The sequence below is a fragment of the Silene latifolia genome, chromosome 6 (assembly GCF_048544455.1).
Source record: "Silene latifolia isolate original U9 population chromosome 6, ASM4854445v1, whole genome shotgun sequence".
NCBI lineage: Eukaryota > Viridiplantae > Streptophyta > Magnoliopsida > Caryophyllales > Caryophyllaceae > Silene > Silene latifolia.
This window is the reverse complement of record NC_133531.1, coordinates 126,776,699-126,848,787: the sequence shown is the minus strand read 5'-3', so window position 1 is coordinate 126,848,787 and position 72,089 is coordinate 126,776,699. Positions and strand designations below refer to the sequence as shown.

Genomic DNA, 72,089 nt, shown 5'->3' with positions numbered 1-72,089 from the left:
ATGAACTGGTGCAAAGCAAAAGGAGAATCAACAGCCGACAGCGCTCCTCCGAAACACAACACAAAAAAGCCGAAAATCACAAAATAAACCACAATCCAAAAACACATATATACAAACCGCCTTACGCAAAATACATCAACAAACGTCTATCATACAGACACTAGGCCTAAAACAAACGTCTATAATACAGACACTGGCCTAAAACAAACGTCTATCATACAGACATTGGCCTAAAACAAACGTCTATCATACAGACACTAGGCCTAAAACAAACGTCTATCATACAGACACTAGGCCAAAAACAAACATCTATCATACAGACACTGGTCTAAAACAAACGTCTATCATACAGACACTGGCCTAAAACAAACGTCTATCATACAAACACTGGCCTAAGACAACGAACTGGGGGCTACCCGCCACCTACCGAACTAAGCACTCTCTATCCTCTCAAACGGAAAAGAAAGAGAGCAACATAGGGAACAGAGGAGCAACATCGAAAGCAGAGGAGGTTACCATGACGATAACCCCCCGCTCCTACTCCATGACAAAAAAGAAGACAGTGTCTTGCAGACTTGGGATGATGAGGAGGCCAAGAACCATGATGCGATGCACCATTCCGATGCTGAACCCCACTCATCAGCCACCCTGTCTATGAGCCACAACGAAAAAGACAAGCCGGCCATATCAGCCGCCTCTCCTCCTCTACGGAAGCATCCTCCACCACCGCCTCGAATACGGCAGCCTCCTCGGCCGCTACAGCCCCTCCAGGATCGTGTTCCTCCTCCAAAACCTCAACAACGGACCCCATCGGTCCCAGACGATACCCTGCGATAAAAAAAAACAAACAAAAAACGTCAGCCGAAATTTCGGCATTACGACGGCATGAAATGGGTAAATCCAAAAAAAAAAACACAACCTGCAATACAAAAACAAGGGGCAATCCCGCCCCAAACCATTCACAAAAAAAACACGAAAACGACTCGCCCCTCTTTTTAAGCAAAAGACGAGTCAAAACCACAAAAACGGCATTTCAAAACCCATATAAGGTCCGCCTACAACCCAAAATACATTCCCGACACAATGGGGATTTTATATTCCCGACACAATGGGGATTTTTCTGCGGCTCAAAAAGGCAATTCATACGCTAATTTGAGCCCAAACCGGTCAAAAATTCAAAAACGACCGCAAAAAGGCAAATATGATTTTATCACGCCTCAAGGTGACCTAAAATACCAATAAGGTCCATTTCAAGGCAAACTGACTCAATTCAAGCCCAAACAGGCGCTTATTTTGTCTGACGTAAGACCGTCGCAAAAGGCAAAAATCCAATTTTGCCCACAAGCATCCAACGAAGGTCCTTAGATGGCAAATACGGGTTTTCCCAACTACAATGCAACCTAGTGGGACTTACTACCCAAGCAAATAAACTTGGCATTGCAAAATGAGGCGGTTTCTCGTCTCACTCACGTTTTTCGAGCATAGGGAACAGGAACGGGGACCAAAATGCAAACTAAAAGCACCCCTATACTCCTAAACAGGTTTCTAACCTAATGCAAACATCAATTTCACTCGAAATTGGCTCAATCAAAAACGCCCAATTCGATTTTTAGGGCAAAATTTCGCCCTAATTTAATCAAGCTGAAGATCAACAAATTTGAAAGGATTCACATACCTTGAGATGACATTGTTGATAATGGCAAGAATAGGAGCAAGCTAGAAAGTCCTTCAATGGCGATTTTGCGGGATTTTGAGGTTGAAGATGAATAATGAATCATCCGCAGCTCAACCTCGCGTCTTTTTAACAGAAAAAAGGGAAGCCCCTTTGATTCGCCAGGTGGCTCGCGCCTCAATCAGGCGTCCCTTGCTTTTTCAGCGAAAATTAGGCTTTGGTCCAATTTCCACACAACAAATTCGGATTTTCGTTGACGATATTGAATGTCGTCATTTCCTCAAAAACAAACAAAACCAAATAGTGAAAATTTAAATTCGCTATTTTCAAAAAATTTCAAGCAAACGGCGATCAAAACCGCCAGCTTCAAAAATAATGGTGAAATCAAATTCGCTATTTTCCTTCAATTTCAAAATAATAGCGAAAATTCAAAATCGCTATTTCCTCAAAATCCGAACGACGGCAATTAAAACCGTCAATTTCAAAAATAATAATAACGAAAATTCAAAAACCGCTATTTTTCCAAATTTCAAGCAACAGCGGCATATAAACCGTCACTTCGATCAATAGTGAAGATTCCAAATTCACTATTTTCATCACATGTCAACGACGGTGCATAAACCGTCACTTCGATCAATAGTGAAGATTCCAAATTCACTATTTTCATCATATGTCAACGACGGCACATAAACCGTCACTTCAATCAATAGTGAAGATTCCAAATTCACTATGTCCATCAAATATCAACGGCGGCATATAAACCGTCACTTCAAACGCAATAGCAAACTCAAAATTTGCTATTTTCCTTCAAAATTAAAACAAACGGCGATCAAAACCGCCACTGCAAATTCAAGCCAACGAATGGTGAAGATTCCAAATTCACTATTCCTTCAAATACCAGCAGGGGGCTTCCTCGCGGAACCCACTCATTCCAAAATGGTGATAGTGAGAATCCATACTCACTATTTCCCCGACGACATCAGCTACTTTCAAAACAAGCCCATTCGACGCGGATATTCCCTTGGTCCATTAACCGACCGTATCATTTGGCTGGCGAGCTTTTGTCCGCAACCATTCAAGGACAGATCCCGAAGATGCCTCGGGTACATTTCCTTGTCATGGCTGGCGAGCCTTCGTCCGCAACCTTTCAAGGACACATCCCGAAGATGCCTCGGGTACATTTCCTTACCACCGCTGGCGAGCCTTTGTCCGCACCCTTTCAAGGACAGATCCCAAAGATGCCTCGGGTACATTTCCTTACAACAGCTGGCGAGCCTTTGTCCGCAAACAAGCAAGGACATATCCGAAGATGACTCAGGTATGACTCCTTCTAATGGCTGGCGAGCCTTTGTACGTAGTCTAATGGACTTTAAACGACCCGCACGAACAGTCAACAGACTCTAAACTGTTCCCGACGACAGGTCCTTGGCTCGTACCCTCGAGTCGCCTTGGCGTCGCCCTTCCCGACGGCAGGTCCTTGGCCCGAATCCTTTCGAGCCGCCTCGACGTCGCTTGGGTCTCCAGGTTGTAATCTTCGATTGACCTGGGGGCTCTACTTTGACTTTCGCCCTGTCCAAGCCTCGGTCAAAGTGGGGCTCAGAGATACCCGATATCTGCTGAGACTCCAACAAACACCCGATGATTATCAGACAACAACATGTTTTGGAATCGCAGCATTTGATCGACAGTTTGTGTACAACTTTACGTCGGAAAACTTAAAACGATTTCGAAAATAAGACATTTCAAAACATTTCAAAAATACCTGGAGTGTTTAATGCACGACGACGGGGTCGCAATGACACTAACTAGAGTCAAAACCGACACCAGACCAAAAACCGACTCAAAAATTCAAATCCCGACTCCAACAACGAGTCAAACACAAAAAACCAAACATTTCAAACCTTCTATGCTAAGATTTCCCGGATTTATGAATGGTCAAGTACCAAACATATGACTACAAATCTTAGGATAGAACAAATCATGATTGCGTTTGTTGTGAAAGCGACAACACAGCTCGAAGACCCGCGACGTGGCTCGCGCCTCTTTGAGCAGCCCAGGTGGTCACGTCGCTCAAAACTCACACAACCACTCATTCTCCTATAAATACCCCTCAAATGCCACCTATTTGAGACTTACGCGAGTGTCCGCCCCCTCTTTTCTCCCTTAAAATTCTTGACTCGACTTCTTAAGTCACAATCCGACGCGTATTTACGACTTACCGATCGTAAACACGAGCCTTACACATTGTTTGGTACCGTCATCGTGCACTAAATCACTTGATCGACCACTTCGACCACTACACCATCACTAAACTTTTAAAACACTCTTTTACTTACCAAAACGGTTTTAAACTGAGTTTTTTCCAATCAAACGAGTTGTTACACTTACGTCGGTCACTCGCCATAACCAAACATGTAAGTATGAGGGTGTAAAAATCCTCTTTTATTATGTTTTCATTTGTTTCATGACTCTAACATGCTAAAACATGCATAACATGAACCAAAACATGGAATAAACGAGCCAAAACTGATTTTTGGTCTAAGGCAGAAGCCCCTTAGGTCGCCAATCGCTCGCGCCTAAATGGGGTATTCGGACTTAAAATCAACTGTGTTTGTTCTCGTCATTTCCCTTAATCCATTTTTCATATTTGTAATCGGTTTTCACCGTTTCAAGTATTTTCGAACAATTTTTATTTCATTTCACATGTTTTAACCATAAAGCATTTTTCACCCTTGGTTCTTCATACCATGACGGTTAAATCCGTGTTTCGGTGATAATATTTGGTTAATGACATTTAGAAGGTATTTTAAAGCCTTTTATTTCATTTCTTTACATTTCCAAACAAACATATTAGTCACCAACACAAAATCATCCTTGGTTCTACATACCATGCCGGATTTTAACCCGGGTACGATGATGAGTATCGACTAATTACATTCAAAATGGACTTAAAACAATTAGTCCATAATCATTTTTCAAAACTATTCATGTCAAGTTTGTCAAATCGAACCCAACACCGAATATTATCAAATAATGATGATTATTTGAGTCTAGTTCTTCAAATCAACAAATGCGGTCTAAACGACCCTTTCAAATCAAACCGGGTTCAAATACCCATTTTCAACACGTTTTATATCGTTTTCTAAAATGTCAAAACACGGCATATAAACCGTGGGCTAACCCGCGCCTAAACAGGCTCCCCATTTCTCATTTTCAAAACGAGAGGGAGGACCCTTACACCGCCGGCTGGCTCGCGCTTCTTATAACCGTCTGGTACAGGGCCTGTTCCCTTCCAGCATTAGTCTAGGATGATCCCGACTCCGGTTAGCCCGGATATAGGACGGATCAGATGACTATTCGATTATCCAAAACCATATTTGCAAAATGCCTTACTAAGACAAATGGATCATGTTATGCACCCTAAACCTAATACGGTAAATGGATGTTTAATTTCCGTCTTGCATGCAAATCAACCATTAATCCAACTCGACATCTTATACTTGATACTTGGAATAAATCAACCGACTTAGAAAGCTCTAACATGTTAGGTTTAAATCATTGGATGCGCATTAATGCATTTAAACCGTTTTATCAACTTTTGCATTCAACCAACCAAGATCGATCAGTAGAGGCCGCTAAACGCGGGCAGGATTGGGTGTCTGATTAAAGGGCTTCCCAATACGTACCTTCACCTCTTACTCAGAAACTTTGGATAGTGGACGACCTTATCCAGGGCGTACGAGAGTCATTCTAGAGATATGATGCTTAAGAGGGACGATTTCCTTATCTTTAGTACCTAGGTCAAACGCTGCTTTGTGCTTCGATTTGACCGAGGTATAAAGTGGAATTCGAACGGGTTCCAGGCATCCCACAAATGCTTGGTGGCGACTCCAAACATCTCTAATGGTTTCGAGACCCTTACCGAGACGAAACTGACCGATCTAAAACGATTCGGTCGAAAGCACCTTTAGGCCGCCGAGCGTGGCTTTCAAAAAAGACCGCTGCCATTGTCCATAGATCGGCTGGGCATACGCAGGTGGGCCATGTCCACAAATGGGCACTCTGGCAGGGCTACACACTTTAGTGTGTAGTCAGGATTGTGGAGTTGGGTTTGGAGTTCGCAGAATATCTGTGATGATTGAGCTGTTTGTTTTACTGTATTGCTGGTTTATATAAATTGTGTGATTAGTACTGACCCCGTTTAATGTTTTAAAAATGGTGGTGATCCATTCGGGGATGGTGAGCAGTTATTGAGCAGGTATGAGTCGAGTTACTGGGATAGCTGGGATGTGCCACCGTCTGATGATAGAAGTCTTCCGCTGTAGCTTAGTTGTTTAATAAACTTTTCAGTTAGGTTATTAGACAGTTGGTTTGAGAATATGTATTCGTATTTTGGATTTGGTTTTGAGATTGTAACCTTTCGCTAAAGTATTTCTATTTAAATGTTGTTTCGTTATTGTCTATTTGACTATCATTGCCTCGGGTAACCGAGATGGTAGCATCCTTATACCTGAGTGGTCCTGGTAAAGCACTTGGAGTATGAGGGTGTTACAAAATGGTATCAGAGCGACGATCCTGAAACCTGTAACCAATGAATCTAATGAACATAGGGAGTCAATTAAAATGAACCCGGGGTAAAGGTTGTAGGAGCTAATGCAAAGGCTTGGGAGACGTCCTAAAGTCGCGAAATCGCCCTACAATTTTGAACCGGTCACATGGGGGGTGTATGTCAAGGTTGTATGTGATGCTTGTTAGCTTGTATGTGGATGTGATGATGTATGTTGAAATTGTTGGATGTTGGAGTAGAAGGTTGGGTTTGTGAATGAAAGGTTGGTGAAGTATATAGAACTGTTGTTTGAACAAGAAGCATGTTCGATGTTTACTATGTGGCGTTTGATAACATGATATAATTGTTTTATTGATCATATGAAAAGCTTGGTAGAATCGCATGCTTAACTATAGTATAATGTTGAGTTTATAAAGTTGTGTAGTATGTTGGGATATGATATAGCATGCGGGTAGCATATTCGAGTTAGCATGACTCGATCGAGTGGGTATTTGACGATTTTGCAACCAGAATCGTGTTTTTGGGCACTTGATCGAGAACCTCGGGCACTCGATCGAGTAGGGGGTCACTCGATCGAGTAACTGTGCTACTCGGTCGAGTATGTTACAGATCAGAAGGTCTGTTTGGGGTCTGATGTCAAGGCACTCGATCGAGTATGGTGGGCACTCGATCGAGTAGCCTCTTATTCGATCGAGTAGGTTTAGGCACTCGATCGAGTGTGTTCTGGGCAGTCCGCTTTCGTGTTTTGAGGTTTTAGTGCGTATGTTTATGTCTACCCTTTCTTATATAGTTTCAAGATGCCGCCCAAGAGAAACGCTTTTTATACGAGAGCTGAGACCATGAACATAGATGATATCGTTAAGATGTTGGAGCATCAGGATGCTCTTACGGAGGCCTTAAAGAAAGTGGGAAAAGATAAGGATAAGGAGGTTGATCACTCTAAGATCAGCCTCTATATAGCGAGGTTTAACCCAAAAGAGTACAAGGGGACCGGGGAACCTAAGCTTCTTGACAAATGGCATCGTGAGATGGAGAATATACTAGACCTGGTTCACTGTCCTGATGAGATGAGAGTAGAACAAGCTGCGTTCTACCTGAGGGAAGAAGCTGGCGAGTGGTGGGATAAGGTGAAGGTGAGTGCTAGGGAGATTTATGTGAACCAGGGCTTACCTGCTATACCTTGGGAAGAGTTTCGGAGGGCTATGAGGAAAAAGTTTGTACCGGAGCATGTGTGAAGTAAGCTGAGAGAGGAGTTTGATGGGTTTAAGATGACATCTGATATGTCAGTTGCTGAGTACTACAAGCAGTTTAATGAGAAGTCTAGGTATGCTGAGGATATGAGTTTGAGTGAGGAGAACCTGGCGCTGAGGTTTGAGAGGGGGTTGACCCCTAAGATCATGGATAAGCTACCCGTGGGAGTCCTTACTGATATTAAGGAAGCTTATGAGAAGGCTGAGAGAGCTGAGAGGTTGGTGGAGATGGCTCAGGAGAGAGTGGGTGTTGAGAAAAGAAAGGCTGAGAGTGAGGGTGGTGGCCAATCTAGTCACAAGAAAGGCAACCACAATCAAGCTAGAGGGTTTCTCTTTGGGTCGTGGTTGATCTTTGGGGCTTCCTTTGGGCGTGGCCGTGTGAGTAGTAGTGGTAGTTGAGAGATGACTTGCTTTGGCTGTGGCGGTGTAGGCCACAAGAGACATGAGTGCACCGGGGCTTTTCAGGGATCGGCTCGGGGGAGCTATTCTCAGGGACCTGCACAAAGTTATGCAAGCAATAGACCGTCTGGGTCATGGTCTAACCGGGGAAGTCAGAGCTATCAGGGTGGAGGTAACCGCAATGGCGGTAATTCTTATCAGAAACCAGCTACGAACAACAACAACAATCAGGGGTCGGGTGCTAAGCCGACCACATCACCAAGATCTTGTCCGGGGAGGTGGACAAGAAGACCGATGGAAAGTCATTTTTATGATGGACAAGAAAGCAGCTGAGGATGATGCACATGTTATCACTGGTACTTTTCTTGTTAACGGTATTCATACCTTTGTTTTGTTTGATTCGGGGGCGTCTTAGTCGTTTGTATCTTTGAGTCATGTTAAGCGTTTGGGTTTGAGGGTATATGAGTCTGTAAGTGAGAAAGTTTTTATACCTTCGGGTGAGTCTGTATCATGTAGGAGGTTATATAGAGATGTGCCTATGATAGTTGGGCAAGTTGATCTACCTGTAGACTTGCTAGAGTTTCCTTTTGACGGTTTTGAGATGATAGTCGGGATGGATTGGTTGGGAAAGTATAAAGCTAAGATATACTGTCATCAAAAGAAAGTGTCTTTGAGAGGGCCTAAGGGTGTTAGTGTGTCTTATCGTGGGTTTCTAGTCAAACCCAAAGTTAAGTTGATTGCAGCTGTCACCTTGAAGTCTTATCTGAGGAACGGATGCCCTTTGATCTTGTGCCATGTAAGAGATGACCGGATAGAGAGTCCGACAGTTGATCAGATACCAGTGGTGGGAGAGTTTGCAGATGTTTTTCCAGAGGAGATTCCGGGGTTGCCACCGAAGAGGGAGATAGATTTCACAGTTGAGTTGAAACCGGGGACGGGGCCAATCTCTAAGGCACCGTACCGGATGGGTCCTAAAGAGATGGAGGAGCTCAGGAAACAGTTAGATGATCTGATAGATAAGGGATACATTAGACCTAGTGTATCACCGTGGGGAGCACCAGTTCTTTTCGTGAAGAAGAAAGATGGGAGTTTGAGGCTGTGCATAGACTACAGGGAGCTGAATCGTGTGATGGTGAAGAACAAGTATCCTTTGCCAAGGATAGATGACCTGTTTGATCAGTTGAGTGGTGCATCAATCTTTTCTAAGATTGATTTGAGGTCGGGGTACCATCAGGTGAAGATTAGAGAGGTGGACATACCAAAGACAACTTTCACGTCGAGGTATGGCCATTATGAGTATGTGGTGATGCTGTTTGGGTTATCTAATGCACCGGCTGTGTTTATGGATTTGATGAACAGAATCTTCAGACAGTTTTTGGACAAGTTTGTGGTGGTGTTTATCGATGACATCTTAGTCTACTCTAAGACTAAGGAGGAGCATGAGGAGCATCTGAGGATTGTGTTGCAGACTTTGAGGGAGCATGAGTTATATGCTAAGCTGTCCAAGTGTGAGTTCTGGTTAGAGAAAGTTGCTTTTCTGGGGTATGTGATCTCTAAGGAGGGAGTAGCTATGGATCCGGCAAAGATTGAGGCAGTGACAAAGTGGGAAGCACCAAAGAATGTTGCTGAGATCAGGAGTTTCTTGGGTTTAGCTGGATACTACAGACGGTTCGTGAAAGATTTCTCCAAGATAACTAGACCTATGACAGCTTTGATGAGGAAAGAGAACAGGTTTCGTTGGGATGAGAGTTGTGAGACGGCGTTCCAAACATTAAAGGAGCGTTTGACCACAGCTCCTATCTTAGAATTGCCTGAAGGGATCGAAAACTTTGAGGTTTATATAGATGCCTCAAAGAATGGGTTGGGATGTGTGTTGATGCAGAACGGTAAGGTGATTGCCTATGCTTCTAGGCAATTGAAGCCGTATGAGGAGAACTACCCTACACATGATCTAGAGTTGGGTGCAGTGGTGTTTGCTCTCAAGATTTGGAGATATTACCTTTATGGGGCGACCTTTAAGGTATTTTCGGATCACAAGAGTCTCAAGTACATCTTCACTCAAAAGGAGTTGGACATGAGACAGAGGAGGTGGATGGAGCTGATTGGCGATTATGACATGGATATTATCTACCATGAAGGGAAAGCCAATGTTGTTGCAGATGCTTTGAGTAGGAAGAGTGTACATTCCCTGTGTACAACTCTATCTTTGATGAGGTTGAGAGATGAGGTGGGGAAGTTTGGGATACATATGATGCAGAGAAGGGATGCTGTGGGAGATTTAACAAGATGCACCGATCTCTTTATGATGATATTCGAGGTAAACAAGCTTTAGATCCTAAGATGGTTGAGTGGAGAGCTGGAGTAGATAAAGGGACAGTGTCTCGATTCTCTATTCATACAGATGGTAGTTTGAGGTTCGATGGTAGGTGGTGTGTCCCTAATGATGAGAAGCTGAAAAAGACTATCATAATAGAGGCACATTGTACACCTTATTCAGTACATCCAGGTGGTGACAAACTGTACAAGGACTTGAAGAACACGTTTTGGTGGCCTGGGATGAAGAAAGAAACAGCTGAGTTTGTGGCCCGTTATTTGACATGCCAGAGAGTTAAAGGGGAACAGCGACGAACACAACGTAAGATTCAGTCTTTAGAGGTACCTGAGTAGAAGTGGGAATCCATTTCTTTGGATTTTATCGTGGGTTTGCCAAAGAGTCAACAGGGTAACAACATGATATGGGTAATAGTGGATCGAATGACCAAGTCAGCTCATTTTGTGCCAATAAAAGATACATGGACTAAAGCATAATTAGCTATGGCTTATCGGAAGAATGTGCTTAAGCTACATGGAGTCCCTAAGGACATAGTATCTGACAGAGATGCGAGGTTTATCTCAAGGTTTTGGAAAGAGTTGCAGGAATCTTTGGGAACAACGTTGAAGATGAGTACAACATTTTATCCTGCGACAGACGGTGAGACTGAGAGAACGATCAAGACTCTTGAGGATATGTTACGAGCTTGTGTGATGGACTTTGGTGGTAGCTGGGAACAGAGGTTGGATTTGATAGAGTTTTCTTACAACAACAGCTATCACACTAGTATTGGCATGGCACCGTTCGAGGCTTTACATGGGAGGAGATGCAGGAGTCCGATTTGTTGGGACGACAAGATCGAGGCAAAGATGGTTCTAGGACCAGAGATGGTACATGAGATGGTTGAATGATTAAGATGATCGGGGAACGGATGAGAGCAAACGGCTCAGGATAGACAAAAGAGTTATGCAGATCTACATCGCCGGGATATAGAGTTTCAGGTTGGGGATAAGGTTCTTCTGAAAGTGTTTCCTATGCGTGGGGTTATGAGATTTGGGAAGAAGGGCAAGCTAAGTCAGAAGTTCATCGGGCCTTATTAGATCTTAGAGCGGGTTGGAGAGGTTGCATATCGTCTGGCTTTACCAGCTGCGTTAGAGAGGGTGCATAATGTGTTTCATGTATCGCAGCTGTGGAAGTATGTGAGTGACCCATCACATGTGTTAGAGGCAGAGAGCTTAGAGCTAGACGAGTCTTTATCATATCTTGAGGTACCTAAGCAGATTCTTGACCGGAAGGTTAGGAAGACTAGGAGTGGTGAGAAAGTTTTGCTTAAGATCCTTTGGAATAACCACGAGACTGAGGAAGCTACATGGGAGGCAGATGAGGCCATGAGAGAGCGTTACCCTTTCCTTTTTGATCTGGTATGTATGGTTACGGGGACGTAACCTTGTTTCTTTTAGGGGGGTAGGAGATGATCACAAAAAGTTTTAAGAGTTTATATACCCTTTCTATGTTGTGTCGGTATGGTTGTTGTCGTTGAGTCGGGTTGAGTTTGGGTTAGTAACATGTTTTATGTTGAGTTTGTTTTGGTTGTTGAGTTGGGAATGTTGTAGTGTGAGTCTTTGTTTTGTTGTGGTTTGAACTTCGGGGACGAAGTTCTTTTTAAGGAGGGAAGACTGTAATACTACGGATTTATGAGTCTCTGGGTACTCTATCGAGTAGGCCTTACTCTGTCGAGTAAGGGTGAGTTGCGATTTAAAATAGTTTCGACTGTTGGGTACTCGATCGAGTAACGTAGATACTCGATCGAATAAGGGGGCACTCGATCGAGTACCTCGGCTACTCGATCGAGTAGCCATTCTGAGGATGATTTCTCGGGTTTTGTTAATAATGCGATTAAGTATATAATAACTTCCGTCACTTTTCTTTAAACACTTTTAAAACCTAATTACTTTCAAAGAGAGAAATCAAACTACGTTCTTCGCATCAATCGCATTGTTGGCAAATCCCGGAGCTTGGAAGGTCGAATTTTACCTTTCTTTATACCGTTGTAATCCTTGCGTCGAGGGTAAGATCTATATACCGTTTTTATAGTATTTTGTTAAAGTTGGTTAAACCCTAATGTTGGGATTTGGGGGTTTTGTTGTACTTTGTGATTGGTAGTGATTATGTATTTGTATGTTAGGAGGAGGATTTGTAGAGGAAGCGTTTTGATATCAGCTGTGAGATCGTCTGATTGTTTTGTGCTTTCCAGGTAGGGTTTCCCTACTCAGTATTAGTCCCATAATGTGTTGTGGTGTTTTGTGGTTGTTGAATATTATCATACTCGTATTGTGACGATTGTTGGATTTGGTTGCTGATAGTAGTTGTGATTGATTGATTGTACCTGTGTTTCTTCGGGGTGCGTCCCCGGCCGAGTGGAGTCACTTGCGGAGTGGCTTCACGCCCATGATTCGCCTTCGGGAACCCGCCACGAAGGATGTGCACATTAATGGATTTGGGTTTATCACTCGATGGAGATGAGCGGGGCTTAGGTGGAACGGCAGCGTCCCCATCCCCAGCAGCGGTGAGGAGTGACCAGTTGCGATGGGCACTCTGGCAGGGCTACACACTTTAGTGTGTAGTCAGGATTGTGGAGTTGAGTTTGGAGTTCGCAGAATATATGTGATGATTGAGCTGTTTGTTTTACTGTATTGCTGGTTTATATAAATTGTGTGATTAGTATTGACCCCGTTTAATGTTTTAAAAACTGTGGTGATCCATTCGGGGATGGTGAGCAGTTATTGAGCAGGTATGAGTCGAGTTACTGGGATAGCTGGGATGTGCCACCGTCTGATGATAGAAGTCTTCCGCTGTAGCTTAGTAGTTTAATAAATTTTTCAGTTAGCTGATTAGACAGTTGGTTTGAGAACATGTATTCGTATTTTGGATTTCGTTTTGAGATTGTAACCTTTCGCTAAAGTATTTCTATTTAAATGTTGTTTCGTTATTGTCTATTTGACTATCATTGCCTTGGGTAGCCGAGATGGTAGCATTCTTATACCTGAGTGGTCCTGGTAAGGCACTTGGAGTATGGGGGTGTTACAGTAATTGCCCCTTTTGTCTTTGTGAGCTTGAAGATACTAGTTGTGGGTTTCCAACATTTTGGTATGGGTTAGGATGTTGTTGATGGTGATTTCCTTTGCTTGACTATCCTTTTGCATTTGAGTGAAAAACTCTTGTTGATTCTTTTGCATTTGGAGGACCACTTTTTGAACATCAAAACCTTGGTCATTTTGTTGATTGTATGGAGTTTGATTTTGGTAACCTTGGTTTTGGTTGTAAAAGGGTCTTTGATTTTGGTTTCTCATGGGAGGTGGGATGTATGTTGGTTGTGGTTTTTGAACATTTTGGCTTTTTTATGAAAGATTTGGGTGGAATTTGGTGTTTTAATTGTAATAGTTTGAATAAGGGGTACCACTCTTGTATGCTTGAAAAGCATTCACTTGTTCATTTGTTCCCCTACATTCACTTTGGTCATGTCCCAAAGTTCCACAATTCTCACATATCCCACTTGGGATTGATGAAGATGCCGTCATGGCATTAACATGTTGCTTTGGTGATTTTGAGGCTTCTTCAAGTCTAGCCATAGCCTTTTCGAACTTCAAATTGATGGTATCAATGTGAGCACTAAGTTGAGCACCCAATTGAGTAATAGAGTCCACTTTATGCTTTCCTCCTCTAGTAGCCTTGCGAGGTCTACTATATTGTGAATTATGGACCGCCATTTCCTCAATCTTGTTCCAAGTTTGATTGTCATCAACTTCGGTGAACATTCCATTTGATCCCATATTGAGAATGTTTCTTGAGTCTTCATAAAGACCGTTCCAAAATTATTGTACAAAGAACCACTCGCTAAGTCCATGATGAGGACATGAGCGGCAAATTCCCTTGAATCGCTCCCAAGCTTCATACAAAGATTCTTCATCTCTTTGCTAAAAGCCCGTAATTTGAGCTCTTAGCATGTTAGTCTTTTCCGGTGGATAGAGCTTTTTGTAGAAAGTTAGAGCCAATTTCTTCCAAGAATCAATTCCGAGAGTAACCTTATCAAGGCCTTTCAACCATTGTTTTGCGGTGCCAATTAGAGAAAAAGGAAATAAGACCCATCGAATTTGGTCTTGAGTTACACCGGTTTGAGAAATCGCATCACAATAGTCGCAAAAAGTCTCCATGTGAGAGTGAGGGTCTTCACTAGGCATCCCCCCAAATTGGCTTCTTTCGACTAATTGGATAAAGGCAGATTTGGCAATGAAATTTCCGGTTAAATGTTGTGGTGTGGGAGTACCATTGGGTAGGTTCTCCTCGGTTGGTACGGAATGTGATGAAAATTTAGGCATTGTGGGTTGATTTTGTGTTGGATTTTGTGTTGGGTTCTCCTCACCTTCTCTTGCAAAAGGGTTGATGAACTCAATAGTGTTTGGTTGAATATCTACAACCTCACCAATACCTCTCAAAGTTCTCCTAGCAAGGCTTCTATTGTTTGTCAAAGTCCTTTCAATTTCGTGATCAAAGGGTAACAAGTTACCTTGTGATCTTCTAGACATGCAAAATATCAAACAACTTGAAAATAATTAGAACAAACCTTGAGGAGTTTTACTTCCCCAAGGCAAAGAAAGACACAACTAATAACAATATAAGAAAATCTAAATCAAGTTAACACCTTCCCCGGCAACGGCGCTATTTTTGGTCGGACTCACTTGGAGGTTTAGTATTCGGTACTTGTCGTTAGGAGCACCTAGACCAAAACACAATTTATAACTCCACAAACAACTCTACAATTGGTAAAGAGGCAAGTAAAGGTCGGATCCCAAGGGACGGGAATTGAGATGAGATTTTCAATTGGTGTCTAAGGGTGTCACAATTTGGGGTTTGAAGTAGAAGATCACTAAACTAAATAGCAATAAAAGTAAACAAGCAATATGATTAAAAAGGGGTGTAAACAATTGATAAAAGGCACTAGGGTGTCATGGGGTCATAGGGGATTCATGGGAATTGATCATACAAACATATTTTCAAATTATAAGCAAGCAATTATTGTTGTGATGGATCGAGTTGGTTTATATCTTACAATCCTAGGAAAGTTTGGGTCCCGGAGCCGAATCGATTAGATTGTACAACACCTACAAGTCGACTTAATCTTCCCTACTCAACTATATGCATGGTCAAATGAGACTCGGGTTGGTTTATGTCTTACAAGTCTCATTGAAAATATAGGTGATGGGTAAAAAATGCAAGGATTCATAGGCTCGCATTTCATCAAACATAACATGTGCATAAGTTGAGATCACAATAAGCAAGCAAATAAACTATGAAAACATATTAATTTAAGCATGAATCATCCTCCATGTTGGTTTCTCGTAATTACCCATTAACCCTAGCTAAGGAACTACTCACTCATTATCATGTTGAATATGCTAGCAAGGTTGTCAATCACACCAACAATGTAAAACATGATGAATAAATGAAGATAATTAACAATAATTAAAAAGGGATTAAGAGAATTATACCTACTAATGATTCCAATAATAAAGCAAAGAATAATAGAAGTACTTGATGATTGATTGGAAGGTTGTCAATCTCCCAATAATAACCCAAATAATCTTCAATTACCCAAAATGAAAGATGAACCAAAGAGAGATTAAGGAAATGAAATTTGTATTAAAACTTGATTAAATGTTGATTACAAGATTAAAGAGAGATTTGATTGATATAAACTACACTAGAGATTGCTAAGAAGAACATGATAATCTAATTAGCCTAATGGGGTATTTATAGTGGGGATTAGTTACATAAATTAGGGTTTACTAAGGGCTTAAATGACGATTAAGTCCTTGAGGAATCGCTGGTCTCAAGGGAGACTCCGGTCTCCTTTTTGCCGGTCTTAGAAAAATATGCCCATCCTTCATGAAGCGTGTAGAAGACGAAATGGCTGACACACAATCCGAGCGTCCGGGGCACGGGACGGGCGGATTGTGGGCGTCTTGGACGAGCGGATTCAAGGGATGGACGGGCGGATTGTGGTGTTTCTGACGGGCGTCCAGCTGGGGAAGACGCTCGGATTGCACCTCTTGGACGGGCGGATTGTGGGCAATCCGCTCGGATTGTCTTACAGCTTCTTCCTTTCTTCCTTTCTTCTTTTCCCATCATAAAATCCTTGAGGATTTCCTCGGGGATGCAAGGATCTTTTCTCATCATTACCCATCTACTATAATATGTACAAAGGCCTTTTAATCTTGTCTTCTCTTTGATGCTTGGTCATTGAATTCAATCAATTTAGCTCTATTTTGCCATGAAAATGCAAGGTTTGCACTCCTTTCCTACCAAGGAAACAAAACCTCAAAGAATATGCAAAACAAAGGACTAAAGACAATAAATGACCCAAATATGCACTAAAAAGCATGGGAACAAGGCTAATTCGGGGACTAAATATGCTCTAATTATGGTCACATCAATAATAGACACCTTAGAGCCATAATAATAATAGTTCTTAGCATTGAGGTTGTTACCAGGTGTGGACGCGAGCCCACGGGGGCGCTTGGGAAACAAGCGTTTGTCTTTGTGGAGTCGCCACCAATTTATTGTGGAAAATTGGAAACCGTTCGAATACCTCGTGCCATGTCAAGACACAAAGTAGTGACATGAACACCAAGAACTCGTTACCCTTAGCATTCTATGTCTAGAATGACCCTCGTGGATGCCAATGAACACGGATGTTCACAGAGATCTGGAGTAAGTGGTGAGGGTACGTATTAGGAAGCTCTTTTGATCGAACACCTAATCCCGCCCGCCTCGATAGCGGCCTCTACTAATGATTAGGGAAAATTGCCTATACTCGATATATTGTCGATTATATGCGTGCAATGCAACATCCAACGTTTTAATCCTAGCATGTGAGAATTAATACTAAGTCGGTAGACACGTAATTTAATCATACAATTGGGTCAAAGTAGGGATTTAAGTTCAATTACATGTGAAGGCATACAAGTGATACAAGAAATACAATAATGAAATTACAATAAAGAAAATACAATAATTACATTGGATTAATGATTTATGTCGAAAGTACATTTAAAACGAATAATTTAAGAAAGAATAAATAAATAAATTAACGAACATGAATTAAGGTGATAATACGAATAATAGTTAATTAAATACGTAATTAACAAACAAGGTCAAAGCAACAACGGAATTCAGAGACATAAATCAACCAGGAACAGGCGCAGCAAAGTTGCGTCCCTTGGAAGAGGCGTAGCAGTTGTTGCGTCCGTTCCTTGGCTCAGTTCTGGTTGTGAAGCCGGAATTGCAAATCGTTAATATTCGTTGGTGAATTTAATGCTTGATTAATATTATTTGACTCGGATGAAAGTGATTAGCAGGTTATTTACATGCGATTAATGGTCATAAAAGCAATAAGCATAGATAAAACCGATTAGGACTAATTATATACAAGATTAATGGATTATTAACAAATTAAACAACCTAAATTATTTAGGTTAAACAGATTATTAGTGACGAATTAACGATGGTGACGATGAATAATAGATGCAACTATGTCAAAGATCAAATTCTAGAGACTCAATATTAATGAATCGAAACTCTAAAACCCGAATTGACTTTAACGACGAAAACCCGCAAATATTGGTTATAAGGGATTTAAGTCGAATTATTTAACAATGGATTATGAATAATATATTACATGTTAGAATTATTATGCTATTATATCAAAGAACCGAAGAACAAACGAATTAAAAGAAACGAATTGACAAAAGACGAAGGAAGAAGAAAGGAAGCAGGAACTGCGGCAGCCTAACGAAGAGGCGCAGCAGGTGCTGCGTCCTTTCTCGACGGTCATGTTCTGGTAATTCGTAAAAAAGGATTTAAAGCATGGTTTTATAAATCGGTTTTAGAAATACTTTCGACATAAACCTTACATTATAATTACAAAAGGTAAAGAACAATAAATAAAATAGGATTTAAACACCCTCAGACTTACATGTTTGACGAAACGAGATGAACTAAGTATACGTTTAGTGATGCTCGACTCGAATGTAGACGAAAGTGCCCTCGTAAGAGGAAATTAAACAGATTGATTAAAGTTGATTATGGTGGAGTTGGTCAAATTGGTCGGTCATGCAAAACGAGGCTGGTACTCAGAAGGATCCGAGCTTACGTGGTCGAAAGTTCAAGCACGTAGACGCGAAAAAGTAAGAACGTTGTCTAGAATGCAAAGGGAGAAGAGAAGGGCGGACACTCGCGTGAGAAATATGTGAGACCGAAGGTCTCTATTTATACTAATCACGTGGAGGAAGTTAGGGTTTTCGGAGAAGCTTTGGAAATGAATCTCGAAAAGATATGAAAAGATACGAAAAAATACGCAGAAAAGGATTTGGGAAGAGGCGCAGCAAGCACTGCGTCTCTTAGAAGAGGCGCAGCACCTGCTGCGTCCTTTCCCAAATGGTTTCCTCCTGCGGAAGAAAGATTTCCGCGTTTTTATTATAGAATAACGGATTAATCTTGTTTTCTTTAATATTTTGTGTGAATATTACGGGAAATTATTTGCCAAAGATTAAAAGATTGCGAAATATGGAATAGAAATATCCGGAACATTCCAGAACATTCTGACTCGGTTTTAGAAAATGAAGACGGTTTTTTGGACCCGGACTCCAAATGTACTCTAATTACTGCCAAAACGACCGTATCGGCACGTAGATGACAATTAAGAGGTAGACATAAGTGTTTAAGCGATCACTTGATGATAAACTTACGAACTATCACAAATCGTTTCGCGTACCAAACATGAGGCCCAATCATCACCGGGTGGCTTGCGGGAGGTGTAGAAATGAGGTATCTACAAAGCCCCCACTTTTACTGAGGCTTGGACAAGGCAAAAGGTAAACTATAGCCATCAGCTCAATCGAAGATTACAACCTGACGACTATGGCGACGCGAGGCGACTCAAGGGGTCTGAGCCAACGACCTGTCGTCAGGAGCATTTTAGAGTCTGTCGACTATCGGGGAGGGTCGTTTAAAGTCCATTACACTACGTAAGAAGGCTCGCCAGCCATAAGAAGAGACCATACCTGAAATTCCTTGAAACTCCAGGGGAAACAAAACGCGATATTGGGAGAAGACAGCAGGACATAGTCTGGAACTGCTGGGAGAAATCTGCTTGTGGTCAGCTTCAAACAAACTTCGGAAGAGCTTGGGGTCGATGTTGATCTCCATGTCTCGAGAGAGAATGACTGTCGGTCGTGAACTCTCGCTGGGGGAACATAATCGGGAACTGATCTCCATGTCTCGAGAGGGAATGTCTATCCGTGTACTCTCGCTGGAGGAACATAATCGGGAACTGATCTCCATGTCTCGAGAGGGAATGTCTATCCGTGTACTCTCGCTGGGGGAACATAATAGAGGTGTGTCGAAACATCTGTCAAAGAAGGAACGCTCGTTGTGACAAGCTAGGTCTTGGATAAAAATAATATGTGGCAGTTTGCAGTTGGCTTGAGAATGTGGGTCCGGGCGGAGAATATACGTCAAACGGATCAAATATATGATATGGCATCAAGGAAGAGGCGCACCAAAGATGGGCCCACGAAATAACGAACTCATAACGAACTTTTGAAAATTCGTATGAAGGGAAGCTGAGGAAGAGGCGCAGCAAGAGCTGCGTCCCTTGGAAGAGGCGCAGCACCTGCTGCGTCTATTACTGGGCGTGTCTTTCCTGCGTAAAAACCCGATGAAACAGAGGGTTCATTTCATTTATTCGAAACACAAACTCTCAATTTCTCTCTCAAATTTAAACCATTTTCGTCAAAATTTGATCCAAAAGCTTGCATTTGCCATGACTAATCGAGGTATGTGTACTAATCTTGCATTTATCTTCCGTATTTGATCGAATGGGATCGACAAAATTAGGGTTTTCGACCCTAATTAGTCGAAAATTTGGGGCTTTTCTCCCAAACGATTTTGCCTTGCAAAATTGGCTTTATAAATGACTAATTGGTAGTATAAGGATCTTAACCATATGTTTGTTTCGAATTTTCGTTGAGTTTTGAGCATTTGAGTGAAATTGAGACGGTTTCACAGCTAAACCGTAAATCGCTTCGAAAATAGCCTTAGGATTGCCCATTTGTGGCAAAACTTGATATTTGGACTCCTTGTATGATGGGTAAACTTCCTACCATCTCGGAATTTTGATTGGTGACGGCTTTTTCAGGGCGCTTTCTAGGGCATAATCGCCGTTATAACCAAATGCCGTCGAAATTCCGACTCGAACCCATGACTAGGCTTCAACTTAGGCTTGACTTGACCCAAATTACCACATGAGCGGACAGGTTTGTGGGAAAATTTGCCAAAGATGGCGAGAAAAGAGCGATTTCGGAGCTCCGAAAACTCGAAAATCCCCTAATCAAGGCTTGTCGTCACTTGACGCGGCCTAAATTTACTTTAATGTTGCAGGTGACGAGGCTTCTACATCTGGGAGAGATCCCATGGACGTGGACACTGCTGTTGACCCTTCTCAGGTGCTTGAGGTGGCGTTGGAGGAAGCTTTCACCGCTGTGGTGACGGCTGCCGAGGACGAGGTCCTACAGGTGGAGGTTGTTGAGGACGAGGAGGCCCCGAGACGGGCTAACGTGGGACGGGGTGGTTGCCAGATGAGAGGAGCACCTGCGTGGGCTGAGACCTGGGACAGTAGGCACCTGCTCTGGGCCGCGGAGGGTCACCTGTCATACAGGACGGTGAAGAGCTTGGTAAATCGAATTCATCACTCTTCATTCATCTTCTTTCATTTCTGTTTGTCCTTCCTTTTCTTCTTCATCTGAGCTAAAGAAAGCTTTTGTTTCAAATCAACATAGGAGGCCGGGAACATCAGATCGTTCTCGGGCTATACCACGGCGATGGGGTGCTACGAGAGGCTGTCGGCCGAGGAGCGAGCCATGATCGAGCGGGGAGAGTTTGGTGCTTTGGTGCAGGCTTGGAGGGATATCGCGAGGAGGAAGCTTCGGGCTAGCCTCAGTCTCGTCCGAGCTTTCTTGGACCGGTTTTAGGACACGACCTCCACGTTTCACATGCCTTTTGGTGAGGTGGGGGTCACGTTAGAAGATTACGGCATGATTTCTGGTCTGCCGTGTGGGACTGAGGTGGTGGAGTGGTCGGAAACAGCCATGAGGGTTGATTCGGCTGAAGCTAGGAGGTTGATCGGCTGGAACTTGGCGCTGAAGGCGGCTGCGGTACCTGGTTTGGTGCCTAGTTCTTACGTTCGAGACTACTTCGCGGGGAAGACCACGACGTCGGTGGTGATCGAGGGGAGGGAGACATCTCCTCCTCCCTGCACTGCAGAGTAGAGAGTCCGTTTGTGGCTCTGGTGGTTTCTGTCTTCGATCTACCTCGGAGATAAGGGAGAAAGGCTTTCGACGAAGCTCCTTCCCTTTCTTTCTGATCTGGGCTGTTGGGACTGGGTCAATGTTGATTTTGCGGTCCTCATCCGCTTAATGAGGGCCATGGTTCGTCCGGAGTTGATGGAGAAGGGGACTTGTCCTACTGTTGTCGGCCCTGGACTGCTGTTGGAGGTATGAACCTTCACTTCATTTCATGAAAGATCGTTTCTTTTTCTTATCGAATCACGAAAGATCGTTGTTGATTATCTCATTTTACAGGCGTGGGTATACTCCTACTTTCCGGGCCACGCGCCCAAGAGGACGGAGCCGGTGGAGAAGGCCTATCCCGTTGTGAGGGATTGGGTGATGTGTCGCACGAGGAGTCGACGTTCCTTCCACGACGTCTGTCGGCGGGAGGTGAACGCTCTTTAGCTGGACGGCGTGAGTATTTCACCTTGCATTTGTTTGTCTTCCATCTTTACTTTAGAACTGATCATAAGAATGACCCTTCGTTTGCTTTTCTAGTGGGTGCCCAGGCCCTGGGAGGAGTACGCTAGCGCTCCTCCTTTTGTGGCTGAGGTCTTTCGACCTAAGAGCTCAAGTCGGCTGCTGTTAAGGACGTCGATGGGCCCTGTGTGGTACTTGGGTGAGTGCTTGGCACGTCAGTGCTCTCGGGACGTCTTAACGGTTCCCATTGATCCTCCTTGGACGATGTTTAGGGAGCCTTCTGAGGCTGAGAGGGAGGCTGACCTGGCTGGCGTTGGTGGCGACGCCCTTCTTCTTCCTGGTGAGGACTACTCGGCGTTCCTCTACGGGAGGTTGGCGTATTGGCCGGTTGTGGTAAGTGCTTTATCCTCTTCCATTTTTGATTATTTGAGAATACGATGAACGATCATCGGTTAATGGAAATCATTTGACTTTGCAGGAGGTCGAGGCGGCGGGCATCAAGCTCCAAGAGTACCCCGAGACCCTTGAGTACACTGACACGACGGGGATGACGACGATCTCTGAGCTACGTGACTTTGACGTGGCGGTGAGAGATGCTGGCTTGGACGAGTGGCAGCATCTGATTCGGAGGGTGAGTCTTCTAACTTGTATAATTTTGTGTAAGAACACATTTGCTTGAGTTTGTCCAATCGTTAAGAATTTTCCTTTTGAAATGCAGGTTGCGCCATCCCGGTTCGTTGCTTTATGGAGGGTAGCCAACCGGCCATGCGAATCTACCGCCGCGAGGCACTTCTGTCAAGCTTCGAGGACGTCAGGTATGAACCTTCCGTTTACTTCATTTTTGAATTTTCTAATCTTTCTTATGTTAGAAATGATTTGACATGAGCCAGTTCTTGTTGTTTGCAGAGGGAGCGTGAGCTGGAGCGAGAGCTTGCCCAGTCCCGGGAGGAGACGGCTCGCCTGTTGAGGGAGCTCGAGGTTCGAGACGCCGAGGTTGCTGCTCTCTAGGCGAGAGTTGCCGAGCTAGACGGCGACCAGCAGTAGCTTTTTTGTTTCTTGTTTTTGGCTGTATTCTTGTATATTTGTACATTTTAGGACCCACATTTTGGACATTCAGACCTTGTTTTGGGGCTCGAGCCCCCAGTTTGGTGTACATATACTTTCTTGGTTGTATATATGATGGCCTGCGTGCCTTTGCTACTGGTTTGCTTTGTTTGTACCTGCAGGTTTGCTTTGAACAGGTTTGGTAGATGACAGTTTGCGCCGTCATGCTGCGGAAATTTACATAGAAATCACATAGAACATACGTTTGTACACATGGCCTAAATTAGCGCAAAACGATGACTCAAAAGTGCAAAAAATTTGGCCGGAAATGAAAATGCAAAACTTTGGTCGGAAATGACCGGACGATAGGGAGGGTTACCCCCTAAAAAAAGAAAAAATAAAAACATATAAGTTTGAAACGTAATTTGGAAGGAGAGTGAAATGATTCCCCGAAAAGAAAATTTAAAAAGAAATGTATAAGTGTGCTAAAATGACGAAAATGTCGATATCGTCTCGAAATGCGTGCCCGTGCAATTAGGAAACACGAAATATGGCAACCTGACGTGTTTACCAAAATAATAACCCGTATGAATAGGAAATTATTCGTTGAGGAATTTAGGAAAGATCCAACGCGGAAAATCACAGAAAGAAGGCTGAGGAAGAGGCGCAGCACCTACTGCGCCTGTTCCCCAGTGCATCCGTTTTGACGGATTTTAGGAAACAACTTTTAGTATAAAAAGAGACGTCGAGGGAGGTTTTATTCAGATAATTCTTCCGTCTTTATTCGTCTTATTACACAAAGTTCCCAAAATAAGGATACATCATGAATACTCTTGAAATTCGTCTAAAAGAATGGACAAATGAATTCTCTAATGTGGAGAAACACGACCTGGGTGCTTATAATTTTGGATCGCTTTTGAGCTTGAAGTTTATCAAGGTAGTCAAACCATTCCTAGATGCTTGTCTTGACTATTGGGACCCGAATTATCACGTGTTTGCCTTCCCTGGAGGCGACATTTACCCATTTCCCGAGGAAATTGCTGCGATTGGTGGTTGGGACCCGTAACATTTGCCTGCAATTCCCTCCACTTCTCAAGGGTATAAGAACAAGTTTAGAGACTTGCTTGGATTGGCAAGAGTTGATGTTGACCGTCTTGTGACTCCTAAAGGAGTGCGAATGTTGGATTTCATCGATCGATTCATCAATAGGGCTGACCCCACTGTCTCTTATGTTGCGAGGCGAAGGGCATTCGGATTTTGCCTATTACATGTATATGTCCTTCAAGGGCATGTGGATGAGGATATGAGAGGCGACTCTCGTCTCTTGAGCTTGATTGAGCAAATGGAGCTGCGCAGGAGCCTAGCTTGTCTGTGTTTAGGAGAGATCCTATTGGGCTTGGATAACAGGAAAGCCAATCGCGACCTACCTTATTTGGAGAGTCCCATTATATTGCAGGTAAAAGAACTTTTTTCTTTTTTTCTTCTTTTTTTGTTTCGATTTTTTTTTTCGTTTTTTTTTTCGTTTTTTTTTCCGGTTTTTTTTGTTTCTAATACCTGCTTTTGGTAGGTCTGGCTTATGGAGCGTCTTCGATTGATCGCGTCCCCAGTTAATGTTCCTGCTTATCATGCTCGCTCAATTGCAATGAGGACCAGGCTTTATATGGTGGACTTCACTCGAGTTTGCAATTACTGGGAAAACAAATTGAAGAGTGAAGATGGCCCCTTAATTAGATGGATCGTACCATGGTGGCATCTCAAATCTGTCACTGGAGTATCTTCCTTGGATCCTACCCAATCTGTTCGCATTCCTGGCTTGGAGTTTATGATATGCATCTTCCCGGAGAGGTTGATGAGGCAGGTTATATTGAAGCAGATGATCCCGAAGCTTGACACTGTCCCGCAGACTACTGTGGCACTTACTACTGAGAGTCGAAGAGAATGGGCCATCAAATGGGCTCAGAGGAACATTTGGTTCTTGAATTCTTCTGTCAGTGCTCTATGGGTGTCAGATTCCTATCTGCGGTGGAGGAAAGATGTTACTCCGGAGGAGCGCGAGAGATTAAGGAAGCGCGAACCTGTTGACTACAAGGTTCGTGAGGTGGAAAAGGAGAAGGAGAAGCATCTAACTGAGGGAGAGGAAGAAGCCGGGTTTCGAGTTGTTCATCCTTCGAAGAAACCGAAGACTTCTCCTGCCATCGAGATGGTGGTTGACAAAAATGGCAAAGCAAGACCACGAGAGATACCATTGGTTATTAGGTCGAAAGTGGCGCAAGAGCGTCCGGCTCGAGGTCGGGACAAGAAATTTGACAGAAAGGACAAAGGCAAAGGGAAAATGGAAGAGTAGCTTAAGTCTTTATTATTATTTATTATTATTATTGTAATAAGAAGGTGGGGTTTTTATAATCCTAGCCTATTTACTTTTATTATGTAGCGTACTATTATTAGAAATGAAATAAAAAGGTTAATTGGCTATGAAACCGTTACGATTTTCTTTGCATTATTCTTGTCGAATTTCAAATGCATTCGCAAATATCCTTCTATTTACATTTAAGACAAGTAAATGGGCTGTATCCCGTGAAGGATTGCCTACGTATTCATTTAGAAAAATGAAATCAAACCCTTGCGCGTAGTTCGAGTAAATGTAAAAGAATAATTCTTCTAAGCAAGAGCTTGTAATGAACTTAGAAAATAAGCATGAGCTTTACTTACTCCTAAAATGCAATTTAGTTTATTTGATGATATGAGAATGACAAATTGTCAAAATGCAAGAGCAAGATGACATTAGCTTAATTCAGCTTGGCCAGGGGCCGTTTATTTCGTGCCACAAGAGCCACACGTGAGGTTACGCGAGGCGCGTTTTTTGCTCCTATTCTAGGCATAGTAATGTTTCAGTATGTCATGGTTTGTTGGGTTGGCAAATTCGTTCCCATCTAGGTCAGTGATCCTAACCGCACCCCCTGGAAGTATGGACTTGACTAGGAATGGTCCGGCCCAATTGGGTTTGAATTTTCCTCGTGGATCGACAGGTAAAAGAGCCCTGATTGACTTGAGGACCAAGTCTCCTTCTTTGATGTTTCTTGGCTTAACCCTTTTGTTGAAGGCTCGTTTGATACGCGCCTGATACGTTTGCACATTATGTAATGCACGTAACCTTCGTTCATCCAGGAGGATGAGTTCTTCATATCTATCCCTCTTCCACTCGGCTTCTGAGATTTGACTTTCGAGTAAAATACGCAAGGATGGTATTTCTAGCTCAAGTGGTTGTACGGCTTCCATGCCGTAGGTCAAGTAGAAAGGAGTAGCCCCAATGGGCGTCCTAACAGACCTACGGTATCCCCATAAAGCAAAGAGTATCTTGCTTGACCAATCTTTATAGTTGTCAATCATTTTCTTGAGGATCGTGACAACATTTTTGTTTGCTGCCTCTATCGCACCATTGGTTTGTGGTCTATATGGCGAGGAGTGGTGATGCTTGATTTTATACTTGGCTAGCAATTGTTTAGTCTCAGCTTGGAAATGTGATCCTTTGTCACTAATGATCTCATGCGGGGAACCATATCGACAGATAATGTTGGTTTGTATGAATGTTGCCACGTTCTTGGCTGTAAGACTGGTGTAGGAAGCCGCTTCTACCCACTTGGTGAAATAATTGATTGCTACTAGGATGAAACAGTGACCTCCTGTTCCGGCAGGAGTGATCTTGCCGATGATGTCAATTCCCCAAGCAGAAAAGGGCCAGGGAGATGTCATGGTGTAAATCAATGAAGGAGGGACATGTTGCACGTTCCCGAAGATTTGGCAATTATGGTAATGTCTTACATACTTGATGCAATCAGATTCCATCGTGGTCCAATAATACCCCAAACGTGTGATTTTCTTTGCCATCATGGGTCCACTCATGTGAGGGCCACATTCTCCATCATGACCTCTTCCATCACTTTCTGTGCCTGTGAATGATCAAGACAACGTAGGATTACACCAAGAGGTTCTTTTGTATAGTTCTCCTTGCATGAGAACGTATTGGGAAGCTAGCAAGAGGATAGCGCGTTGTCCCCTTTTGTCCATTTCTGGTGGATAGGTGCCATTGAGCTTGAAATTTAGGATTGCTTGAAACCAAGGTTCCTCCGCAATTTCCTCTTCATCGGTGATTTGGTGCACATAAGCTGGCTCTGATTGTCGTTCGATGCATAAAGGAATTTATACCATGCTATCCGGCATATTAATCAAAGATGCAAGTTTTGCAAGAGCATCCGCAAATTGATTTTCTTCTCGAGGTAGATGTAGGTAGGTCACTTGATCGAAGAATTGGGCTACTTGGTCTATTCTGGCTTGATAAGGTGCCAAGCTTTCGCTTCGGATTTTCCAAGATCCCGTAACTTGATTGATGATCAAAGATGAATCTCCATGTACTCGAAGATTCTTGATGCCTAAACTTACTGCCGCTTGCAATCCAATGAGATAGGCTTCGTATTCTGCAGCGTTATTTGTCACCTCGAAGTCGAGTTTGACAGAGATTGGTGTATGCTCGCCTTCAGGAGAAATGAGCAACACTCCTATTCCAAATCCTCTTAAATTCGATGCTCCATCAAATTAGAGGTCCCAGGAGTCTACATCCGTTTGGAGTATATCCTCATCCGAAAACGACCAGGTGTCTATCATTGATGGGATTTTCTGCGAAGAATTCGGCAACGGTGCGCCCCTTTATAACTTTCAAAGGAACATACTTGAGATCGAACTCTGAGAGCATCAAAGTCCATCTTGCTAGACGTCATTGAGAACGGGTTTCTCGAAGAGGTATTTGACAGGATCCATTTTGGAGAATATTTTGACGAAGTAGCTAAGCATGTAATGGCGTAGCTTCTTCGTTGTCCACACAAGAGCGAGGCATGTCTTCTCGAGTGGTGTGTATTTGCACTCGTACTCCAAGAACTTCTTACTAAGGTAGTATATGGCTCTTTCTTCTTTTCCTACAGTTTGAGCTAGCATGGCGCCCATGGCCGTTTCAGTTACCGTGAGATATAAACCAAGAGGTTGATCTCGTCGAGGTGGCATGAGCACTGGTGGTTTGGCTAGTATTTCCTTGATTCGATCGAAAGCCTTCTGACAGTCATCATCCTACATGGTATGATCCGTTTTCTTTAACTTCTTGAAGATAGGTTCGCAGATCATGGTGAGTTTCGATATGAATCGACTTATGTATTGCACCTTGCCTAGGAATCCTCTAACCTCTTTCTCTGTTTGAGGTTGCGGCATTTCGATTAGAGCTTTGATCTTTGAAGGGTCTATTTCTATACCTCGTTGGCTAACAACGTATCCCAGGAGTTTGCCAGATGTTACTCCGAATGCGCATTTCTGGGGATTAAGCGTCATGTTGTACTTCCGTAGCCTTGAGAAGAATTTGCGAAGGTTCACAATGTGTCCCTCTCTTTCCTTGGACTTGACAATTATGTCATCTACGTATACCTCAACTTCTTTATGCATCATGTCATGTAAGAGCGTAGTTGCGGTGCGTTGGTATGTAGCTCCGACGTTGATTAACCTAAATGGCATAACCGTGTAGAAATAGGTTCCCCATTGAGTGACAAAAGCGGTCTTATGCATGTCTTCTAAGGCCATCTTGATCTGGTTATTTCCTACGTATCCATCCATGAAGGATAGCAACGCGTGATCCGCCGTATTATCCACTAATATGTCGATATGTGGTAGAGGAAAGTCATCCTTAGGACTTGCTTTGTTTAAGTCTCTAAAGTCAACACAAACACGGATTCTCCCATCCTTTTTGGGTACGGGTACTATGTTAGCTACCGAGTCTGAGTACTCGGAAACTTTGATGAACCCGGCTTTGAATTGTTTATCGACTTCTTCTTTGATCTTGAGAGCCCATTCTGTCCTCATTCGACGAAGCTTCTGTTTCACGGGTTTGAAACCTGGTTTGATTGGGATTCTATGCTCTGCGATGTCCATGTCGATCCCTGCCATATCTTTGTAGGACCAAGCAAAAACGTATTTGAACTCGTGTAGGAGGTCTGTGAAATCGGCCCTTTCGGTGGGGCTCAAGGTTGTTCTTATCCTAAGTTCTTGGAGTTCTAGTTCAGTTCCTACGTTGATGGGTTCAGTATTCTCTATCACTGATCCCCCTTCCTCCTCTTGTAATATTTCTTTGGCTATGTAGGGAGGTATTTCGATTGAGTCTGGGTCTGGGTCATCCTCATCATCATCGTAAAAAAAATTGCATTCAAGATAACACGAAGAGTAAGCAGAACCTGATTTATTCATATTAAGATTTGAGAAAAGTTGAAACAAAGAAGCTATCTGATCTGTAGTCGGTGGCGGTAAAGGGACAGCGGTTAGGACATTTCCCTAACTACTGTTGCTACTTGACACTAAGCTAGGAGAAACGAGGGGGTGGGAATGACGACAGGAGGAGACTCTCTAGGAACTTCTCTAGACTTCGACTCTGACTCTGACTCGAATTGATCATCTTCTGGTTCTCCTTTGAACATCTCTCCTTCTCTAGTAGTGAGCTTGAAAAGTCTTCCTTGATTGTTTGTCCACTTGATCGATTTTCTCCATCCTTTATGTTGATTGGTGTTAGTTTCTGTGCCCAGTGTGGTAATGATCTCATCTATGATGCTTTCTGCGCTTTTGATTAAGGGAAGATCTTGGAGGTAAAAATCTTCCTCGCTATCTGTCCATATCCTATTGATTACCTCCTCCTTTGGGGAGATAAGATGTGAGCAATCTAAGGTAGATTCGTCACTTGTAATCATCAGAACTCCAAGAGGATTCTGAGTGTTATTGGGCTTACCTCCAGGTGGTATTGGTAGGCGACCGTCTTCAATCATATCTTGAAGTACATTTTTAATTTTGTAGCATTTTTCTGTATCATGTCCCTTACCTCTATGGTATTCACAGTACGAATTCTCATCCCAGAATTTGGACTTCTTTTCTGGTTCGGGTGTAGGGCCTATGGGTTGAAGTTTACCCAGCTTCATCAACCTTTTCAGAGCGTTGGAATATGTGTCCCCTAGATTTGTGAATTTCCTTGGAGGGGTACTCTTCTTAGATGGTTCGAGAAGGTTAACTTCATCAGTTTTGGTAATAGAGCCGTAAGAACGACTTGTTGAGCCTTGATATCCACGACCTATCGTTTTGGACAAGAGCCCTTTATGGATGTCATCTTCGATCCTTGTCCCTAGTACGGTTAAATCTTTGAAGGTTTTAATGTTTTGATACCTCAAATGATTTGCATAGATGGGCTTTAGGTTGTCTACGAATTTCTCTACGAGGGTAGCTTCATCCGGACGTTAAACAAGTTGAGTACTAGTCTTCCTCCACCGACTTAGGAAGTCGGTGAAACCTAATTTGTCATTTTGGATAAGAACCTCTAAAGTGCGCATGTTGACTTGGATTTCAGCATTATCCACATATTGTTTAGCAAACTCGGTTGCGGCGTCATCCCAGGTAGCGATTTTCTTGTGCTCTAGCAAATAGAACCATTGCTTTGGGATGGTGTCAAGAGATTAAGGAAATATCCTAAGAACATCTCGGGTTTAATGCCTTTGATAGACATGTAATCCTTAAAGGCACAGATATGGTTCAAAGGGTTTTCATGCCCCTTGAATTTAGGGATATCCGTCATGTTGAAGTTGGTTGGCAACTTGGAACTCACAGCCTCATATTTGCGATTGTTCTCCCTATAAATGTCATCCCCTTTGAGATACATCAGTTGTTCCTCCAAGTATTGGAGTCGTTTCTCAGCTGCAGTCATACCTATGGGAGGGTTTTCGTCCCCGAAGTTGTTCACAAATTCGTCAGACACTTCACTTTCTCGAGGAGGCATCCATGTTTCCATGGCATATATTCGACCCTCAATGGTGTCAAGGCGATCATACACTTGGTCTTGAGTAACTTGGAGATGAGCTAGTGTGGCTAGGATTTGATCATTACCATTCTGGAGTTGGTTGAAGTTCGCGTCGCTTGTTTCAGGCATCTTGGAAACTGGATAAGAGATCGACGACGAATCAAAACACGATCGACCATTCTAGCACACTTACTTGAAAAGAAATGTTTTGACTCGAGAAGTGGGAGTGTGCCACTTGTGTCAAGTGAGTTTTGAGGAAATGACCAAGCTTGAAAATATTGGTCCTAGTCAACTTTAGTGTAGTTGTAGGAGTGGACTCGAAGTGAGGTTTTGAAATGGTTTTTAAGGCCCGGATTTTGACTCGACAATTGGACAGAGTTTCGACTGATTTTGCGCTAATATTAGGCCCAAGTTTCGAAATTTTACATTTTAAAGAATGATTTTGATTTTACAAAAAATCGTCATGGTTTGTTTTAGAAATGGTGATCACATATGGTACAAACATTATACAAGCATTATAACGGGATGCTGAGTGCATTTAATAGGATTTTGGTTTAAAGGGTGGGTTGCCATACCGAACAATCAAACTCGAGGTCTGTGGAGAGGCTCGTACCAAACAAGAGTAAGGCCGATTCCTAGTCCATTTTTTCAAGTAGTGAAAGTTCTTGATACAAACAAGAGTAAGTACCATGGTATGGATGGCGTCAATCGCTATCCATCTTTAGGCCCAAATAAGAATTAGGACCGTTTAGACGGGACGATTGGTTGAATAGGTTGGGTTGGGCCTAGCAATGTCGAATGAAACGATCTAGGAAGACCGAGTTATGAAAACCGACAATTATCTTGTACAAACTATTCCCTACCCTTGTTCAAGTTTCACCCTTTTGGCTACACGTAAGTGTATTACTCCCCAGCGGACTCGCCAAACTGTGGACGCGGGCCCACGGGGGCGCTTGGGAAACAAGCGTTTGCATTTGTGGAGTTGCCACCAATTTATTGTGGAAAATTGGAATCCGTTCGAATACCTCGTGCCATGTCAATACACAAAGTAGTGACATGAACACCAAGAACTCGTTACCCTTAGCATTCTATGTCTAGAATGACTCTCGCGGATGCCAATGAACACGGATGTTCACAGAGATCTGGAGTAAGGGGTGAAGGTACGTATTAGGAAGCTCTTTTGATCGAACACCTAATCCCGCCCGCCTCGATAGCGGCCTCTACTAATGATTAGGGAAAATTGCCTATACTCGATATATTGTCGATTATATGCATGCAATGCAACATTCAATGTTTTAATCCTAGCATGTGAGAATTAATACTAAGTCGGTAGACACGTAATTTAATCATACAATTGGGTCAAAGTAGGGATTTAAGTTCAATTACATGTGAAGGCATACAAGTGATACAAGAAATACAATAATGAAATTACAATAAAGAAAATACAGTAATTACATTGGATTAATGATTTATGTCGAAAGTACATTTAAAACGGATAATTTAAGAAAGAATAAATAAATAAATTAACGAATAGGAATTAAGGTGACAATACGAATAATAGTTAATTAAATACGTAATTAAAAAACTAGGTCAAAGCAACAACGGAATTCAGAGACCGAAATCAACCAGGAACAGGCGCAGCAAAGCTGCGTCCCTTGGAAGAGGCGCAGCAGTTGCTGCGTCCGTTCCTTGGCTCAGTTATGGCTGTGAAGCCGGAATTTCAAATCGTTAATATTCGTTGGTGAATTTAATGCTTGATTAATATTATTTGACTCGGATGAAAGTGATTAGCAGGTTATTTACATGCGATTAATGGTCATAAAAGCAATAAACATGGATGAAACCGATTAGGACTAATTATATACAAGATTAATGGATTATTAACAAATTAAACAAACTAAATTATTTAGGTTAAACAGATTATTAGCGACGAATTAACGATGGTGACGATGAATAACAGATGCAACTATGTCAAAGATCAAATTCCAGAGACTCAATATTAATGAATCGAATCTCTAAAACCCGGATTGACTTTAACGACGAAAACCCGCAAATATTGGTTATAAGGGATCTAAGTCGAATTAATTAACAATGGATTATGAATAATATATTACATGTTAGAATTATTATGCTATTATATCAAAGAACCGAAGAACAAACGAATTAAAAGAAACGAATTGACAAAAGACGAAGGAAGAAGAAAGGAAGCAGGAACTGCGACAGCCTCACGAAGAGGCGCAGCAGGTGTTGCGTCCCTTCGAAGAGGCGCAGCAGTTACTGCGTCCTTTCTCGACGGTCATCTTCTGGTAATTCGTAAAAAAGGATTTAAAGCATGGTTTTATAAATCGGTTTTAGAAATACTTTCGACATAAACCTTACATTATGATTACAAAAGGTAAAGAACAATAAATAAAATAGGATTTAAACACCCTCAGACTTACATGTTTGATGAAACGAGATGAACTAAGTATACGTGATGGGGCATATTCTGCACCCGCTGACCAAGTCAACATATTGAGCGAGGTCAAAGATATCCACAGCAAACCAATGACTTAGACATCCCAGCCGATGCAGCCTTTCGGCCTGCCAACCTGGGTCTCGGCATGGCAACCTACCAGCCGGGGCACATACCCGCGTACTCATATCCAAGAACCCTCGGCTTGGAGTCAACCAGGCTCGCCGGCCTGCCATGGGTCCCTCGGCCGAGGGTAGATCAGTCTTTCCACCTGCTACGCCACTTGGCCCACTTGGCCACTACGTGACAAAAGGTGAAAGTCTATAAATACTCCTCAATCCTCATTGAGGAAGGGATCCAGAATCTAACCTAAGAACCACTTAAATTGGTATTATCTCTCCCATCTCCCTACAATACACGTAATCAAGCTACATACTACTTAATCACAATAAGTTCACTGACTTGAGCGTCGGAGTGAGTACGCTTGGCACAAAGCCAAGCCCTCAGTTTGCTCATTATTGCAGGAGAGGCCGAGGAGAGCAGTCAAGGCTAGAAGAGGCATTATTCGACAAAGCTAGCGTGGTAAACAAACCTGCTTCGGAATTCATACCCGGAACAATTGGCGCCGTCTGTGGGAAATCAGATACTAGAAGCTAGTCATTCCCAAACAAAAAAAAAAAGAAAAAGAAAACCCACCCAAAAAAGCTAAGAAGATGTCAAAAGAACAAGAGGTGTTCGTAACCGAAGAGCCCCTCCACCCAGGTGATACCGTCCACAATTCCGGAGTTGTGCAGCCCTCCACCAGCCGGATAATTCAACCGGAGTTCGGGATGCCAATAATGCCGATCGCCGCGCCGCCGACCAGTCACCATCATGGGACGTGTGGTTGATGCGGCAAAGCCAAAACACTCCTGGACTGATTGTCGGCGCGCATTACACTGCCACACCGCAAGAGCGGCGGGACTGTCCGAAGCTAGGGCCCAAAAGGTGACTCAGAAACTCCGAACGAAGCACTAAGAGAGGCCGAGACTACCAAGACGCCGGGGGAGCCCAGAGTGTCAGTGGTAGAACTAAGCCCTTCCCGCACTCGCGGAGGGACGATGTCGCCGCGACACCCACGAGGCATGCCCCGGACGAGCGAAAGGAGTTCGACTCACCGAGTCGGAGAAGGAGTCCGACTCACCGAGTCGAAGAAGGAGTCCGACTCACCGAGTCGGAGAAGAAGCCCTTCCCGCCACGAGAGAGGGGCCGGGACTAGGGATGCGAGGAGCCGATCGCCGCGTGTCATTAGACACGTGGTCGGACACCCCTCGGTGCCTATGTCCTAGAGACCCCGCATCGCCAAAGCTAAAGCTACCGCCTATATCATACAAAGGAGAGGGCGACCCAACCGATCATGCCGAGGCTTTCGAGTCTCACATGTCGGTGTGGGAGCAACTGACGAGGTGCAGTGCCGTGTTTTCCCAACGACCTTGGTTGGAATGGCGCAAAGCTGGTACAAGGGGCTACCCGATGGGTCGGTATACTCCTATTCCGACCTAAGAGACGCGTTTTTGGCCCAGTACTCCACCAATAAAAGGAGAGCCGTTGAGACATCGGATCTCCTAACCATCGAGCGGGGAGGGAGGCGAGTCACTCCGAAGCTATGTGAAGAGGTTCGACGCCGAGGTTCAAGCAGATTAGGGAGCCGACAAATGAACTAGCGGCCTTCGCACGATGAAAGGCCTCCCGCAGGGGACTTGAAAACGAGCTCATCAAGTGCGGTGGCCTGAGCCTTGAGTCCGCCAGGAAATTGGCCGACCAGGCCATTAAAGTCGAAGACTATCACAAAATATGGATAGGCCACGGCGAGGCCGGGCACTCAGAAAGAAAGAGCCACCGGGAGGAAAAGCCGGATGAAGGGCGCCGTGACAATAATAGGTCGCGGGCCGACAGTTCGCCGAGAGCGAACCCGGCGGACGCCGGGGAGTTCGGTCCGTACTACCATAAGAAGTACAAAGATCACACCCCCGGTCGTATCGGCCGCCGAGGTCTTCTCCCGAGCGGCAAACGAGGGGCGAGGGTGGGAAAAGGCCCCCAAACCTAGGGGACGGTGACACGAGCCCGTATCTCTTGTGAGTACCACGCCACACCCTGGTCACTTAACCAACGACTGCCGGCATTTGAAGAATGCCATTGAAGAGCTGATCCGAAAAGGGAGCCTCGGCAAATATGTTGCCGGAGGCCAAAAGACTAACACCGATGGCTCAGATAAAAAATCCGTCTTTCAACGGATAGGAACGATTCATGTTGTCATCGGGGGAAACGAGAACGGCGGATCCGCTAACGGGCACAAGCGGCACCTGAACGAACTGTATCAGGCCGTCAACTTCGTGCCCACTACAAAATGCCCGCCCTTCCAACATCCCGAACATAACTATTGGGGGGAAGGACTACGAAGGAATCATCGCCCCGCATAGCGACCCACTCGTAGTCCACTTAGACATAGCCAACCACCTGGTCGAGATGCCCGATTGACACGGGTGCTTACACGAACATCATGTTCGGGAGTGCTTTACTCGGGGCTCGGCCGAAAATTGCGGACCTTAACCCATGCACCAACCCATTGTACAGCTTCTCCCGGCAGCTTGGTCCCCCAGGGTCTATCAAGTTACCAGTGATGTTCGGCCAGTCCGACGCGGCCAAGAACGTGATGTCCGAGTTCGTGGTCATCGACGGCTCATCCGCATACAACGTTCTCATCGGTCGTGTCACCCCGAGTGAGGTCGATCTTTGTAATGTCCACCCGGCCCCTGACACTGATGTATATCTCGGACCGCGGGGAGGTTCATAAACTCGTCTCAAAGAACGAAAAAGACGAGGTGGTCAACGTCCAAATATCGGCCAGAGGATGCAACATGCAATCCTTCAAAGTGGCAAAGAAAGAGGAAAAAGGGAAGAACCCATCCTTACGACAGGAGGACGAACCGATGAGCACCAACCACGTCGCCATGGTCGAAGGGGCTGAGACCGAACAGATAGAGATTGATCCAGGACGCACCGTGATCGCTTGTCGGTGTCGGCCGGAACCAAAATCAGGGCCGATCTCCTAGACTGCCGAGAAGGAACAAAGATGTCTTTGCATACTCGGCGCCGAGATGCCAGTGTAAGCGGGAGGTCATCGTCCACAAGCCGAACGTACTCCCCGGCCGCGCCCCTGTGAAGCGAAGGGTGAGAAACTCCTCGGCCGAGAAGGAAGATGCCATCAAGGCCGAGGTCGATAAGTTGTTAGATGCAGGCTTTATCATCCCTTGTACGTACCCTGAATGGCTAGCTAATGTTGTAATGGTTAAAAAGTCATCAGGGGGGTGGAGGATGTGTGTTGATTTTACGCAACTTAATAAAGCATGCCCGAAAGATTGCTACCCCTTGCCTCGGATAGATAGCCTAATAGACGCGACGGCAGGCTACACAATGCTGAGCCTGCTCGACGCCTTTTCAGGATACCATCAGGTATTCATGGCAGAGGAAGACATGCCTAAATGCGCATTCATCACCATACACGGCACCTACATGTACAAAATGATGCCGTTTGGTTTGAAAAATGCCGGCGCAACTTACACAAGACTGGTGGACAAAATATTCCAAAATCAAAAAGGGCGAAACATTGAGGCCTACGTCGACGATGCTATTGTCAAGAGCAAGTCTGACGGCGAGCACTTAGCCGATTTACACGAGACATTTTGTTCACTAAGGAAATACAAGATGAAGCTTAACCCGACAAAGTGCAACTTCGGTGTCCGGGGCCAAGCAAATTCCTCGGCGTGCTTGTTAGCGCCCGGGGAATTGATGCCAATCCGAGAAAGTCCAAGCAATTCTCGACCTACCGGAGCCGAGGAACCGCAAAGAGGTTATGATACTGACCGGAAGGATGGCGGCCCTTGCCCGTTTTATCTCTCGGTCAGCCGACAAGAGCACCCCTTTCTTCAAAGTGTTGAAGGGGAATAAAGACTTTTGCTGGGGGGGGGAGCAAAGCACGGCTTTCAAGCAACTGAAAGCCCATCTGCAAACTCTCCCGACCCTGTCCAGGCACCGACGCCGGGGAAACGCTATATCTATACTTAGCGGAACCTCGGCCACGGTCGATCTTGTGATCGTCGAGAGAAGAAAACAAGCAAAGAAGCACCCAATCTACTTTATCAGCCATACACTGTTGCCCGCCGAACGAAACTACCCGCTAATTGAGAAAGCAGCCTTTGCCGTGGTTGTTGCCGCAAGGAAGTTGAAACCCTACTTCGACGCACATCCCATGACGGTCTTAACCGACCAGCCGTTGGAGAAAACATCGAAAAATTCGAACGATCAAAGCGGACTTATCAAATGGGCGGTGGAGCTATCCGGCTTCGGCATTCAATACAAACCGAGGCCTTCGATAAAGGGCGGCGCGCTGCGCGTACTTCTTGGCCGAGTGCACGTATCAGGAAGAGTCGTGTCCCGGCATGTGGGAGGTATATACCGATGGATCCTCCACAACGAACGGCTCGGAGCGGCATCCTTATCATCAGCCCAAACGGGGACGAGTTCGAGTACGCTTTGAAGTTTACCTTCTCGACCTCAAACAACGAATCCGAATATGAGGCGGTGATAACCGGAGTTGAGTTAGCCGAGCCGCGGCGTAACACATCATTTTGAAAACAGACTCTCTCTTGGTGACTAACCAATACGAAGGAGAGTACTGGCTCGGGACGATGGGATGGTAAGATACCTGGAAAAGGTAAAAGCCGAGACCTCAAAATTGAAGTCATTCAAAATGCGACACATCCCAGTGTCCGAGAACAACCGGCCGACGCTCTCTCGAAGGCGGCCGTTCAACCATAAAGAATATCAGCCGGACCGTCTTTGGTGGACATCGAGAACGCTAAAAGCATTGACGAAACCATCGGCATGGTGTGCAACGTGGAAGCCGAGACGACATGGATGACTCCGATAAAGAGGTATAAACCGACGCATGAGCTACGGAAGACCGCATCTCTCACAAAAGATAAAGAGGATCGCAGCAAGGTACTTGGTGTTTGAAGGAGAGTTATACAGAGGTCCGTGACAAGGCCACTCTGAAGTGTGTCGGTCCAGGCCGATGCGAGCTAATCTTGACAGAAATACACGAAGGCATCTGTGGTCATCACATGGGGGCAAGAACACTAGCCCACAAAGCTCTCCGAGCCGGCTACTTCGCCCACCATGCTTGAAGATTCCGAAACAAAACCAGAAAATGCAACAATGGTGCGGATGCACGCTCCGGTGATACACGCACCTTCCCGAGACCTGCAACCGCAACTGCTTAATCCCCTTCCCTTTGCACAGTGGGGAATGGATCTACTAGGGCCATTTCCAACGGCATCCGGAGGAAGAAAGTTCCTAATCGTCGCCGTCGACTACTTCACCAAATGGGTCGAGGCCGTGGCAGTGCCTGCGAAAACTGCGGCGGCCGTAAGAAAGGTGATCTGGGAAAATGTCATAACTCGTTTTGGGTTACCCCAAGTCATGGTGTTCGACCATGGCCGAGAATTTTGGAGTGACACAATAATGAGCTGGTTGGAAGAACTCGGCATCAAATTTGCATACTCCTCCGTCGGCCACCCCGAGCAACGGACAAAGGAGGAAGGGCCAATAAAACGATCCTCAACGGCTTGAAGAAGACAGTTGAAGACCTCAAGGGAAGATGGGCCGATGAGCTACCCGGCGTTCTATGGTCCCTCCGGACCACGGAGAAAGAAGCAACGGGTGCAGTCCTTTTCACCTAGTCTACGGGTCCGGCGATCCTGCCGATTGAAGCAACGGTGCCAACATTCAGAACGGCCACTTTTAACCCAGATGAAAACGAGGAAGGCCTAAGAACCTCCCTGGACCTGGTCGAAGAAAGCCGAGATACGGCACGCCTCAACTTAGCAGTATATCAGAGCCGAATGAAAAGGGCCTACAACCGAAGGGTCCACAAAAGGGACTTAAAAGTAGGAGATCTGGTCCTAAGGAAGTCAGCTGCCACCAACAAAGGAAACATCCATGGCAAGTTGACGGCCAACTGGGAGGGTCCCTACAAGGTAGTTGAAGAAATGAGGCCGGGTACATACCGGCTGACGGACATGGGAGATGTACCTTTGATGAGCCATTGGAACACCGACAATCTCAGAAAATACTTTGTATAACAGTGGAGTTGCCCAAAACAATTGTTGGCACCCCAATGCATATTCATATCTAATGAGGAGTCATCCAAGTTTTTCATCAAAGTGTTAATCCACCCCAATCGAAGGCATACTAACATATGTACACACAGCAGACAGAAAAACCTCGTCTCATCCCTTTACCTTTAACGGGAGTGACGGGGGGACGAGCCGATATGCTAACATATGTTCAACGGCGGTCAAAACGTAAACTCCGTTGCCCCGTGAATCGGCGGGAAGAGACGAGTGAAACGCGATCGCCCTCGGCAAATTAAGACCGAGCTTAAAGACGTTAAACACAGGTTGAGATACGATTCGACCGCCTCGGCCAAGCCGAAGGTAAAAACGAAAAAGCGCTCAATTAATTAACGCAACTGCCCTCGGCAAAATTAAGACCGAGCTCAAAGACGTTAAACACAGTTGAGACACGCATCTTAAACTGCCTCGGCTAAAGCCGAAGGTAGAAACGAAAAAGCGCTCAATTAATTAACGCAAGAAGACAAGTGAAGGAATAAATCAAAGGCCTCGGCCAAGCCAGAGGCAAAACAAGCGAGTTCTCATTAAAGAAAAAGATAACAAAGTTACAAGAAGGAGAAATACAGACGACGGCCGTCCCCTTTGGGATAAGCCAAGACTCTACCTACCAAGGTTTTACAAAATACAAGGAAAAGTAAAGCAAAAGGTTACGGACTGGTTCTTTGAAGCGCCAAAAGGATGGCAGGGAGAAAAGGCTTAATAGTTGGCCCCGAATAGTGAAGCTATCCGAGACGCCGGGTGAGCACGGTGACGACCGCCCGTCTCCCTATGCCGTTTCGCTTGCCCTTACCGCCATCGCCAGCGTTACCCTCGGTGAGCGACTTAGATGCGCTCCGGGCGCCCTTAGCATCCTCGGCTTTCTTAGCGGCCTTAGCATCCTCGGTGCCTTCGCCTAGCGAGACTCCTCCTCGGCCGCCCTCGTCTTCTCTGCAAGGGCCGCCTTTGCAGCGGTCGCCTCCTCCTCCTTCTTGGCCCTGGCATCCTCGGCACCTTATCTCGCGCAGCCTTCTCTTTAGCTTCGAGCCTGTCATCGAACACTCGTCAAATTTTGTCCACAGAAAGGAGCCATCCGGATAGACCTCATCTACCACCTCCCGAAAGCTTCTTCGGTCGGCCAGTCCCTATACGAGCACACATGCGTGGGAGAAGCGTGTTTTGAAGTGTCTCAATATCCTTCTCCCTTTGGGCAAGGATAGCACTAGTCTCCCTATGCGACTCGGCTTGAGCCGATACGCCCTTTTCGACTCCTCCCTTTGGGCGACAACAACGTCGTAGCCGCCCTTGTACTGTCCCGTTCCTCCTTCAACTTGGCGGCGGCGGAATCAGCAGCCTCTACCTTGGCCTTCTCGGCCGACGCGGCTTCTCAATTTCCTCGACCCGCGCTTGTGCGGCAAGGAGGTCATGCTTAGCCTTCCCGCCACCCCTTTGCGGCAACAACATCGAGCCTCACCGCTCTATCAACGGTCCCGTATCGGCCAAGGCCTTTTCTTGCTCCCTAATACGAGAGCCGACCAGATCGGACCAAATCCCAACCTTCTTGCTCGCCTTTGTACCCTCCGCTATGAGCCGGTCGTTGGATATCGACGCGAGTACGGAGTCGACATTTTTTCCCGCCGTCCGCACAGCCTCTTCTCAACTCGCCGCTCGCAATTGGGACAGATCGCGCCGGTTGATCTACAAAAATTCAACCAAAGAGTCCACGTCAACGTTCATGGACATACCAGAGCCGGTCATCGGTATATCTAATGAGCCTAAATCGAGCCGCAAGTTAGACCTGCACGAGGGCTTGCTCTTCTTGGCCGCTTGATCCGTTTCTCGGCGCGCATTAACATGAGCGACGGAAGCAGAAGCATCGGTGGCAGGGGTAGATCTTTTCCTCTTACGCCTAAGCGGAGATCCCTCGAAGATCGGAATCCTCTCCATCGACAATGTCAACGACCTCCACCTCTGGTGGAGGCGGAACCGAGGTTGACACCGTCGCCGCCGTAGACTTGGCTTTTCGGACCCGGCGAGGAATGGCAGCGCTACCTTGGCACGGCCGCCGTATCGTCCAAGCCCTTCAGAGGTCGGTAGAGCGACGGACGGCGGTCATGCACATCGACCTTCGGATTCTTCTCCTTAACGTTTCCGTCTTTGTCCAGCCCCATCTTCTCGAGGAGTTGCTCGGGCGTTCGGGACCAAAGTGCTCTGTAGAAGAAACAAAGCAAAACTTAGACAAAGGGACATGTCAAGAAACAAACAACGAAAAACATTAAAGCAGAAATGGGCCTCACACCGACCCCACTCACCCTGTGCTAGGGCCGGTATGAGGCCGACGTGGCAAAGCGGCTCATCCATCTGGATGACTTGCGTCGGGGGCAACCAAACCTTCGGCGCCCCATCATCATCGACCTCAAAAAGCTTCGATGCGCTTCGTCCTCATTAAGATAGACATTTCCGGCGTCCATCTTATTCTTGCCCTTGGGGATCATCTTCTCACGCTCCCCTTTGCTCTCGCACCGCAAGTTAACATGGTGCTCAAAAGACCGAGGCAACGGATAATCATCTGGGACCTCGACATACACCCACCGTTCCTTCCAGCCCTTACAAGAGGTGAGCTTAGGCACGGTGAGATAGCCCGGCTCAGTCTGGACGCTATACCACCCCCGGCCACCTTGAACGTTCATTCGAAGAAAATGAATTCGGCGGAATAAGTTTACCGTTGGGATCACCCCCACGGACGACACACCACACGAAGCCGACTATAGTCCTAACGGCCAAAGGGTGAAGCCGCGCCGCCGCAACGTTCATCGCCTGAATTATGGAAGAGACGTACATATTGAGAGGAAACCGGAGACCATACTCCATGTGCCTCATATATACGCCGATGTGACCCGGGGGAGGGCAACAGACGGCCTGACCCTCCCCAGGGATGACAATGTTGTACCCCTTGCCAAAGAAGAAGTGCTCTTCGAAAAATTCGAGCCGTAGCAAATGGACCAACTTATCGATAAAACCGCGATCGGCGCCGTAGTACAGCATCGTAATGATGCAAGACTGCCGCCCTCTCCGCCCGGAAGGATTCCTTTCCTCATCATCATCACCGTCATCCACATCGTCATCATCCTCCCACTCCTCCAGAACTCTGCGGTCAACTTCCGGGGAAGGAGACCTAGGGCCCCTCGACCTTAACGGAATTGCGGCTACCACCTCCTCCTCATCAAAACGCGACGGGAACCCCCGGCGCACGGCATCTGGGACCGGCATCAGTAGAAGACATGGTTCACAACAATTACTTAAACAAAACAAAAAGTTGAAAAGGTTTTTCGGTTTACCTTGAAGAAAAGTGCTACGCCGACGTAAAAATTCTGAAGATCGGAAGAGAGGGAAAGACTTGGAATTTTGGAAAGAAGAAAATTTTTAGAATGAATGAAATTGCTAACCAATTTCACTTCAAAAGTCCGTATTTATAGGCAAAAGCCCATAAAGGAGGACCAATCAAAACGCAGCCCCCATAAAGCGTCGCCAATCAACGAAGAGACACATGTCAAGCATGCGTACACGGAATGTCAATCGACGCAACAGTTGAATGTCAATCAATGCAACAAGAACCAAGCGTCTTCAACACGCCCTTTATATCCCTTTGACTATTCATCTTCCTCAAAGAAAATCCTAAAGTATCTGTTCTCCGCCGGCAGTATGACTAACCAAGCTAGGTAGCACGTACGGGGCAATCAATACACCCAAGACTCTCAACCTTGAGTCCGCCACAAGAACATCTTTTCTTCCACATTTGATGTCCATTACCCATCCATGTGGAGGGGGGATATGGTACGGCCTGCACAGAAGTAAGCCGAGGGAGAAGAAGCCGGGGCAGAAAATTTTCACTTGCGCAGAATATACGCTCAGCATACATCGGAGCCCATACCACGGCATAGACTACGGCTGGGGCAAATTGATGGGGCATATTCTCAGCACCCGCCGACCAAGTCAACATATTGAGCGAGGTCAAAGATATCCACAAACCAATGACTTAGACATCCCGGTAGATGCAGACCTTTCGGCTGCCAACCCGGGTCTCGGCATGGCAACCTACCAAAGGGGCACATACCCGCGTACTCATATCCAAGAACCCTCGGCTTGGAGTCAACCAGGCTCGCGGCCGGCTGCCATGGGTCCCTCGGCCGAGGGTAGATCGATCTTTCCACCGCTACGCCACTTGGCCCACTTGGCCACTACGTGACAAAAGGTGAAAGTCTATAAATACTCCTCAATCCTCATTGAGGAAGGGATCCAGAATCTAACCTAAGAACCACTTAAATTGGTATTATCTCTCCCATCTCCCTACAATACACGTAATCAAGCTACATACTACTTAATCACAATAAGTTCACTGACTTGAGCGTCGGAGTGAGTACGCTTGGCACAAAGCCAAGCCCTCAGTTTGCTCATTATTGCAGGAGAGGCCGAGGAGAGCAGTCAAGGCTAGAAGAGGCATTATTCGACAAAGCTAGCGTGGTAAACAAACCTGCTTCGGAATTCATACCCGGAACAATACGTTTAGTGATGCTCGACTCGAATGTAGACGAAAGTGCCCTCGTAAGAAGAAATTAAACAGATTGATTAAAGTTGATTATGGTGGAGTTGGTCAAATTGGTCGGTCATGCAAAACGAGGCTGGTACTCAGAAGGATCCGAGCTTACGTGGTCGAAAGTTCAAGCACGTAGACGCCAAAAAGTAAGAACGTGGTCTAGAATGCAAAGGGAGAAGAGAAGGGCGGACACTCGCGTGAGAAATATGTGAGACCGAAGGTCTCTATTTATACTAATCACGTGGAGGAAGTTAGGGTTTTCGGAGAAGCTTTGGAAGTGAATCTCGAAAAGATATGAAAATATACGAAAAAATACGCAGAAAAGGACTTGGGAAGAGGCGCAGCAGGCACTGTGTCTCTTGGAAGAGGCGCAGCACCTGCTGCGTCCTTTCCCAAGTGGTTTCCTCCTGCGGAAGAAAGATTTCCGCGTTTTTATTATGGAATAACGGATTAATCTTGTTTTCCTTAATATTTTGTGTGAATATTATGGGAAATTAATTGCCAAAGATTAAAACATTTCGAAATATGGAATAGAAATATCCGGAACATTCAAGAATATTCTGACTCGGTTTTAGAAAATGAAGACGGTATTTTGGACCCGGACTCCAAATGTACTCTAATTACTGGCAAAACGACCATATCGGCACGTAGATGACAATTAAGAGGTAGACATAAGTGTTTGAGCGATCACTTGACGATAAACTTACGAACTGTCACAAATCGTTCCGCGTACCAAACATGCGGCCCAATCATCACCGGGTGGCTTGCGGGAGGTGCATAAATGAGGTATCTACACCATGAACTTTATTTTAAAAATTCTTCTATTGGATTTTGGTTCTTATTTTAAGAATTTTTAAGAACCAAGTTCTAAAATAAGAACCAAGTTTATAAATATTGGAAAATGTACAACCAATAAATATAGCTTTCTAAAATGTGTGAAACCATTTAAAGTTATTCATTTTATAGTTTCTTTCATCTAAAAACTTTATATAAAGATCTTCTATTGTGAACAAAAATTCTTAGAAATTAGCCTGGAGTTGGTGTATTATGACATGGCATGTGAAGAACTTTATAGAAAATTCTACTATTGCTCTTATATGTTATTGTTGGACTTGATTTTACTTAAACTTCGAACAACCTTCTGATTAAGCCACCGTTCTTTTTGATTGAATAGAACTGAATTAAACTGAATAATTAAGTTGAATTGAACGGAAGTGAGCTGAATGTAGTTGAACTAAATTGAAATTTGTTGAGATGAATAGAGCTGAAATAAGCTGAACTGAACTGCAGTGAGCTAAATTGAGCCGAGTTGAATTAAAGTGAACTGAAATGAGCTGAATGAGAGCTGAAATTAAACTGAAAATAAGCCTAAAATCGAAAAACTAAAGAAAGCTGTTTCAGGTTAAAAGTAAAATTAGTCTTTCATCAAATTTGAGCTTTTATATTGATGTAGAGCTGGCAAAAGTTAACACAACACGAAAACACGACACGAACCCGACACGAAATTAATGGTTTTGGGTCAGGACTTAATGACCCATTTAAGTAAGTGGGTCAACACGGACACGACACGAAAATTAATTGGGTCGGGTTAGGGTTGGGGTATCAAAACACGAACCTGACACGAATAACCCGTTTAATTAAACGGGTCATAATCAGGTCGGGTTGACCCGACACGAACCTGTTTAACACGGCTTGTATATCATCTTTATATTACTCATATTGGGCATTTGGGCCTAATAAAAATACCCATAAATTACTCTAGAACATTCATTTTACCTTTTCTTCTACTGTGAACGGCTGATGAATCAAAACACAATCACAATGTAATCTTTCCCAATCTTTTAACCCTAGAATAATCTTTTCATTTTTACCTATAAAAAATGACAATTTTACTCTGCCAATCTCATCGCCTCTCTAATCTCTTCCAATCTAAGATCAATCCTTACTCTGTAACAACTGTAAGTTACTCCGACCCATCAATTACTCATTCAAGTAATTTAGTTTCTCATTCATTCTCGTGTAATCTGTACATGCATTCAACTTGATTTTGTTTTTAGTTGGTTTGCTTCTTTTCATCATCATTTTTTATTATTAATATAATTGATTTTTCATGTATTGATTTTGATCAGTAGGATTTTGATCAGTAAGATTTGTGACCATGTAATTGAGCATATTTTGTGGTTCCCTCCCTGTATATATATGCTCCTGATGCTCTTGGTTGAAACATGTAATTATTTGTATGATGAGTTGTGGAACCGGGTCAGTATATACGCTCACTTTGTATGTCTATATGTTTCTTTAATGGCCATGAATCAGCGTCGTTAATCCTGGTCCTCTCCATAGATACGTGAGGGAGTGGTGTTTATAAATTGAACTCAGATCTTGTGGAACAATGTTAGTATATACGCTCACATTTGTGTTTTTTCCTTGTGACCATGAAATTTGTCATGTAATTGTTTTCGTGTCATCTGTTTATTGATGTTTTCTTTTAAATTCCTAAATCTTAGTACGAATTTATGAACTTTTACCATCTGCTTATTTCCTTTAATTAATTATTTTCCAGAATTTTTCATCATTTTTCTTTTTGTTCACTTAGTTAATTCTGTTTTCATTTGTGAATAGGATGGACGGTTCAATGGAAAATGCTTCGAACCCTATTGACGTTCCCTCTGATGATGAGATGGATGAGGCGACAATAAAAAGGCAGAAAATGTCCAGAATTCATAAACCCAAGGTATCTGGTAAAATTTTTAAGCGTCAAAGAAGACTAACTTCTCCTGTGTGGAGTCAATTTGAAATTCTTGATGAACCTGATGCTAGTGGTAATCTAGTTTGTAAGTGTAAATCATGTGCTAAAACTTTTATTGCTTTGAAAGTAAGAATGGAACTGAAATTTGATCGGACATTTGAAGTCATGTAAAGGGAAATCATATAGAGATATTGGGCAGTTTATTTTACAAAACAATTCTGGCGCTTTGGCTTCTAGGACTCCTAAATTTAATTCTGATGAATTTCGTGAGTGGTTGGCTGTTGCCATTGCTAAGAGTAATTTACCTCTTCAACTTGTAGAGTATGAAGGCATAAGAAACTGTTTTTCTTATTTGAACCCAGATGTTAAGTTCTTTGTTAGGAATACAATAAAGTCTGACATCTTAAGGATGTATAGAACTGAGAAAGAGAAACTTATTGGGTTGTTAAAAAGAACAAAGGGAAGAATTTCCTTACTTCGATTCTTTGGAGTTCTGTCACCACTGATGGCTATATGACCCTCACTGCCCATTTTATTGATGAACATTGGCAACTTCAAAAGCGTGTTCTGAACTTCGGTTTCCTACCCCCTCCCCATCTTGGTGCTTTGCTATATGTCCGTTAAGATCACTTCTTTACTAATCGAATGGGGTATTGAAGATAGAATAATGTCCATAACTTTGGATAATGCATCTTCTAATGATTCTATGGTGGATTTCTTAAAGCCTGATTTAAATTTGATGTGTAATGGCGAATATTTTCATATTCGTTGTTGTGCTCACATATTAAATCTAATTGTCCAAGAGGGATTAAAAGATATGGATGATGCAATTGTTAAAGTCAGGGAGAGTGTCAAATATAGCAAATGATCTCAATCTAGGAAACATAGGTTTTTGTCTTGTGTCCAACATGTTAACCTAGAGTCAGTTCGGGGATTAAGGCAAGATGTTCCAACACGTTAGAATTCCACATTTCACATGCTTGAGAATGCACTATACTATCGAAGAGCTTTCAATAATCTTGCAAAAACGGACTTGAACTACTTGCATTGTCCGACCGAAGTTGAGTGGGAGAAGATTGGTAAAATTTGCAAGTTCTTGAAAGTTTTCTATGATGTAACTTGTGTTTTTCCGCACCAAGTTTCCTCTTTGTAAATTTGTATTTCACTCATGTGCTGAGAGTGAGATTGTTACTTAAAGAAGAAATGGGAAGTAAAGATAAATTCATAAGAGACATGGTTTTGCTAAGATGTTTGTCAAATTTGACAAATACTGGTCGACTTTTAGTACAATTATGGCAATAGCTGTGGTTTTTGATCCTAGATATAAATTTAACGTTGTTGATTGGGCTTACAAAAAAACTTTTGGTGAGTCATATAATCTTGAGTTGGAGTTGTTCAAGGACAAACTGTTTGAGTTGTACAACCAATATGCTTCCTTTGCAAGCGACTACACTCCATCAACTTCTAATGGTGTTAATGGTAATTCTGCCAATATTCATGGGGATTCATCTTCAGACATCTTTATGATGGTAAGTCTGGTATATTTAAATCTGATATTTTTTTCTAGTTTTTTAGTCTTTAACTTCTCCAAGTTACAGCATTGTTCAAATTTGGCCTATATGCTCTTACATATTCCATATTTATAATGTATACAGGATTACGATTCTTACTCGAGCAATGCTTTTACCTCTGCTGGAAAAACTGAGTTAGAGCTATACTTGGAAGAACCTATATTGCCTCGTAGTGCTGATGTCAATGTGCTCGAGTATTGGAGGACACATTGTGTGAGATATCCCGTTCTTGCTCAGATGGTTCGAGATATTTTGGCTATTCCTATATCCACAGTAGCGTCCGAATCAACTTTCAGCATTGGAGGTAGAATTCTTGATCCATATAGAAGCTCTTTAAAGCCTTCTACTGTTGAAGCTCTTGTATGCCTTAGAGATTGGGCATTTAATCAAGGTATTTCTACCTAGTTCTATTCAACCTGTTGTTAACTCTCTTAACTTATCAGCTTGTTTCCATGACACGTAATAATCTTTTATGTTTTGTTTCATAGTATATTAAAAGAATTTACTACAATTGCAGGTTGCATCGAACCTGAGATAGATGAACTTTGTACCGAAATTATGAAGATAAAGGTTGGCGATGAGTCTGGAGATTTGGAAGATGAGCCAGTAGCTGAGACATCTCATGATTAAGGATTGGCACCAACAAAGAAGTGAAGAAATCAAGCTACTGATTTTTGTTTTGTCTTAAGTATGCTGCTAATAAAAGTACTGTGTCATCTCCAGTACCCTTAGGCCTTAGTTTCAAGTTTGCTTATTACTGAACTCTTTTTTTAGCATGTTATTTGGAATTTGGGCTATGTAATCTTTTGGATTAATCTTTTGGATTTCCACTGGTTAGTGGTTATGCATGGTTTTGATATTTTGGTTTGTTTCTTAGATAGGAATAATATTAGTTGGGTTACACAGCTCTAATTGGGTTATTTGTGTTATCGGGTTGAACGGGTTAAACAGGTTAAACAATAGAGTTGTCTACTGGAATTAGGTTGAGCAGATCAGGTCAGGTCATTGAGCATGTAAACAGGTCGGGTTCAGGTGAGGGATGCTGACCCGTTTAATTAAACAGGTCGTGTTCAGGTCACGGGGTTTGTGACCCGTTAATGTGGGACACGGATACGAACCCGACACGACCCGATCTGTTTGCCAGGTCTAATTAGAAGAAGAGCCGCACCCTTTTGTTAGAAAGGTAAAGAGAAATAGTCTTTCATTGTAACATAATAAAGTTATTTGACAAAACTAAAATTCATTTTGTCTTCCTCAATTAATACAAAATATAATCCGACAATAATATCATTTACAACAATTTTATAAAAAATATAGAGAGGAACACCAAAATTTTGTTATCATTAAATAACATACCGCCTTTTAGGTAAAAAAAAGTCGTCTACAATGCATCTCTTTACCCTAGCATGAGCTCCAAATGTACTAATTTTTTTTTTTCAATGTTAACATAAGGGTCCATTTCAAACCAAGTTTATTTCAAAGTTTAATCTTTCACTAGTTTCATGCATGCTACATCTTGCTTGAATACAAGACCTATTGTTTATGAAACTCAAAAATAAAAATAAAAAAATACATATGTAAATAATTAAATTCTCTTGGTCATATTTGTTTTTGATAACTCTCGCGATCATATTTCTCAAGACCCTCATTTTTAAGGAAAAAAAATATAATATAGGTTTGCAATTATGCAATATAAGCATATGGCAAATATATGTATGTCATATGTGAGTAGATAGTAGGATCATGCAAGAAGCCAGAAATTTCTATGAGTTTTGGAATTAAGAAGATATCCGGCATTTTGGCCTTTCTTTTGAACTGCCACACAAGTACAAGGGCTATGTTCTATCAAAAATTCTGCTGTGTCTATTGTTTTTGTTACTCCTCTTAGCCCTCCTCCACTTGATGTTCTTCTTGGCCTACTCATACAAATTTATACCAAGTATTAAATTACATGATAATATTGTTGTTTACCTTCGCATTTATGAAAAATATTAAGACGATAATTAACAACAAACATTCGAACAAAAAAGAGGTAAGAAACAAAATGAAAATTTGAAATCAGTCTAATCAGAAATTAACAATATACTCCAATTAACAACTTCTAATTTGACGTGCTCAACAACGGGTTATGTGCAAAACTTGGCGATTCAAAGTGAAAAACTTTTAAGGGAACAATTTTACGCTCGAGTACCTGATTGAGGTGATTGTTATCACATCATCTCGACAAGATTTAGGTTTCTATCTAGTCAAGGTCTCTAAGACATGTATTTTTCATGTCCAAATTAAACCTAGGTTTGGACGTGAAACTCCAACTTTCATGTAAAAACCACGGTTGAACTTGAAAAATCCCCATCCTAACCTTGGTAGAGACGTAAATCTCATCGAGATATGTTCTTCACTCTTAATCATCAATTTAACATTATAAATTGTTCATAAACAATTGTTATTTTAGTTAATTGTTGCAATACTAGTACTATTTAATTTACCTCCAATTTCGTAAAAATATTTTTTTTTTCCTTTTTCTAAAATGTGCCCTGAGGACACATAATAAGATAATCTAAATGGAAAGTTTAACAACAAATATCATGGAGAATTGAAATATTTACACACTTTATCAAATTACAATGCCATATTTATTGTCAAACTTTCCATTTAAATTATCTTATCATGTGCCCTTAGGACACATTTTAGAAAAACCCTGGTTAATTTTGTCTTCTTTTTTATTTTTACTATATTTGTTGTTAACCCGAGATGCCGGAGGCCAAGAAGGACATACATACCCTAAGAGAACAGAGGAAAGATGGCGACGTTGTCCAATGACAAGAAGATCAATAGCTAATAATTTGCACTTTAGCAAAATAGCAACACCTTTCTCCATGTTCCCTTGTTCCACCTTCTCAATCCACACCTTCGAATTCGAATGAGCAGATTCACAAGCCCTTTTCATAATCTCCAAAAATTCACCATCCCTTCCGTCACCACCACCGACACTACCTTCTACGGCGTCAGCTAAGGTGAATGTCGCGTCAGCTCCGGTATCCGAATACCTTCTAAAAAAGGACCTAAATATGGCCTTTTTGGCGTTTGAATTCGAGACGTGGATGAGTATCAAATCATCGTTGTCCTGCATTGCATGGGAAAGTGTATATTGAAGGGCCCCGGCTGACTCACGTGTGGGGTCTGCCACCACCATTATGCGTCGTTTAGCGGCACATTTTGGTGGTGGTGATTGTTGATTTGTCGTCCATGCCATATAAATGAAGTTGATTAATAATACGTGAAATAACCTCTCCTCCGCATGAAGGAGGAGAGGTATACAAAATTAAAGAAGAAATATAATACGATTTATGTGAGGATGTAATTTGGTTGTGGATAGAGCGAAATAGTTAATCGATTGATAATTATTAGTAGTTGCATTTTAATTTTTGGTTATGAATTTCATGTGCATGACAAAAAAACAAAAGATGGCAATTTGCCTTTTTTGTTGCCAATATCTCCTAATTCACAGCTTTGAGGTTGTTCTAATTTGGGAGATTAAATTGTAGGATTTTTATTGTTTGCAAATTGCAATCCAGAGTCATTGACCACGTCAATTGTTACTTTGTTAGCATGCAGGGTAAAAACTTGTATGAAGGTACAATTCTTTCAAAATGTAGTCAAGTCGAAGACGGACCAATTGTCGCCATTTTAACGATAAAATGTGTCAAATTAATAACAAACTGTTATAACTTTGAAAATTATTCCGGTAACTTTTTATCTAAAATGGTTACATTTTCGTCTAAAATGAGTCATATTTATCCCGTTTTTAACTTGTGATGAAAATCATGAGATGTTACCCGTCTTCGGAAATACTTAATTTTAAGTTTTGTAATTTTGATGGAATTAAAGAATTGCGGTAGAGTAAAAAAAAAAAAAGGACAAATTGAGATGTTTACAATTTTACTAGTCGTGGAAGAAGCTTCCAATACAAATTGTATGTGCTAAGATGTCTAAGAGAACATTAACATGTTATTTGGTCCGTGTTTTAAGTAGATTGGAAAAGAGTTGACAAATTGACCATCCAATTAGAAAGCAAAGTACATTGACGAATCCATGGCGGAATCAGAAATTGACTCGGGCGGGGATAAAAATTCCTCACGGAGACAAACGGGGTAATAGAATAAGGAGAACTTGAAAAAAGTTGGAAATTTTTAACTAAAAAACTTTGAAATTTTCAACCATCAGCGAAAGCGAGCGTCCCTACTAATCCCCGATACACCACTGAATCTGACGTAAAATAACTCAATCTTAAACTTGAGCTGACCTGACATATAGCCCACCCATATAATTTAGTCACCTATCCTACCCAAATTTTTCTTTACTTGGACATCTGCTTACAGTACGGGAGAATGTGTGATCTTTGATATGACTAGTTGGTTGCACAGAGCGCGAAAGCGCGCGGTCCCGCAAGATATTTTTATCGTTAAATTTCACTTACATGTTAGCGTATTTTTATTTGGTTCGACTGTTTGTACATGTTGTGAGTCGATCACAATGTAACTCTGGTTGTTATATTGTTTTGGTAAATAAAATTACAACCATTCGTACATAATTCGTATTTTACTCTCCCGAGAGCATTAATATCTAACTATAACTATGCTTTTTGCTTAGATGGTTAATTGTAACACAATTACATGTACAACTGGCAAATAATGACACGAACCCGACACGAAATTAACGAGTTTGGGTTGAGGCTTAATGACCCATTTATATAAGTGGGTCGACACGAACACGACACGGTATTTAATTGGGCTGGGTTTGGGTTGAGCTCTCTAAACACGAACCCGACTCGAATGACCTGTTTAATAAATTAATCCTAATTTTTTTTATCTTTCATCACATAAATATACTTAAACTTTCCAAATATTGACATGACACGAAAACACGACCCGAACCCGACACGAAATTAGCGGGTTAGGGTTGAGGCTTGATGACCCATTTATGTAAGTGGGTCGACACGAACACGACACGAGATTTAAACGGGTCAGGTTTGGGTTGAAGGGTTTGTGACCCGTTTACATGTGACACGAACACGAACCCAGCACAACCCAATCTGTTTGCCAGGTCTAATTACATGGAATACATAAGATAGTATTATGTTGTAGCTTGTGAAGTACACATGTACCACACTCTGTCCAACTACACCTAGATATTCTTAAACATGGTTTTTTCATAAAGTTCTAAACATTTTAACTCAAAACGTAGGTTTATAAACACACATCACCCAAATAAACCTGTTTTAGATAAACCATAAGAAATTCTGTCCAACTACACGTAGATATTCTTAAACATGGTTTTTTCAGGAAGTTCTAAACATTTTTACTCAAACGTATGTTTATAAACACACAACGATCAAGTAAAACTGTTTTAGATAAACCATAAGACATTAGTATGTCTTAACTCGGGAAGTACCTGTGGACGCGGCCCACCTGCGAGCCCACTTCGATTTGTGGACACACAGCGGTCTTTTGAAAGCCACGCTCGGCGGCGTAAAAATGCTTTCGATCGGATCTTTTTAGATCGGTCGGTTTCGTTTCGGTAAGGGTCTCAAAACAATTAGAGATGTTCGGAGTCGCCACCAAGCATTTGTGGGATGCTTGGAACCCGTTCGAAATCCACTTTATACCTCGATCAAATCGAAGCACAAAGCAGCGTTTGACATAGGTACTAAAGATAAGGAAATCATCCCTCTTTAGCATCCTATCTCTAGAATGACTCTTGTACGCCCTGGATAAGGTCGTCCACTATCCAAAGTTTCTGAGTAAGAGGTGAAGGTACGTATTGGGAAGCCCTTTAATCAGACACCCAATCCCGGCCGCGGTAGCGGCCTCTACTGATCGATCTTAGTCGGTTGAATGCAAAAGTTGATAAAACGGTTTAAATGCATGAATGCGCATCCAATAATTTAAACCTAACATGTGAGAGCTTTCTAAGTCGGTTGATTTAATCCAAGTATCAAGTATAAGATGTCGGGTTGGATTTATGATTGATTTGCATGCAAGACAGAAATTAAACATCCATTTATCAAATTAGGTTTATGGTGCATAACGTGATCCATTTGTCCTAATAAGGCATTTTGCAAATGTGATTTTGAATAAGCAAATAGTCATCTGATCCGTCCTATATCCAGGCTAACCGGATTCGGGATCGTCCTAGACGAGTGCTGGAAAGGGAACAGGCCCTGTACCAGACGGCTACATGAGGCGCGAGTCAGCCGACGATACAAGGGGCCTCCCCTGGTTTTGAAAATGAGAATTGAAAGGCCTGTTTGAGGCGCGGGTCAACCTACGGTTGTATGGCGTATTCTGGCCATTTAGAAAACGTTATAAAACGTGTTGAAAAATGGGTATTTGAACCCGATTTGATTTGAAAGGGTCGTTTAGACCGCATTTGTTGATTTCAAGAACTAGACCCGAATAATCATCATTATTTTGATAATATTCGGTGTCGGGTTCGGCTTGACAAGCTTGACATGAATAGCTTTGAAAACGATTATGAACTAATTGTTTTAAGTTAATTTGAATATCATTAGTCGATACTCATCATCGTACCCGGGTTAAAATCCGGCATGGTATGTAGAACCAAGGATGACTTTGTATTGGTGACTAATATGTTTGTTTTGAAAATGTAAAGAAATGATGAAAGGCTTTAAAATACCTCCCAAAATGTAAAGAAATGAAATAAAAGGGTCTAAATACGTTTTAAATGTCATTAACCAAATATTATCACCGAAACACGGATTTAACCGTCATGGTATGAGGAACCAAGGGTGAAAAATGTTTTATGGTTAAAACAAATAAAATAAAATAAAAGGGGTTTGAAAATATTTGAAATGGTAAAAACCGATTACAAATATGAAAATGAATTAAAGGGGAAAGACGAGAACAAACACGGTTGAATCCTGACCTGGACACCCCATTTAGGCGCGGGCAAGCCGGCGAACCAAGGGGCTTCTCTCTCAGGTCAAAAATCAGTTTTGGCTCGTTTATCCCATGTTTTGGATCGTGTTATGCATGTTTTAGCATGTTATAGTCATGAAACAAATAAAAACATGATAAAAGGAGGATTTTTACACCCTCATACTTACATGTTTGGTTATGGCGAGTGACCGACGTAAGTGTAACAACTCGTTTGGTCGGAAAAAACTCGGTCTAAAACCGTTTTGGTAAGTAAAAAGAGTGTTTTAAGATTAGTGACGGTGTAGTGGTCGAAGTGGTCGGTCAAGTGATTTAATGCACCATGACGGTACCAAACAATGTGTAAGGCTTGTAGTTACGATTGGTAGGTCGTAAATACGCGTCGGATTGTGACTTAAGAAGTCGAGTCGAGAATTTTAAGGGAGAAAAGAGGGGGCGGACACTCGCGTGTGTTCTCAAATGGGGGCATTTGAGGGATATTTATAGGAAAATGAGTGGTTGTGTGAGTTTTGAGCGACGTGGCCACCTGGGCTGCTCAAAGAGGCGCGAGCCACGTCGCGGGTCTTCGAGTTGTATTGTCGCTTTCACACAAGAGCAATCATGATTTGTTCTATCCTAGGATTTGTAGTCATATGTTTGGTACTTGACCATTCATAAATCCGGGAAATATTAGCATAGAAGGCTTTGAATGTTTGTTTTTTGTGGTTGACTCGGTTTGACTCGTTGTTGGAGTCGGGATTTGAATTTTTTAGTCGGTTTTTGGTCCGGTGTCGATTTTGACTCTAGTTAGTGTCATTGCGATTCCGTCGTCGTGCATTAAACACTCCAGGTATTTTTGAAATGTTTTGAAATCGAAATCGTTTTAAGTTTTCCGACGTAAAGTTGCACACAAATTGTCGATCAAACGCCGCGATTCCAAAACATGTTATAGTCCGATAATCATTGGGTGTTTGTTGGAGTCTCAGCAGATACTGGGTATTTATAGTACCATAATTATACATAATTGACCTAGTTCAATTACACATAAATCTAAATCTCGATCTTCAGAGAATATATAGCTTGTTTTACTACAAAATAGAACTATGAGCTATGCAAAAAATATGAGGTATATTTCAGCAATCATAGCAAACATGGAGTATAATTTAAAAACTCGTTCTTTATGAAAGTAGACTAAGATTTTTTAATAATGTTTTTGTTATTCATTATAATCACTTCCCTTCCTCTTCCTCCTCCTCCTCCTCCTCTCCCCCTCCTCGTCCTCATACTCCTCGCCTTCTCCCCTTACCTTTCCTATTTCTCCTCCTCCTTTTTCCCCACCTCACCCCTCCTTCGCCTTCCTCTTTCTCCCTTCTTTTTCTCTTCAACGCGTCGTCGTATCCTAAACCACCTCCCCATTTTCATCCTCGTACTCCTTTTTATTCTCATTTCCCTTCCTCCTATAACTTTCATTACCCCCTCCTCCTCTTATATATCCTCCATTTCCCTCGTCCTCTTCTTTCTCACATATTACTCCTCAAATTTTTCATCGTAGTACTCCTCAATATCTCCCCCTTTGTCTCTCCTTCCTTCTTATTTCCCTTTCCGCTTATCGTTCGTGTCCTTTCATTTCTATATCCTTACCTCGTCTTCTTTCCCTTTATTCTCTTTCTCGGCCTCCATTCCTTTTTCCTTCCCCTCATCCGCATTCTCCTCCGACTACTACATGTCTCTCTCCTCTTACCCCTTCTGCTTCTCTTACCCTCATTTCTTTCCTTGTCCCCCCTCGTTTTCCTCTTTCCATCTTTCTTCTCTCTTTAACGTTTCTGCCTCCTCCCGCTTCTCATCCTACTTGTCTCTTTCCTAACCCCCCTCCTTCTATTTCCTTGTCTCCCCCTGCCTTCTTTTGGTTCTCCCCCATCAGTTCCTCATGCTTCTTTTAAGAAATTGACGTTGTGACTACTCTATTAATTGATACATTAATAAATATGAACTTCGAAAGTTTAATGAATTCTATTTTTTTTATCGAGCTTTCTTCTAATTTAAAAAAAAATTCATTATAAATACTTCTCTTCATATTACTACTCCTCTCTTCCTCCACTTTCTTCTCATATTACTCGCCCTTCTTCCCTTACCTCTTATCTATCTCTCTTTCTCTCCAATTTCTCTCCAACGTTCTCACGTCCTTAACCATATCCTCCCCCCCCCCCCCCTTTTTCCCTCATAGCAGTCTCCATTCTCCAACGTGGCCGCATCCTATACGGCCTATCTATTTCATCTTCATGGTCCCCTTCCTTCCCTTTTTCCTCTTCTATACCTTCTATGTCTCCTATCCTTCTCTTATATATCCTCCATTTTCCCTTCTCCTCCACTTTCTCTCATATATATTACTCCTCTCAGTTTTCCTCGTACCACTCCTCCATATCTTTTCCTTTCTCCTCCCCCTCCCTTCCTGTTCTCAGTTTTCCTCGTACCACTCCTCCATATCTTTTCCTTTTTCCTACCCCTCCCTTCCTGTGATGGTGTTATGTGAGTTTAATATTGTACGAGTATGATTTTTAGCGGTAATCTGCTAGTTCATAGGCTTCACCATGTTGCATCTCATTGTGAACTTATCACTGCCCTATATAAATCAGCATCTCACTTATCATCACCTTATTACCAGGTTCTATATTTTGTCACTTATGGATATGGATATATTTGGAGTTGAGAAATGGCGTTCACAAAGAACTTTTACTCGCAGAGTCGACCCTGTTCACTCTAAATAATTTTCGTTATTTGTGAACCATTGAAGATTATACAAAGTTTGCATTTGGCATGAGAGCTGCACTGGTTGATACTCTAATTTTTATATTAACATAGTTTTAGTGCTTAAGTGTAGCGAGATTAAGTAAGTCACTACAAGAAACATAGAGTGATTGAGAATGGGTTTTTGGGATCATTTCTTAGGGTCACATTCAGCAAGAAAAATTCGTTTAGACTATGGAGTATTGATGTTTGTGAAAGCTTAGATCCACATTGATCGAGGGTGTGGTCGCTCCGTTACAATCCATTTGGAATATAGAGTATTGATGTATATTTACCTGTTTGGTATTCAACATACTTCATTACTCCCACAAATTCTAAGAGTATATAGCAATCATTGAGCTAAGTCTTGTATTTTATTGATCGTAACGATCATGAGATTTCATCAACCCACTTTAATACGATTAAATCATCAAAACTACTTGGTCCATTGACTATTCCCATTTCCATAAAATTTAATAAGATTCACAACAATGGGCTCATCAAACTCATCTGGGAAAAGAATGTAAACAAACCGTGAGAAGCATCGATCAATACTCCATAGTCTAAAAAACTAATAAACTACTTGAGAAGCATTGATCAACAGCTTGAGAAGTCAAAGGTGTAGTTAATCTCCAAGAAGCATTTGTTGACATCATCAACAAACCTGTATAAAATAAAGTTCATTTCAATTGCTAGAGCTTGATTGACTTACTACAAAACTTGAAACAAAATAGCAAGTATACTTAGCAAGAGACATTGGAAACAAATGTATGAAACACCAAATCTTAAAATCTAATTCCTTCGTGGTTCTAACATCCGTCCACATAAAACTCAAAGGCGGGGGTTATCAAAATGATTATGGGATACTAAGTAATGTCAAAGGTTATTTAACCAATGTTATGAATAAATTAGTCACGAATATATGATAAGATAGCATTAATTTCCATAGAATCCATGAGATGACTACTCACGAGAATATCGATTAGACCATGAACTCAATGGGAATTTGACAAAGAATGCCAATCGCAAAAAGAAAAAAAAAAAAAGTAGAATTTATTCTAAGGGAAAGCTTTAAAAAAAAAACAGGGAATTAACTAATGTTGGACCATATAGATATATGATTAAGTTTTGATAATGACAAGTGTGTGCTTCTGTAAAACCCCCATACTCCGAGTGCCTTACCAGGACCACTCAGGTATGAAGATATCACCATCTCGGTTGCCCGAGGTATGATAATCAAATAGACAAAACAGAAACAACATTTATTATAAGTAATTTAATGAATAAGTACAATCCTCGCAACCAAACTGAAAGTACAATACATTATTCCAAACTAATCTGTTTCTCAATCGAAATGTAAATAAATGCTAAACTACAGCGGAAGACTCTATCGTCATGTCGTGGCCATCCCAGCTATCCCAGTATCATCTCTATACCTGTTCAATATCTGCTCACCATCCCCGAATGGATCACCGCAGGTTTTACAAAACAACACCGGGGTCAGTACTAATCACACAATCAATATAAATAACAACAATGAGACAAACAGACAGCTGAACTGTCACACACACACACACACCACCAACTCCCATCATCTCAATACTGACTGTCCACTGGACCAGCCCTGCCAGTGGGGGACCGCAGCCGTTCCCACCTAAGCCCCGCTCATCGTACGAGCGATAACCCTGTCCATTAATGTGCACATCCCCTTTCGTGGCGGGTTCCACGAAGGGCGAAACTAGGGCGTGAGATCACTCCCGCAAGTGACCCCACTCAGCCGAGAACGCATCTCGAGAGCCATAGAAACCAATCACAATCACAATCACAATCACAATCACAATTATCATATCAAACAACTAACTACAGCACATCACCAATATCCCATTATGGGACTAATACTGAGTAGGAAATCCTACCTGGAAAGCACAACACGCAGACGGTATCTACAGCTGTCTCAAAACGCCTCTTCTACGAATTCTCCTCCTAACATATAACACATAAGGCTACCAATTACTTACTATACATAAAACCCCCAAATCCTAAATTAGGGTTTGACCAAACCTAGCAAAACATTATATAAATTATATTAAAAGCTTACCCTCGACGCAAGGAATCCAACGACACGAACTACGATACGAACTGACCGTCTGAACTCCGGGAATTGTTAAGGATGCGATTAGGAGGATGACTGACTGCTTTCTCTCTTAAACAGGTTTTAGGTTTTGGTAAAAGTGAATTAAAACAACGACGATTAAGTTTAAATACCCTAATCGCATAATTAACAAAACCCACGAAAAACTCCCCAGAAAAACCTACACTCGATCGAGTACCCAAGGTACTCGATCGAGTACCCTACTCGATCGAGTGCCCCACTACTCGATCGAGTGCCCAACAGTCGAAACTATTTTATTCTCGCAACATACCCTTACTCGACAGAGTAAGGGCTACTCGATAGAGTACCCCCAAGACTATAAATACGGAGTATTACGGTCTTCCCTCTCCTAAAAGGAACTTCGTCCCCGAAGTTCAAACCACTACTAAATAAAGGTACTCCCATAAGCTTCCCGACTCGAAGGTCAAAATAAACACAACGTAAAACATGATACTAACCCAACTTATCCCGACAAACATACCGACACAAAGTATAAAAGGGGTGTAAAAACTCTTAAAAACTCTCGCGATCATCTCCTACCCCCCTAAAAGAAACAAGGTTACGTCCCCGTAACCATACATACCTGATCAAAAAGGAAAGGGTAACGCTCTTTCATGATATCCTCCGCCTCCCATGTAGCTTCCTCAGACTCATGGTTAGACCAAAGGATCTTAAGCAGAACTGTCTCACCACTCCTGGTCTTTCTAACTTTTCGGTCTAGGATCTGCTTAGGCACCTCAAGGTACGATAAAGACTCATCCAGCTCTAAGCTCTCTGCCTCCAACACATGTGACGGGTCACTCACATACTTCCGCAGCTGCGATACATGAAACACATTATGCACTCTCTCCAATGCAGCCGGTAAAGCCAAACGATAAGCCACTTCCCCAACTCGCTCCAAGATCTCATAAGGCCCTATAAACTTCTGACTTAGCTTGCCTTTCTTCCCAAACCTCATAACCCCACGCATAGGAGACACTTTCAGAAGAACCTTGTCCCCAACTTGAAACTCTATGTCCCGACGGTGTAGATCTGCATAACTCTTCTGTCGATCCTGAGCTGCTCTCATCCGTTCCCTGATCATCTTAATCTGTTCCACCATCTCATGTACCATCTCTGGTCCTAAAACCACTTTGCCTCAAAGACTATCGTCCCAACAGATCGGACTCCTACATCTCCTCCCATACAAAGCCTCAAACGGTGCCATACCAATACTTTGGTGTGATAGCCGTTGTTGTAAGAAAACTCTATCAAGTCCAACCTCTCGCTCCCGCTACCACCAAAATCCATCACACAAGCTCGCAACATATCCTCAAGAGTCTTGATTGTTCTCTCGTCTGCCCTGTCGCGCAGGATGAAATGCTGTACTCATCTTCAAAGCTGTTCCCAACGATTCCTGCAACTCCTTCCAAAACCTTGATATAAACCTCGCATCTCTGTCAGACACTATGTCCTTAGGGACTCCATGTAACTTAAGCACGTTCTTTCGATAGGCCATAGCCAGTTGTGCCTTAGTCCATGTATCTTTCATTGGAACAAAGTGAGCGACTTGGTCGACGATCCACTATCACCCAAATCATATTGTTACCTTGCTGACTCTTAGGCAAACCCACAATGAAATCCATGGAAATGGATTCCCACTTCCACTCAGGCACCTCCAAAGACTGAACCTTACCTTGTGGTCTTCTCTGTTCCCCTTTAACTCTCTGGCATGTCAAACAACGGGACACAAACTCAGCTATCTCTTTCTTCATCCCAGGCCACCAAAACGTTTTCTTCAAATCTTTGTAGAGCTTGTCTCCACCCGGATGCACTGAATATGGTGTGCAATGCGCTTCTGTCATGATTGTCTTTTTCAACTCCTCGTCATTAGGAACACACCACCTACCATCAAACCTCAAGCTACCATCTGTATGAATGGAAAACCGGGACACTGTCCCTTTCTCTACTCCAGCTCTCCACTCCACTATCTTAGGATCCAAAGCCTGCTTATCCCGAATATCATCATAAAACTCCATGTGTACTGTCATATCACCCATGGCATCTCCTTTCTGCATCATATGTATCCCGAACCTCGCTACCTCATCTCTCAGCCTCATCAAAGATAGAGCTGTACACAAGGAATGTACACTCTTCCTACTCAAAGCATCAGCTACAACATTGGCTTTCCCTTCATGGTAGATGATTTCCATGTCATAATCGCCAATCAACTCCATCCACCTCCTCTGTCTCATGTTCAACTCCTTCGCGTGAAGATGTACTTGAGACTCTTATGATCGAAAAATACCTTAAAGATTGCTCCATAAAGGTAATGTCTCCAAATCTTGAGAGCAAACACCACTGCACCCAACTCCAGGTCATGAGTAGGGTAATTCTCCTCATAAGGCTTCAACTGCCTAGAAGCATAGGCGATCACTTTACCATTCTGCATCAACACACATCCCAACCCATTCTTCGAGGCATCTGTATAAACTTCAAAATTCTCGCTCCATTCAGGCAATGCGAGGACAGGAGCTGTGGTCAAACGCCCCTTTAATGTTTGGAACGCCGTCTCACAACTCTCATCCCAACGAAACCTGTTCTCTTTCCTCATCAACGCTGTCATTGGTCTAGCTATCTTGGAGAAATCTTTCACGAACCGCCTGTAGTATCCAGCTAAACCCAAGAAACTCCTCACCTCAAAGAACATTCTTTGGTGCTTCCCACTTTGTCACCGCCTCAATCTTCGCCGGATCCACACTACCCCATCTTTAGAGATTACATGCCCCGAAAGGCAACTTTCTCCAACCGAACTCACACTTTGACAAACAGCATATAACTCATGATCCCTCAAAGTCTGCAACACGATCCTCGGATGCTCCTCATGCTCCTCCTTAGTCTTAGAGTAGACTAAGATGTCATCGATAAACACCACTACAAACCGATCCAAGAACTGCGTCAAGATCCTATTCATCAAATCCATAAACACAGCCGGCGCATTAGACAACCCAAATGGCATCACCACATACTCATAATGGCCATACCTCGACGTGAAAGTCAGTCTTTGGTATGTTCACATCTCTAATCTTCACCTGATGGTACCCCCGACCTCAAATCAATCTTAGAAAAGACTGTTGCACCACTCAACCGATCAAACAGGTCATCTATCCTTGGCAAAGGATACTTGTTCTTTATCGTCACACGGTTCGGCTCCCGGTCCCTGCAATCTATGCATAACCTCAAAGTTCCATCCTTCTTCTTCACGAAAAGAACTGGTGCTCCCCAAGGCGATACACTTGGTCTAATGTATCCCTTCTCTATCAAATCATCCAACTGCTTCCTAAGCTCCTCCATCTCCTTAGGACCCATACGGTACGGTGCCTTAGAGATTGGCCCCGTCCCTGTCTTCAACTCAACGGTGAAATCTATCTCCCTCTTCGGTGGCAACCCCGGAATCTCCTCTGGAAAAACATCTGCAAACTCCCCACCACCGGTATCTCATCAATCGCCAGGCTCTCTATCCGGTCATCTCTCACATGGCACAAAATCGAGGACATCCCTTCCTCGGATACGACTTCAAAGTGACAATGCCTTCTTGTCCATCATGAACAACTTGCCCTTTCGTCTTCCGCCCACCTCCCTGGACAAGATTAGGCGATGCGGTCGGCTTAGCACCCGACCCTTGATTGTTGTTGTTGTTCATCGGTGTCTTCCGATAAGAATTACCGCCGTTGCGGTTGCCTCCACTCTGGTAGCTCGACCTCCCGGTTTGGCCATGATCCACCGGTCCATTGCTCGCAAAGCTCGTGCGGTCTCTCGAAAGGATCCCGGTGCACTCGTGCACTCATGTCTCTTGTGGCCTACGCCACCACAACCAAAGCAGTCACTCCCCGGCTATTGCTCACACTCCCACGGCCTCGCCCAAAGGAAGTTCCAAAGACTAAACCCGGACCCGAAGAAAATCCCTTAGATTGATTGTGGTTGCCTTTCTTGAAATTAGATTGGCCACCACCCTCGCTCTCCGACTTCCTCTTCTCTCCACCCGACCTCTCCGAGCCATCTCCACTAGTCTCTCGCTCTCCCCCACCCTCTCATACGCTTCCTTTACATCGGTAAGGACTCCCACGGGTAACTTATCCATAATTTTCGTGGTTAGCCCTCTCTCAAACCTCAAAGCCGATTCTCCTCACTCAAACCCATATCCTCGATATCTGGATTTCTCATTGAACTGTCTGTAGTACTCGACCACGGACATCTCGTGATCATCTTAAACTTATCGAACTCCTCTCTCAACTTACTTCTCACATGTTCTGGTACGAACTCCTTCCTCACAGCCCTACGAAACTCCTCCCAAGGTATAGCAGGTAACCCCTGGTTGGTATATATCTCCTTGGCACTCACTTTCACTGAATCCCACCATTTGCCAGCTGCCTCCCTCAGATAGAATGCAGCCTGATCCACTCTCATCTCATCAGGACAGCAAACTAAATCTAGTATGTTCTCCATCTCCCTCAGCCAACTATCAAGATGGTTAGGCTCCTCAACTCCCTTGTACTCCTTCGGGTTAAACCTCGCAATATAGAGGCTGACTTTGGCATGGTCAACCTCCTTCTCCTTACTCTTATCCTTGTCCTCATTCACTCTCTTCAGGGTCTCAGTAAGAGCATCCTGGTGCTCTAACATCTTGACGATGTCGTCCGTGGTCATAAGCTCTGCTCTCGCGTACAAAGCATTTCTCTTTGGCGGCATCTTGAAACTATACATATATAAGAAAAGGGTAGACATGAACACACGCACTAAACTTCAAAACACGAAAACACGCTGCCCAGAACCTACTCGATCGAGTACCCAAACCCACTCGATCGAGTAACGGGCTACTCGATCGAGTGCCCCCATGTACTCGATCGAGTACCCAAACTCCAGAACCAAACAGACCTTCTGATCTCTAACCCACTCGATCGAGTATCTAGGCTACTCGATCGAGTACCCCTTGTTACTCGATCGAGTGCCCCAAAACGCGATTCTGGACTCAAAATCGCCATAAACCTACCCGATCGAGTCGGCCTCACTCGATCAAGTACCACTAATACGTAAGAGCTACCCGCATATTACGTCACATACTAACATGCTAACTTTATAAAATCATATGATATCATAATAAATATGCTACGCATCTACTCTACTATCAACAAGATCAATTCGTCATGCCATTAAAGCCACATTGTAAACATCCAACATGTTATTCCATCATCACGTCTACATATATATTACTTTTCTTTCACATTCTCAACTTCTCCTTCAACATCCAACAATCACACATTCCATCACATTGTCACGCAAGTTACTAAGCACACACATGACTCAACACACATTTCCCCCATGTGACCGGTTCAAAGTTGTAGGGTGAACCCCGCGACTTTAGGACGTCTCCCAAGCCTTTGCACTAGCTCCTACAACTTTTACCCCGGGTTCATTTTAATTGACTCCCTATGTTTATTAAGTTCATTGGTTACAGGTTTCAGGATCGTCGCTCTGATACCATTTGTAACACCCCCATACTCCGAGTGCCTTACCAGGACCACTCAGGTATGAAGACATCACCATCTCGGTTGCCCGAGGTATGATAATCAAATAGACAAAACAGAAACAACATTTATTATAAGTAATTTAATGAATAAGTACAATCCTCGCAACCAAACTGAAAGTACAATACATTATTCCAAACTAATCGTTTCTCAATCAAATGTAAATAAATGCTAAACTACGGCGGAAGACTCTATCGTCATGTCGTGGCCATCCCAAATATCCCAAAGATATCATCTCTATACTGTTCAATATCTGCTCACCATCCCCGAATGGATCACCGCAGGTTTTACAAAACAACACCGGGGTCAGTACTAATCACACAATCAATATAAATAACAACAATGAGACAAACAGACAGCTGAACTGTCACACACACACACACACACCACCAACTCCCATCATCTCAATACTCGATCGTCCACCGGACCACCCCGCCAGGGGGGACCGCAGCCGTTCCCACCTAAGCCCCGCTCATCGTACGAGCGATAACCCCGTCCATTAATGTGCACATCCCCTTTCGTGGCGGGTTCCACGAAGGGCGAAACTAGGGCGTGAGATCACTCCCGCAAGTGACCCCACTCGGTAGAGAACGCATCTCGAGAGCCATAGAAACCAATCACAATCACAATCACAATCACAATCACAATTATCATATCAAACAACTAACTACAGCACATCACCAATATCCCATTATGGGACTAATACTGAGTAGGAAATCCTACCTGGAAAGCACAACACGCAGACGGTATCTACAGCTGTCTCAAAACGCCTCTTCTACGAATTCTCCTCCTAACATATAACACATAAGGCTACCAATTACTTACTATACATAAAACCCCCAAATCCTAAATTAGGGTTTGACCAAACCTAGCAAAACATTATATAAATTATATTAAAAGCTTACCCTCGACGCAAGGAATCCAACGACACGAACTACGATACGAACTGACCGTCTGAACTCCGGGAATTGTTAAGGATGCGATTAGGAGGATGACTGACTGCTTTCTCTCTTAAACAGGTTTTAGGTTTTGGTAAAAGTGAATTAAAACAACGACGATTAAGTTTAAATACCCTAATCGCATAATTAACAAAACCCACGAAAAACTCCCCGTAAACCGGACACTCGATCGAGTACCCAAGGTACTCGATCGAGTACCTACTCGATCGAGTGCCCCAAATACTCGATCGAGTGCCCAACAGTCGAAACTATTTTATTCTGCAACATACCCTTACTCGACAGAGTAAGGGCTACTCGATAGAGTACCCCCAAGACTATAAATACGGAGTATTACAGCTTCGTTTTATATATACTCTTGCTCATAATCGTTTCTTTAGTCTTTGTTAGAATGACTTAGATTTACAAGTTTAGCAAGTAATGTTATAGCATTCTTAGCTATAACATTGAAGATTTATGAGGCATCATTCAAGTAATGTTATAGCAGCTTGAGCTATAACATTGAAGATTCTCAAAGCGTCATAGTAAATGTAACAAGTTTCAAGTATGATGATCACTCAAGCAAAAGGCTAGATCAAGTCTTTAACAAGCTCAAGATGAAGAGCTTTTGGTCAAAATAAAGAGAAGATCCTATCATTGAAGATCTCCAGGAAGATTAGCTAGTATAGGTCTTCATCTAATGACGGTATCTTAAGAAAAGAATATTGGGAAGGTAAAGTTATAGAAATTTCACCTATAACTTCAGTTACCAAACTTAAAGTTATAGCTGTTTCTACTATAACTTTGGGTAGAATTTTAATGGCACGATTTTAATAGTTTTAAAATCATTTTTTCAAAGGATAAAATTCTTTAAACATATTTCGAAATCATATGTATCTATAGTGGAGTTGATATATGGGTTGTTATAATGGATAACTTGCATGTCTCTATTGGTTAGTAAAACGACTTATGGGTCGTCATGCTACCTAGGGTTTGCTAGTTTATTTTAACCTAACCCTAATCCAAGAAGAGAGATTTTCGTCTAGATGGACACATGCCTAGGGTTTCGGCCGCTGGCTTTGAACCTTTAGGTTTTACAAGTCCTCTAGTACAAGTAACCTATCTAATTAAATCTAGCTTATATTTTTATAAGATATTTTCTTATCTTAAATATATACATGATTTAATTTGTTTACTTATCTGAAAATCTTAAAGATATAGTTATAGAAAAATAAGATTCACTTTTATCTTATTTACCTAAACTAATATATCTTGGATTGAATTAGGAAAGAGATAGAGATTTATCTCTTGCAAGATAAACCGCCTATCTCACGACATCCTAGGGTTTCGTACAAACCCTAGTTCTTTCCTCTACTATAAATACATATGATCATTCTTTATTCTAGTCAAGCTTTTCGAAATATTAAAAATCCCTGGCAAACAAAATTGAGTTTAATTTTTAATTGGCTATTCTTATTGTTTTCGTTTGGAAAATCTTGCGAAAAGTCGTGCTCTTTAATTTGCTTATTTTTTTTCTTAAGGTTACGTCATAAGATAATAGTACTTCATATTGTTTCTTACTCGTTCAATTGTGTGAACACTTAGAAGAACGATCAAGTGCTTTCTTAGTAACTTAAGATAGTCAAAACCGAATATCTAGTGATATTCGAATTGAGTTATAGTTAGAGTTAGCTATACGAGTGGGTTGATAATTTTGTAATCCGGAGAAAGGTATTAAAATTATTAATCGAGAATAGTGGGCGTAGGCTTCGACGTGTGAAGCTGAACCACTTCAAATATCGTGTCTCCTTGCAGTTTTTCTTTTCGTTCATTTCATTACGTTCATAATCACTTAGTTAATTAGTTAATTAGTTAAAGTTTAATTAATAAACTTTAAGTAATTAATCATTGATATAAAATAAAAAGTAGGCATAAGTTTTTAAATACTCAATTCACCCCCCCTCTCGAGTATTTCGGGTGTGATAGACTGACCACAAAGAGCCTCGTGCTCTTGATTGCCTAACCGCAAAGAGGCTAGATCCGTCTATCTTTTTATCTTTTTATTTTTTTTTCCCGCTGCCTTACACGTGTGAAATGGATTCCAAGTATCTTAAGTGTCATGTCTTTGATGGGAAGAATTATGAACTTTGGAAAAACATGATGACACACTATATAAAAGGACATGATTGGGAGTGCAGAGGGATGGCAATGGGTAGGGTCTGGGTAGGGTCCACCTAGACCCGGACCCGACCCGAGATTTTCCCTTTGGACCCGTACCCGACCCAGACCCGCAAGGGTCTAAAATTTGAGGACCCATACCCGGACCCTATGGGTAAGGGTAGGGTCTGGGTCTACCCGCGGGTCCGAGTTTCAGCCACTTTAGTAACAAGATTAACAGTTATGGGGTCTATAATATTAAAAAAAAAATTCATACTACTTTAACATTATGAGTTTATTAATCTATCGTTAATGGTGGTTGTCGGTCGCCGACTATTAGAGAGGTGGTTGCCAGTCGCGTATCAGTGCTGTGGTGGTGGTTTTCTTGTGTCAGTGGTGGAGTGGTGGTATTGTCAGAAGAGTTTGGTTGGGTTTTATCACTTTATGGGATGAGAAAAGAGAAAGAGACGTTAGTTGAGTTTCTACAGTCTGCCAGTATGAATTCAGAAAAGTTGTAATTTTGATTTTTTTTTTCTTTAATAAAGGGTCTAAGGGTCGGGTATGGGTCTCATAACTTAGACCCGGACCCGGACCCGAAATATTTTCTTAAGACCCATACCCGACCCATACCCATTGGGTCTGAAAAAATGAGCCCATACCCGACCCATTAGGGTCCGATCCTCAGGGTCTGGGTCGGGTCCCCGACCCACTGCCATCCCTAGGAGTGCTGGACGATCATCAAGAATGGACCAAACAAAATTTTGGTTGCATCTTCGGAAGGCACTACCTATGAGAAAAAGGAAGAAGACTATATTGAGGCTGATTACAAGAAGGCTGAGAAAAACTCGAAAGCGATAAGCCTGTTATAAAACGGCATGACATCGACTGAATTCGATCGTTTTTCCTCTTGCACTTCAGCCAAGGAATTATGGGATGGTCTTGAGTTGGCCTATGAAGGAACGTCGGTTGTAAGGAAATATCGCATTGACCTGCTGATTCAAAAATATGAACTTTTTAGAATGGAAAAGAATGAATCACTTGATAGCATGTCAGCACGATTTTCTACTATAGTCAATGAGCTCAAAAATCTTGGTAAAACTTTTGACTCCGAGGATATTGCTAGAAAAGTACTTAGGAGTCTAACTAGAGCTGGCAAATAATGACACGACACGAAAACACGACACGAACCCGACACGAAATTAACGGGTTTGGGTTGAGGCTCAATGACCCATTTATGTAAGTGGGTCGACACGAACACGACATGATATTTAATTGGGTCGGGTTTGGGTTGAGCTCTCTAAACACGAACCCGACACGAATGACCTGTTTAATAAATTAATCCTAATTTTTTATCTTTAATTACATAAATATACTTAAAACTTTCCAAATATTGACATGACACGAAAACACGACCCGAACCCGACACGATATTAGTGGGTTAGGGTTGAGGCTTGATGACCCATTTATGTAAGTGGGTCGACACGAACACGACACGAGATTTAAATGGGTCGGATTTGGGTTGAAGGGTTTGTGACCCATTTACATGTGACACGAACACGAACCCGACACGACCCGATCTGTTTGCCAGGTCTAAGTCTAACCAAGAAATGGCGTCCTAAGGTCACGGTTATGGAAGAAGTCAGAGATCTCACTTCTCTTCCTTATGCAGAACTTATTGGTGCTCTCATAGCTCATGAACTCGTCTTGGAAGACGATGAGGCCGAGGCCAGTAACACTAAGAGCATGGCTCTACAAACTTCTGATAAGAAAGAAGAAGATGTTGAAATAGAGGACGAAACGGTCTTGTTTGCTAAATGATTTAACAAACGCATCTTCAGAAATAAGCAAGCAAAATCGTTCAACAACAATAACAACAAGTTCTCTAATAAGAAAACTTATGAGTCAAAGAATACGTTTGCTAATAGAGGATGCTTCAAGTGTGGAGAATCCAGTCATATGATTAAGGATTGTCCCATATGGGAGAAAATTAAAGACAAAGCAAAACGTGAGAAGACCAAGAAGGAATTCAAGCAAGTGATGATGGCATCATGCTGGGGAGATCTCGACCCTGAGGACGTCGAAGCTTCAGAAGAAGAATAAGTTTCTAACCTATGTCTAAGCAACGTCAGTCTTGACCTCTTCTCAGACAATGATAAAGATAGCGTGGACTCCTACTGCTGCTTCTTAGGAGATTCCGATTCAGAAGAAGAAGAAGAAGTAAGTTATCTTGAACTTAAGAAAAGTGTTAAGAAATTGCCTAAAAATGCTTTAATTGAATATTTTGAACAATCTCTTGATAAGTATCACGAACAAGATATGGAATTGAAAGACTTGAAAGAACAAATTCTCGATATTGCTGAAGAGAATCACCTCCTTAAAGCAAAGGCCAAAAAGCTTAAATCTAAAGTTACAACCAATATGGCTACAACTTAAGATACGACAAATGCTGAGAAGAAGGCTCTTGAGTCTAAAGTTATAGCTAATGAAGCTATAACCTCAGACCTGAAACTCAACATTAAGCATCTTCAAGCCAAAGTTATAGCTAGTGAAGCTATAACATTGGAATTGAGGAAAATCAAAGAGCTTCTTGAGTCCAAGGCTACGGCTAGAGAATCCGTGATCTTAGATCAAAAGAAGGAGATTGAGACTCTAACTCAGCAATTAAAGGAATCTAAAACCTTTCTCTCAAATACTAAAAGAACGCATACCGAGACGGTACGAGTTCTTAATGATATATTCCATAACTTTCGTGACAATTATGAAGAGACTCATCCTCCCAAAGTCGTAGAGTCAGACCATTCCAAATGCAACAAAAAAATACATTCCTTAAAAGAATTACTCTTGCACGCTAGAAAGGTTCACGAAAAATGGGAAGGTAGCACACGTGTCCTAAATTTCCTAACTGAACAATCGAATAACAACATGAAAATGGGATTAGGGCACGAGTGCTATGGTCGTAGAGATCACTCTAAATGCAAATCAACCTCTTCTGAACAAGATTTTAGAAGGAGAA

At 42.8% G+C, this 72,089-nt stretch overlaps 1 protein-coding gene and 1 non-coding gene across 2 annotated transcripts; one reads left to right on the top strand and one right to left on the bottom strand.

The window, feature by feature from the left end:
* The first annotated feature begins 14,096 nt into the window (after nucleotides 1–14,096).
* LOC141589454 (small nucleolar RNA R71) lies at nucleotides 14,097–14,203 on the top strand. The gene has a single exon (XR_012520391.1). It is a non-coding gene; the product is annotated as a small nucleolar RNA R71 (small nucleolar RNA).
* A 35,588-nt stretch (nucleotides 14,204–49,791) lies between these two features.
* On the bottom strand, nucleotides 49,792–51,964 carry LOC141658976 (uncharacterized). Its single transcript, XM_074465684.1, has 2 exons — nucleotides 51,330–51,964; nucleotides 49,792–50,465 (listed from the first exon to the last, which is right to left on the bottom strand). The coding sequence occupies exons 1-2, from the start codon at nucleotides 51,800–51,802 to the stop codon at nucleotides 50,291–50,293; spliced, it is 648 nt and encodes a 215-aa protein (XP_074321785.1). The 5' UTR covers nucleotides 51,803–51,964; the 3' UTR covers nucleotides 49,792–50,290.
* Nucleotides 51,965–72,089: the final 20,125 nt, after the last annotated feature.

Bases quoted from the DNA above. Each gene is read 5' to 3' on its own strand.
- LOC141658976 (XM_074465684.1), bottom strand. From the start codon at position 51,802: ATGGCATGGACGACAAATCAACAATCACCACCACCAAAATGTGCCGCT. The intron at 50,466-51,329 runs GTATGTATGTCC...TTGTATGAGTAG, and splicing joins CTTTCCTCTGTTCTCTTAGG to GCCAAGAAGAACATCAAGTG.